Source organism: Coregonus clupeaformis, unplaced genomic scaffold (assembly GCF_020615455.1).
Source record: "Coregonus clupeaformis isolate EN_2021a unplaced genomic scaffold, ASM2061545v1 scaf1348, whole genome shotgun sequence".
NCBI lineage: Eukaryota > Metazoa > Chordata > Actinopteri > Salmoniformes > Salmonidae > Coregonus > Coregonus clupeaformis.
Window position 1 is genome coordinate 11,729 of NW_025534802.1, and position 72,089 is coordinate 83,817.

At 42.7% G+C, this 72,089-nt stretch overlaps 2 long non-coding RNA genes across 3 annotated transcripts in view; both read left to right on the forward strand.

The window, feature by feature from the left end:
- The first annotated feature begins 30,966 nt into the window (after positions 1-30,966).
- Positions 30,967-59,953, forward strand: LOC121560313. Of its 2 annotated transcripts, XR_006659555.1 has the most exons (6): positions 30,967-30,980; positions 48,585-48,617; positions 50,293-50,451; positions 50,545-51,096; positions 51,290-51,408; positions 59,915-59,953. It is a non-coding gene; the product is annotated as an uncharacterized LOC121560313 (long non-coding RNA). The 2 variants fall into 2 exon arrangements; XR_006659554.1 differs by lacking the exon at positions 59,915-59,953 and having other exon boundaries at positions 51,290-51,486.
- An 11,194-nt stretch (positions 59,954-71,147) lies between these two features.
- The window catches only part of LOC121556463, a 5,543-nt gene continuing 4,601 nt past the window's right edge, over positions 71,148-72,089 (forward strand). Inside the window, exons 1-2 of the long non-coding RNA XR_006659553.1 lie at positions 71,148-71,190; positions 71,362-71,449. This is a non-coding gene — a long non-coding RNA (uncharacterized LOC121556463). The remainder of the gene's footprint in view (positions 71,191-71,361; positions 71,450-72,089) is intronic.

A 72,089-nucleotide genomic window follows, 5' to 3' on the forward strand; every position in this document is an offset into this window, starting at 1 on the left:
GGCTACTATACACCCAGCGCCCTCGGGATACGAGAGCGTCTCCGCCCTCATCTCCTGTCTATCCGGTAAGGCGTTGGAATGGGCCAACGCCGAATGGAGGAGAATAGACGCAGCTACCATCACCTACGCTGAGTTCTCCCGCCGCTTCCGGGCAGTCTTCGATCACCCACCTGAAGGGAAGGCGGCGGGGGAGCGTCTGTTCTACCTCCGACAGGAGAAGAGGAGCGCACAGGAGTTCGCACTGGAGTTCCGGACGTTAGCTGCGGATGCGGGATGGAATGAGAGGGCCCTCATCGACCAGTACCGGTGTAGCCTGCGAGAGGACGTTCGTCGTGAGCTGGCCTGCAGGGACACCAACCTATGCTTCGACCAGCTGGTGGACATCTCCATCAGGCTTGACACCCTGCTGGCCGCCCGCGGACGTCCCGAGTGGGGGTCGTCCATTCCATCCTCCAGCACCTCTGAGCCAATTCCCATGGAGCTCGGGGTGCTGGCGCTAGAGAGAGGAGGAGGGAGAACCCGAGGAGGGCCAACCCCTGCACCAACTGTGGCCGTGGAGGACACACCGCGGCCAGGTGCTGGGGAGGGTCTTCTGAGAGAGGGGACAACAGGTCACGCACTGGGGGAGTCATTTCAGGTGAGTAGGCGCCCCACTTACCCAGAGCTCTCTGTTGGTCACATGAGCATTCCTGTGCGTTTTCCACAGGTGGCACCTCATTCCCAGCATAAGGCGCTAGTAGATTCAGGCGCAGCTGGGAACTTTATTGATCGGGCATTTTGTGCTAGGTTAGGAATTCCCCTTCGGCCGGTAGAAGTTCCATTCCCTGTCCATGCGTTAGACAGCCGGCCGTTGGGGTCGGGTCTGATCAGGGATGTCACAGCACCGCTGACGATGACTACGCAGGGGGGTCATGAGGAAATCATTCAGTTTTATCTGATTGACTCTCCTGCGTACCCAGTGGTGTTGGGGCTTCCCTGGTTAAGCACCCACGATCCTACCATAGCGTGGCAACAGAGGGCTCTTATGGAGTGGTCTGCCCAGTGTGTAGGGAGATGTCTAGGTGTTTCCATAGGGGCGACCTCGGTAGAGAGTCCGAACCAAGTGCCCGCACTGCGCATTCCACCCGAGTATGAGGATTTAGCACTAGCGTTTAGCAAATCGAGGGCAGCACGGCTATCTCCTCATAGACAGGGGGGACTGTGCGATAAATCTCCAGACCGGAGCAGCTTTTCCCAGGAGTCATGTGTATCCCCTGTCTCAAGAGGAAACTGCGGCTATGGAGACTTACATAGCCGAGTCCTTGGCACAGGGATACATACGGCCCTCTACTTCTCCGGTCTCTCGAGTTTCTTCTTTGTCAAGAAGAAGGACGGGGATTGCGCCCGTGTATTGATTACCGTAGTCTCAATCAGATCACAGTAAAATACAGTTACCCACTTCCACTGATTGCGACGATGACGGAGTCATTACGCGGAGCGCGTTTTCTTCACAAAGTTGGATCTCAGGAGCGCGTACAATTTGGTGCGCATTAGGGAGGGGGGATGAATGGAAAACAGCATTTAGCACCACCTCGGGTCATTACGAGTATCTCGTCATGCCGTAAGGGTTAATGAATGCTCCTTCAGTCTTCCAATCCTTTGTTGATGAGATTTTCCGGGACATGCATGGGCAGGGTGTAGTGGTGTACATTGACGACATTCTAGTGTATTCTTCTACACGAGCCGAGCATGTAGCCCAGGTGCGCCGAGTATTGAGACGACTGTTGGAGCATGACTTGTATGTCAAGGCAGAGAAATGCCTGTTCTTCCAGGAGTCCGTCTCCTTTTTGGGTTATCGGTTGTCCGCGTCTGGCGTGGAGATAGAGGTAGATCGGGTATCAGCTGTGCGTAATTGGCAAACTCCAACCACCGTAAAAGAGGTGCAGCGGTTCTTGGGTTTTGCTAATTACTACCGGAGGTTTATCCGGGGTTTTGGACAGGTTGCAGCTCCCATTACGTCCCTGCTAAAGGGGGGTCCGGTGCGCTTGCAGTGGTCAGCTGAGGCGGACAGGGCATTTGTCAAGCTGAAGAACCTGTTCGCCTCGGCCCGGTGCTGGCGCATCCGGATCCCTCTTTGCCTTTCCAAGTAGAGGTGGACGCGTCCGAGACCGGTATTGGGGCAGTCCTGTCACAACGGTCCGGCACGTCACCTAAGCTCCGCCCCTGTGCGTTCTACTCCAAGAAGCTCAGCTCGGCGGAGCGCAATTATGACGTTGGGGACAGGGAGCTGTTAGCTGTAGTCCAGGCCCTAAAGGTGTGGAGGCATTGGCTTGAGGGGGGCTCAACACCCTTTTCTCATTCTGACTGATCACCGTAACCTGGAGTACATCCGGGCAGCTAGGAGATTGAACCCTCGTCAGGCTAGGTGGAACATGTTCCTAACCCGGTTTGTTTTTAAGATCACATACATCCCTGGGTCCCAGAACGGTAAGGCAGACGCACTGTCCCGACAGTATGACACGGAGGAGAGGTCCATTGAGCCTACTTCCATACTGCCGAAGTCTTGTCTGGTGGCTCCGGTAGTATGGGAGGTCGATGCGGAGATCGAGCGGGCGCTGCGTACCGACCCTACTCCCCCCGAGTGTCCTGTGGGGCGGACGTACGTTCCGCTCGAGGTTCGTGATCGGCTTATTTCTTGGGCTCATACATCACCCTCCTCTGGACATCCTGGTATTGGTCGGACGGTGCACTGCCTTAGCGTGAAATACTGGTGGCCAACGTTAGCCAGGGATGTGAGGGTTTATGTCTCCTCCTGCTCGGTGTGTGCCCAGTGTAATTGGTAGACGTGTAAAAAAAAAAAGCAGACATTGAAGATTCCTTTGAGCATGGTGAAGTTATTAATTACTGTCACAATCCGGGTTAGAACTCCGGTCTCAGAAGTGTAGAGCTGGGGGTACTACCCCTTAGCCACAGAGGAGATGTTGTAGGACCCAAATGAAACACCCAAGGCAATACTCCAGGCAAGTAGATTTAATGTTCACAAAACAGGAGGCAAAACAAAACAACTCCACGAGGGGAGAAAAACAAACTAAAGATAACTTCAAAAAACTTACTAGGACAGACACGGTGAGACAAAGCAGGAGACACACAGTCAGGACGCAATAACCAAGTGACAAACAAGGGGAAAACACACAGCTAAAATACACAAGGGGAAACAAGGCACAGGTGACCTGGATAAGCTAATTAGGACACATGAGGAAGAACTAAGGCAAAGGGGAACACAGCTGACCTCTAGAGGCCAGGAGACAAACAGGGGAAGCAGGAAGCTGACAATTACACTTTGGATGGTGTATTAATACACCCAGTCACTACAAAGATACAGGCGTCCTTCCTAACTCAGTTGCCGGAGAGGAAGGAAACCGAAACCGCTCAGGAATTTCACCATGAGGCCAATGGTGACTTCAAAACAGTAGTTACAGAGTTTAATGGATGTGATAGGGGAAAGATGAACAACATTGTAGTTAATCCACAAAACTAACCTAATTGACAGAGTGAAAAGAAGGAAGCCTGTACAGAATAAAAATATTCCAAAACATGCATCCAGTTTGAAACAAGGCACTAAAGTAATACTGCAAAAAATGTGGCAAAGCAATTAACTTTTTGTCCTGAATACAAAGTGTTAAGTTTGGGGCAAATCCAATACAACACATTACTTAGTACCACGCTCCATATTTTCAAGCATAGTGGTGGCTGCATAATGTTATTGGTATGCTTGTAATTGTTAAGGACTTGGGAGTTTTTCCAGGATAAAAAAGAAACGGAATGGAGCTAAGCACAGGCAAAAACCTAGAGGAAAACCTGGTTCAGTCTGCTTTCCATCAGACACTGGGAGATTAATTCACCTTTCAGCAGGACAATAACCTAAAACACCAGGCCAAATCTACACTGGAGTTGCTTACCAAGAAGACAGTGAATTTTCCTGAGTGGCCGAGTTACAGTTTTGACTTAAATCTACTTGAAAATCTATGGCAAGACCTGAAAATGGTTGTCTAGCAATGAACAACAAACAATTTGACAAAGCTTGAAGAATTTTGAAGAGAATAATGGGCAAATGTTGCACAATCCAGGTGTGGAATGCTCTTAGAGACTTACCCAGAAAGACTGCCAAAGGTGATTCTACAAGGTATTGACTCAGGGGTGTGAATACTTATGTAAATGAGATATTTCTGTATTTCATTTTCAATAAATTTGCAAACATTTCTAAAAACATGTTTTCACTTTGTCATTATGGGGTATTGTGTGTAGATTGGTGAGAATTGTTTTTCCATTTAATCCAATTCAGGCTGTAACACAACAAAATGTGGAATAAATCAAAAGGTATGAATACTTTCTGAAGGCACTGTAAGTCTTTAGAAGGTAAGGGCTTCTGTTCTTCTACATAGATCATAGGAAATCCCAGGACATAGTGTCTACAATACCGTAATATGCTCACATAGTTGTTGTCACAAACTGAGGTGGATATTACCTTCCCACTGAACAAACAATTTCTGTACTTACAACATTCTTATAAAACATTGTTTGCTTGGTGGACCATATTTGTTTATTGACATTTGTCAATAAAACTCATGAATGCAACTGTTTGTCAAATTGTTTTGTGTTCTACTTGTAGCCCTGGTTGTCCTGAAACGAAAATGGTAAAACTCTTCAATGTGACACTTCCTGGTTCCAACTGAGTCTAATGCTTTATAACACATGAATAAGCTGCTACAACAATAAATCGTAAACACGCTATACGAATACTCATTACTTAAGCATCAATAACTAATTAACTAAGCATGTATAACACATGAATAAGCGCTCATTACCACTATTACAACAGTAATTAATCTACGTACGGTACTTCATGCCAGTGAGCTTGGCGGTGGACTCCTTGAGGTTGTGGTGGTAGCGGTTGGTAAAGGAGCCCAGGCTGCGGGCGATGAGGGCCACCGTACGGAAGCGTGCCCGCGCCTGGCTGGCCGTGTTGGCGCCGGTGGCGTTCTGCTTGCTGTGTCCTCCATTCCCCGGGGGCCTCAACCCTCCTCTTCCTCCGTCCTGGTCCGAACATGCAAACGACACCTGCATGGTGGTGGCTGTACTGTCGGTGGTGGTGGGCTACTGGGGCTGCTTGCCCTGCTCCAGGCTTCACTGGGCTGTATGTGTCTGTAGTGTCTTTGTCTCTCCTGGGGTGGTCTTTGTCTCTCCTTTGGTAATCCTGCACTTCACTGTTTTGTCTAAAAGTCCCCTCTGCTCTCTCTCTCTCTCTCTCTCTCTCTCTCTCTCTCTCTCTCTCTCTCTCTCTCCTCTCTCTCTCTCTCTCTCTCTCTCTCTCTCTCTCTCTCTCTCTCTCTCTCTCTCTCTCTCTCTCTCTCTCTCTCTCTCTCTCTCTCTCTCTCTCTCTCTCTCTCTCTCTCTCTCTCTCTCTCGCTCTCTCTCGCTCTCTCTCTCTCTATTTATGTCTCAATTTGTCTCTCGCTCTCTCTATCCTCTTCTCCTTCTCGTTCTGTCTCTCAATCTACCTCTTTCTCTTCTGTTTGTTCTATCTGGCTCTCAGCCCTTCTCTTTTTCTTCCCTCCTCTCCTCTCAGGCTAGTCTGTGCCACTGAGGAGGTTCTCTGGGTGTAGGGGACAGCGGGTCCACAGTAGTGACTTTAGTGTTTAATCCCTCTGTGTCCAAGGACTGAACTTTTGAATATTATTTTTGGGGCGCCTCAAGTGACATTTTTTACAACCTTTATTTCTGATAGAATTAGTTAATTGCATCCGCCATGGAGCCCAGTTTCATAATATTACCTTCTGTCCCTGGTTATGATGTAATTGCGAAAAAACAGGCCTTATGTTTGGGCATTTTTCACCCTACCAGCTCCTATTAGTTCTATTGAGCTCCGTGACACCGACTCGCCTTCAGAACGTTCTATTCCCAGCCCATTGTTCTGCGTCACAATGCCAGCTTCACTATTGTTATCAATGAGACCTGCCTGCGTTAACCCTGTAGGTTTACCAGAATTCATTGGACAACACCTAGTAAGCAATACTATACACATTCAAAAGTGAAATAGATATGTTATCAACATGTAAATCAAGGCTAGAAGAATCAGAACCCCTAGAAAAGTAGTTCTAACCTTTAATATGACTGGGCAAAGTGGTATCTATTATAGTACACTAGATCACGGAAAACATGGACCACAGCAGTCTAAACGAGTCTCCCGAGTGGCGCAGTGGTCTAAGGCACTGCATTGCAGTGCTAGCTGTGCCACTAGAGATCCTGGTTCGAATCCAGGCTCTGTCGTAGCCGGCCGCGACCGGGAGACCCATGGGGCGGCGCATAATTGGCCCTGCGTCGTCCAGGGTAGGGGAGGGAATGGCCGGCAGGGATGTAGCTCAGTTGGTAGGGCATGGTGTTTGCAACACCAGGGTTGTGGGTTCAATTCCCACGGGGGTCCAGTATCAAAAATAATGTATGCACTAACTGTAAGTCGCTCTGGATAAGAGCATCTGCTAAATGACAAAAAATGTATTTAAAAAAAAATTGTAAACATAGCACAGGGCAATAAAGCAATATGTCCACTAGATGTCAGCAAAGGGACCTCTCATGTATTGCAAGCATGGTCACTGTCTGTCACCTTGATTATTCAAATGTTTCTCTCGACCTGTGCACCTACGTTTTATTCTTTCATAGGCTAGGTTGTTGCAACCTCATGATGGGTAAAGGGAAAATTAGAGTATCATGTAGTAGCCTAAACCTATCGATGTTACATTGAGCTGGGTGAATGGAATATGAATGACAGTCATCCATTTTTTTACATTTTATGCTGTAATAGAAATAAGGCCATGCTCATAAAATAAAAATCGTCCTCCCTTATCTTAAACGGCACCGACCACGACTGGAATACAGATAACCTAATTTGAGCCCAGTGCAGCCATAACTGTGGCCATGAATTAGGACCATAAACATAATCTGATGAGGTTGTGAGGCACATGTAGCCATACAGTTCAAATGATTCAGCTGACAAGACCTATCCCTTAGCACATTCTGAGCAGGGTACATCAAAGGCTAAATAACTATGAATACATTTAGGTCTTCACATTTATGTATGTGTACTGTGTGTCTACTGTGTGTGTATGGCTGCGTATGTGTGTGTGTGTGTGTGTGTGTGTGGGTGGGTGCAGTGCATGCATTTATCACTGTGTGTATGTACTCTATGTTGTGGAGGGGAGGGGGAAAAGGGGGGGGCGGGGCTAAACACCAGTGAAATGAACTAATCCTCTCAGTCAGTTTGTCCTCACACCTGGAATAACAGCACGATTATCTCCTCACTAACCCATCAGTGCTCCAGGCCAGCCACACTTTGGCTGGCTGTTGTGTGTGAAAGGTAGTTCATTGAGTTCTGAATCGACTGGAGCACTGAGTGAGACAATTAGCCTAATGAAGAAAAGAAGCAGCAGGGAAATCACACTCAGTGCCCAAGTAACAGCTGCTCAGTGAATATTCATGGGGCTGGCGGTTTTGAAATACATAAGGCACAGTGTCGCTGAATACCAATCATTGCATTTTCCACTAAACACCGCTGCTCCCCTAGGGCAAGCACACTCTAATCATGATCATTTCTGATATCATTATTGGACCGGCTCTCTCACAGATGTAACATCTGCCATTGTTGTGGCCATCCAACAGGCCATTTATTATACAGCCGTTTCTCAGAAACATAACACCCTTAATGTGCTAGGGTCATGCTACAGAGTAACAACGAATGGATGACCTCTGTAAGAGCAAACACAGTATAGTTTAAGTCAAAAGTTTACATACACTTAGGTTGGAGTCATTAAAACTTGTTTTTCAACCACTCCACAAATGTCTTGTTAACAAACTATAGTTTTGGCAAGTCGTTAGGACATCTACTTTGTGCATGACACAAGTAATTTTTCCAACAATTGTTTACAGACAGATTATTTCACTTATAATTCACTAAATCACAATTCCAGTGGGTCAGAAGTTTACATAGATTAAGTTGACTGCGCCTTTAAACAGCTTGGTAAATTCCAGAAAATGATGTCATGGCTTTAGAAGCTTCTAATAGGCTAATTGATATCATTTGAGTCAATTGGAGGTGTACCTGTGGATGTATTTCAAGGCCTACCTTGCCTCTTTGCTTGACATCATGAGAAAATCAAAAGAACTCAGCCAAGACCTCAGAAAAAAAATTGTAGACCTCAACAAGTCTGGTTCATCCTTGGGAGCAATTTCCAAACGCCTGAAGGTACCACGTTCATCTGTACAAACAATAGTACGCAAGTATAAAAACCATGGGACCACGCAGCCGTCATACCGTTCAGGAAAGAGGCGCATTCTGTCTCCTGGAGATGAACGTATTTTGGTGCGAAAAGTGCAAATAAATCCCAGAACAACAGCAAAGGACCTTGTGAAGATGTTGGAGGAAACAGGTACAAAAAAGGATCTATATCCACAGTAAAACAAGTCCTATATAGACATAACCTGAAAGCCGCTCAGCAAGGAAGAAGCCACTGCTCCAAAACTGCCATAAAAAAGCCAGACTACGGTTTGCAACTGCACATGGGGACAAAGATCGTACCTTTTGGAGAAATGTCCTCTGGTCTGATGAAACAAAAATAGAACTGTTTGGCCATAATGACCATCGTTATGTTTGGAGGAAAAAGGGGAACGCTTGCAAGCCGAAGAACACCATCCCAACCGTGAAGCACGGGGGTGGCAGCATTATGCTGTGGGGATGCTTTGCTGCAGGAGGGACTGGTGCACTTCACAAAATAGATGGCATCATGAGGAAGGAAAATTATGTGGATATATTGAAGCAACATCTCAAGACATCAGTCAGGAAGTTAAAGCTTGGTTAAAAATGGGTCTTACAAATGGACAATGACCCCAAGCATACTTTCAAAGTTGTGGCAAAATGGCTTAAGGACAACAAAGTCAATGTATTGGAGTGGCCATCACAAAGCCCTGACCTCAATCCTATAGAACATTTGTGGGCAGAACTGAAAAAGCGTGTGCGAGCAAGGATGCCTACAAACCTGACTCAGTTTCACCAGCTCTGTCAGGAGGAATGGGCCAAAATTCACCCAATTTATTTTGGGAAGCTTGTGGAAGGCTACACGAAACATTTGACCCAAGATAAACAATTTAAAGGCAATGCTACCAAATACTTATTGAGTGTATGTAAACTTCTGACCCACTGGGAATGTGATGAAAGAAATAAAATCTGAAAGAAATCATTCTCGCTACTATTATTCTGACATTTCACATTCTTAAAATAAAGTGGTGATCCTAACTGACCTAAGACAGGGATTTTTTACTAGGATTGAATGTTAGGAATTGTGAAAAACTGAGTTTAAATGTATTTGGCTAAGGTGTATGTAAAATTCTGACTTCAACTGTAGCACTTGGGGAGGAAACTGTAATGGCGAGTGAATTTGCATTGATTTGCATTTGACGAGTGTAACTAGTGTCTTGACAGTTTTACTTGACATTGGCCATAACAGTGGAGGTAATGCAATCCAGACTTAGCACGGCAAAAATTATTTATAAATACCACTGTTTACTTTTTACATTCTACAGAGTGGTCACTCACGGTAACTAAAAAAGTCCCATTTAAAGCAGCAAGCAATATCAATTATGCATTGAGATAAGCATACAGTGGATCTTGATTAAGAAAACAAATCAGATATGTCTCTATGAAAATGTTCTCATTGATTAAAAGTCAGGGAAGCGCTTCGGGACATTTGGGTTTCTATTCATTAGAGCTGGCCACTGACAGTATCACAGATTGATTATAGGAGGAGTGAATTAGGTTTTCATTCACTCTGTCATCACTCACCATGGCAGAGAGCACTTAAAAAACAATCAGTCAATCACCATGTATCAGATGGACTTGGAATTATACAACGTTAGACAACATGGCCCACAATCCTCTATAGTCAACAGGATAGCCAGTTGGACAGTCAATGTATGACTCAACACTGCCATCTAGAGATTCTGTAAAAATATCCTTGCCCCCTAAAAAAATGACATTTTCATTAGTTAATTTGACCATATACTGTATCTAAACTGTAAGTTAGACATGCATTAACCCCATACTGCATCAAGACTTAAATTGGGACATTCATACAGACCTTACTTACTGTAAACAGAAACCTTAAAAGCTCTCTGGGGCTTCCTAGAGGGGGAACCTGGCCCCATAGTTGAGAATTAAGTTGGTATACCAATAAACTGGAGACATGTTTTGAGGTTTTTGGAATCATTCTACTTTGTTGCACAAAAATATTAGGACCTGAAATTGATTGCATGATCATGACCACTGACCAGTTCATGAAAAAATCACCAACATGGGCCTAAAATACCTGAAGAATTCCTGTAGGCCTATGACCTCTAAATGCAATTTCTTTACAACCATGCGTTAACTTCAATGCATCATTTAAAACAAACATGTTATTAAATATAACCACACAAATGGTTTCTAAGGTGTTATGGGTAAGATTTTTTATAGTCTGAGACACTGAAGGGGCTGGCCTTGACCCTATGGCAGCTGTGTCACCCTCACAAGGCCAGAGTTCTACTGTGAATGACAGACCAGTGCCACAGGGGTGTGTGAAACACTCTGAGACCCTGTTGAGATCTATCAAACACATGTGTATCTGTGTGATGGTGTGAAACTGTGGAAATTATTTATATCAAATTTAAAGCATGAAATCCTCACATCGCCTTTATATAATTTGTTGGATTCTTTATGAAAGCGTGAGTAGGTAAGTCGTAAGACACAGAATGAGTTAGCTTCCATGGGGCTCTTAGAGTTCATCAGAAAACACGCATGGTGGTAGAAACTTATCTCTGAAAATAAATGATCTGTATTAAGCAGATGTGTAGTAAAGTAAGTGTGGAAGACAGTTTTCTGCCCCTCCCAAAATATAGAATTTGTAGAGAATTGGCCCTCTTTCTGGGACTCACCCACAAACAGGACCAAGCCTGGCCTGCTGAGGAGTGATGGACTCCATCCTAGCTGGAGGGGTGCTCTCATCTTATCTACCAACATAGACAGGGCTCTAACTCCTTTAGCTCCCCAATGAGATAGGGTGCAGGCCAGGCAGCAGGCTGTTAGCCAGCCTGACAGCTTAGTGGAGTCTGCCACTAGGACAGTCATTGTAGTCAGCTCAGCTATCCCCATTGAGACCGTGTCTGTGCCTTGATCTAGGTTGAGCAAAACTAAACATGGCGGTGTTCGCCTTAGCAATCTCACTGGAATAAAGACCTACTCCAGTCCTGTCATTATTGAAAGAGACTGTGATATCTCACATCTCAAAATAGGGTTACTTAATGTTAGATCCCTCACTTCCAAGGCAGTCATAGTCAATGAACTAATCACTGATCATAATCTTGATGTGATTGGCCTGACTGAAACATGGCTCAAGCCTGATGAATTTACTGTGTTAAATGAGGCCTCTCCTCCTGGTTACACTAGTGACCATATCCCCCACGCATCCTTCAAAGGCGGAGGTGTTGCTAACATTTATGACAGCAAATTTCAATTTACAAAAAAAAAAGACTGCTTTTTGTCTTTTGAGCTTCTAGTCATGAAATCTATGCAACCTACTCAATCACTTTTTATAGCTACTGTTTACAGGCCTCCTGGGCCTTATACAGCGTTCCTCAATGAGTTCCCTTAATTCCTATCGGACCTTGTAGTCATGGCAGATAATATTCAAATTTTTGGTGACTTTAATATTCACATGGAAAAGTCCACAGACCCACTCCAAAAGGCTTTCGGAGCCATCATCGACTCAGTGGGTTTTGTCCAACATGTCTCCGGACCTACTCATTGCCACTGTCATACACTGGATCTAGTTTTGTCCCGTGGAGTAAATATTGTGGATCTAAATGTTTTTCCTCATAATCCTGGACTATCGGACCACCATTTTATTAAATTAGCAATCGCAACAAATAATCTGCTCAGACCCCAACCAAGGATCAACAAAAGCTGTGCTATAAATTCTTAGACAACCCAAAGATTCCTAGATGCCCTTCCAGACTCCCTCCACCTACCCAAGGACATCGGAGTACAAAGATCGGTTAATTACCTAATTGAGGATCTTAATTTAACCTTGCGTAATACCCTAGATGCAGTCGCACCCCTAAAAACAAAAAACATTTGTCACAAGAAATTTGCTCCCTGGTATACAGAAAATACCCGAGCCCTGAAGCAAGCTTCCAGAAAATTGGAACGGAAATGGTGCTCCACCGACTAGCTTGGAAAGACAGTACCGTGCAATATCGAAGAGCCCTCACTGCTGCTCGATCATCCTATTTTTCCAACCTAATTGAGGAGAATAAGAACAACCCCAAATATATTTTGATACTGTCGCAAAGCTAACTAAAAAGCAGCATTCAACAAGATAGGATAGCTTTCACTTCAGCAGGGATAAATTCATGAACTTCTTTGATGAAAAGATCATGATCATTAGAAAGCAAATTATGGACTCCACTTTGAATCGGCGTATTTCTCCAAAGCTCAGTTGTCCTGAGTCTGCACAGAACTGCCAGGACCTAGGATCAATGGAGACACTCAAGTTTTTAAATCCTATATCTCTTGACACATTCATGAAAATAGTAATGGCCTCTAAACCGTCAAGCTGCATACTGGACCCTATTCCAACTAAACTACTGAAAGAGCTACTACCTGTGCTTGGCCATCCTATGTTGAACATAATAAATGGCTCCCTATCCACCGGATGTGTACCAAACTCACTAAAAGTGGCAGTAATAAAGCCTCTTTTGAAAAAGCCAAACCTTGACCTGGAAAATGTAAAATAAACTATCGGCCTATATCGAATCTCCCATTCCTCTCAAAAATGTTAGAAAAAGCTGATGCGCAGCAACTCACTGCCTTCCTGAAGACAAAAAATTTATACAAAATGTTTCAGTCTGGTTTTAGACCCCTTCATAGAACTGAGACTGCACTCGTGAAGGTGGTAAATTACCTTTTAATGGCGTCAGACCAAGGCTCTGCATTTGTCCTCGTGCTCTTAGACCTTAGTGCTGCTTTTGACACCATCGATCACCACATTCTTTGGGAGAGATTAGAAACCCTAATTGGTCTACATGGACAAGTTCTTGCTTGGTTTAGATTTTATCTGTCGGAAAGATATCAGTTCGTCTCTCTGGATGGTTTGTCCTCTGACAAATCCATTGTAAGTTTCGGCGTTCCTCAAGGTTCTGTTTTAGGACCACTATTGTTTTCACTATATATTCTACTTCTTGGTGATGTCATTCGGAAACACAATGTCAACTTTCACTGCTATGCGGACGACACACAGCTGTACATTTCGATGAAACATGGTGAAGCCCCAAAATTGACTACCCTGGAAGCCTGTGTTTCAGACATAAGGAAGGGGATGGCGGCAAATGTTTTACTTTTAAACTCTGACAAAACAGAGATGCTAGTTCTAGGTCCCAAGAAACAAAGAGATTTGCTGTTGGATCTGACAATTCATCTTGATGGCTGTACAGTCGTCTCAAATAAAACTGTGAAGGACCTCGGCGTTACTCTGGACCCTGATCTCTCTTTTGACGAACATATCAAGAATATTTCAATGACAGCTTTTTTCCATCTTCGTAACATTACAAAAATCAGAAACGTTTTGTCCAAAAATGATGCAGAAAAGCTAATCCATGCTTTTGTCACTTCTAGATTAGACTACTGCAATGCTCTACTCTCCGGCTACCCGGATAAAGCACTAAATAAACTTGAGTTAGTGCTAAACAAGATTGCTAGAATCCTGACTAGAACCAAACAACTTGATAATATTACTCCAGTGCTAGTCTCTCTACATTGGCTTCCTGTTAAGGCTAGGGCTGATTTCAAGGTTTTTCTAAGCAAACAGCTGGAGGCATGGCTTTCTCCTATAGAGCTCCATTTTTATGGAACGGTCTGCCTATCCTTGTGAGAGACGCAGACTCGGTCTCGACTTTTAAGTCTTTACTGAAGACTCATCTCTTCAGTAGGTCCTATGATTGAGTGTAGTCTGGTCCAGGGGTGCGAAGGTGAATGGCAAGGCACTGGAGCGACAAACCTCCCTTGCTGTCTCTGCCTGGCTGGCTCCCCTCTCTCCACTGGGATTCTCTGCCTCTGACCCTATTACGGGGGCTGAGTCACTGGCTTACTAGTGCTCTTCCATGCTGTCCCTAGGAGGGGTGCGTCACTTGAGTGGGTTGAGTCACAGACGTGATCTTCCTGTCCGGTTTTGAGCCCCCTCGGGCTAGTGCGGTGGAGGAGATCTTCGTGGGCTACACTCAGCCTTGTCTCAGGGTAGTAAGTTGGTGGTCTGTTGATATCCCTCTAGTGGTGTGGGGGCTGTGCTTTGGCAAAGTGGGTGGGGTTATATCCTGCCTGGTTGGCCCTGTCCGGGGGTATCGTCAGACGGGGCCACAGTGTCCCCCAACCCACCCCTGTCTCAGTCTCCAGTATCTATGCTGCAATAGTCTATGTGCCAGGGGACTAGGGTCAGTCTGTTTTGTCTGGTGTAATTCTCCTGTCTTATCTGGTGTCCTGACCTATTCACCGGACGTGCTACCTTGTCCCGGACCTGCTGTTTTCGACTCTCTCTCTCTCTACCGCACCTGCTGTCTCAACCTCTGAATGCTCGGCTATGAAAAGCCAACTGACATTTACTCCTGAGGTACTGACCTGTTGCACCCTCTACAACCACTGTGATTATTATTTGACCCTGCTGGTCATCTATGAACGTTTGATCATCTTGAAGAACAATTTGGGCTTAAATGGCCATGTACTCTTATAATTTCCACCCTGCACAGCCAAAAGAGGACTGGCCACCCCTCAAAGCCTGGTTCCTCTCTAGGTTTCTTCCTAGGTACCTGCCTTTCTAGGGAATTTTTCCTAGCCACCGTGCTTCTACATCTGCATTGCTTGCTGTTTGGGGTTTTAGGCTGGGTTTCTGTATAGCACTTTGTGTCATCTGCTCATGTAAAAAGTGCTTTATAAATAAATTTGATTGATAGATTGAAGAGGTGAAAAAAGGTGGAAAATTATTGTTGTCTATCAACAATGACAAGTCACCGGGGTCTGACAACTTGGATGGAAAATTACTGAGGATAATAGCGGACGATATTGCCAGTCCAATTTGCCATATTTTCAATTTAAGCCTACTAGAAAGTGTGTCCCCTCAGGTCTTGAGGGAAGCAGAGGTTATTCCCCTTCCTAAGGATAGTAAAGTCCCCTTTACTGACTCAAATAGCCGACCAATTAGCCTGTTACCAACCCTTAGTAAACTATTGGGAAAAATGGTGTTTGACCAGATACAATGCTATTTTACAGTAAACAAATTGACAACAGACCTTCAGCACACTTATAGGGAAGGACATATAACAAGCACAGCACTTACACAACACTTACACTGATGATTTGCTGAGAGAAATTGATGATTAAAAGATTGTGGGGGCTGTTTTGTTAGACTTCAGTGCGGCTTTTGACATCATCGATCATAGTCTGTTGCTGGAAAAACGTTTGTGTTATGGCTTTACACCCCCTGCTATATTGTGGATAAAGAGTTACCTGTCTAATAGAACACAGAGGGTGTTCTTTAATGGAAGCCTCTCCAACAAAATCCAGGTAGAATCAGGAATTCTAGGCCCCTTACTTTTTTCAATCTTTACAAATAGATGCCACTGGCTTTGAGTAAACCTATGTATGCGGATGACTCAACACTATACATGTCAGCTATCACAGCGACTGAAATGACTGCAACACTTAACAAAGAGCTGACACGGACGACTGATCCGTGTAAAGGAAAGAATGAATGGGGCCATGTATCGTGAGATTCCATCAGCAAGGGCATTGAAGATGAAACGTGGCTGGGTCTTTCAGCATGACAATGATCACAAACACACCGCCCGGGCAACGAAGGAGTGGCTTCGTAAGAAGCATTTCAAGGTCCTGGAGTGGCCTAGCCAGTCTCCAGATCTCAACCCCATAGAAAATCTTTGGAGGGAGTTGAAAGTCCGTGTTGCCCAGCGACAGCCCCAAAACATCACTGCTCTAGAGGAGATCTGCATGGAGGAATGGCCCAAAATACCAGCAACAGTGTGTGAAAACCTTGTGAAGACTTACAGAAAACGTTTGACCTGTGTCATTGCCAACAAATGGTATATAACAAAGTATTGAGAAACTTTTGTTATTGACCAAATATTTATTTTCCACCATAATTTGTAAATAAATTCATAAAATATCCTACAATGTGATTTTCTGGATTTTTTTTCTCATTTCGTCTGTCATAGTTGACGTGTACCTATGATGAAAATTACAGGCCTCTCTCATCTTTTTAAGAGGGAGAACTTGCACAATTGGTGGCTGACTAAATACTTTTTTCCCCCACTATATTTGAGGTTCTTCAAATAGCCTCCCTTTGCCTTGATGACAGCTTTGCACACTCTTGGCATTCTCTCAACCAGCTTCACCTGGAATGCTTTTCCAACAGTTTTGAAGGAGTTCCCACATATGCTGAGCACTTGTTGGATGCTTTTCCTTCACTCTACGGCAGGGGCGGTGTGTTCATTAGGGCGATATGGGCGACGCACTGCCAAACGGGAAAAGGAAGGGATTTTTTTTCTAATCAATTATATCACGGCAACAGTAGTTATCAGTGTTCTAATCTAGACGTCTGATCTGCCACTAAATGTCCAATCAGGCTAAAGTCGTGCTTCAAATGGCCCCGCCCGTTTTTGGGCGATTCCAGTCAGTTTGAAAATCGCCCCAGAAGTATCTCATAGACTCTCATGTTAAATCTATTTTTTTCAAATATCAGAGCTTTCAATACAATCTCTATGGGTTTCTGAGGGCTTGCACTTACGCGCTTTCGTCATACGTAACATAACCATGAACGTAACTAAGAAAAGAGCGGGTAGCAGCGTCAATCAATTCACGTACTACTATCAAAGATGGCTAGCGTTCAGTGCAACTCTATTGTCTCTTTAAAAGAAGTTCACATCAAAGACCATTCAAAACGAGCTACTGGAGTGTATGCTAGCGGTCATGAGGGAACATATTGTGGAGGAGGTGAAGTCGACGAACTTCGTAGCTATCCAAGCTGACGAGACCACGGACGTTTCTACACAGAGACAGCTGATGCTTGTGCTGAGGTACATAGATAGCAACCACAAAAGTGCAGGAGCGCTTTTTTGAGTTCCTTCCCATCTCGGAATCAACCTCAGTCTCAATCGCCAGTGTGCTTTTGGAGAGACTGAACAGTCTTTTTGCCGACGACGAGAAAGTCAAACTCATTGCGCAAGCTTACGATGGAGCCAGTGTGATGAGGGGAGAGAAGGCTGGTGTGCAGCAAAATGTGCGTGAGTATTTCAAGAATGCCCATTACGTGCATTGCTATGCGCATCAGCTGAATTTGATCATGCAGCAAGCTAGAACAGTTTCAGTACAAGTAATGTAGCCTCTCTCTCTTTGTCCCTCCCTGTCTGTCTCTTTAACACACACACGCCCAAATCAGTTCACAGTTGATGTTGTTTAAAATAGTTATTTTTCATTTAAAAAAAAGTAAAAAAAAGCAAGTAATGTGTATATCAGTATTGACTTATATGCTGCCCCTGTCTTCATGTTGTTGCTGGACATATATTTTTTAAAATGTGTGTAGGTCACCTAAATCATCAGAAAAATTGCCCCCCCTGAGAATTTTTTCAGGAGCCGCCACTGCTCTACGGTCCAAGAACACTAAAATAACCTGCCTAAATGACTACCGACCCGTAGCACTCACGTCTGTAGCCATAAAGCGCTTTGAAAGGCTGGTCATGGCTCACATCAACACCATCAACACCATTATCCCAGAAACCTTAGACCCACTCCAATTTGCATACCGCCCTAACAGATCCACAGTGATGCAATCTCTACTGCACTCCACACTGCCCTTTCCCACCTGGACAAGAGGAACACCTACGTGAGAATACTATTAATTGACTACAGCTCAGTGTTCAACACCATAGTGCCCTCAAAGCTCATCACTAAGCTAAGGACCCTGGGACTAAACACCTCCCTCTGCAACTGGATCCTGGACTTTCTGACGGGCCGCCCGCAGGTGGTAAGGGTAGGTAACAACACATTTGCCACGCTGATCCTCAACACGGGGGCCCCTCAAGGGTGCGTGCTCAGTCCCCTCCTGTACTCCCTGTTCACCCATGACTGCATGGCCAGGCACGACTCCAACACCATCATTAAGTCAGGGAAAAAAGAGGACTGAGCACGCCCCCATTCTCATCGACAGGGCTGTAGTGGAACAGGTTGACAGCTTCAAGTTCCTTGGTGTCCACATCCCCAACAAACTATCATAGTCCAAACACACCAAGACAGTCGTGAAGAGGGCACGACAAAGACTATTACCCCTCAGGAGACTGAAAATATTTGGCATGGGTCCTCAGATCCTCAAAAAGTTATACAGCTGCACCATTGAGAGCATTCTGACTGGTTGCATCACCACCTGGTATGGCAACTGTTTAGCCTCCGACTGCAAGGCACTACAGAGGTGCCATCATCAGTGCATCCTATGGTTGATGATATTGTTATGTGTATTAATATAGTTGATGATATTGTTATGTGTATTAATATAGTTGATGATATTGTTATGTGTATTAATATAGTTGATGATATTGTTATGTGTATTCATATAGTTGATGATATTGTTATGTGTATTAATATAGTTGATGATATTGTTATGTGTATTAATATAGTTGATGATATTGTTATGTGTATTAATATAGTTGATGATATTGTTATGTGTATTCATATAGTTGATGATATGTTTTGTGGACAGTGTTATAATAGGTCTACTCTCCTTAAAATGTTTTGGATATAAATTAGATGCGTGGGGTGAATTCGTTCTGTTTCCATCTGTGTGCCCCAGGGTGATCGCTCCTACACTATCTAGAATCTAAAAGGGTTCTTTGGCTGTCCCCATAGGAGAACCCTTTGTAGAACCCTTTTTGGTCCTAGGTAGAACCCTTTTGGGTTCCATGAAGAATCCTTTCCACAGAGGGTTCTACATGGAAGCCAGAATGGTTTTACCTGGAACCCAAAAGCGTTCTCCTGTGGGGACAGCCAGAGGACCCTTTTGGAACTCTTTTTTCTAAGAGTGTTCTGTATCATAGGTCTATAGACTTGTCTTCTCAAAACAGGCTTAAAACACAACAAGCAACAACATTTTCTCTTTCTAATCTACTGTTAACTCTTTTCACTCAGGAAGGTATGTTGTGTGAAAGAGAGACAAATAAATACTGTGGAAAGACTAACAACAACTTACACTTCCTCAAAACAGGTTGTGTGTGTTCATTAGTGCCCATTGTAGAAAAACTTTTGGCAACAGAAACCGTTTAGGTCACGTTGTACAGCGTTTGGAGTAAACTGTTTATGCATTGTTGCAAAACTGTTGGCTGCTGTGTAAACTAATGAATACGACCCAGGTTGTAGCCTACAACTCGGCTGTTGATGTCTGCCTGATGCTGAAACCTGAACTTAGCCTGAGCGGTGTACTATGATGCAAGCTAGATATACTGGTTTTCTAAAGTTAGCTTCAGTTAGCTTCACATTCCAGCTCAGGCCTCATCCATAGGAATGTACAGAGTGCCAGTCATCAGGAAGGTGCTCTCTCAGCAGAACGGAAAATATATAATGACTTGACAGTTTAATCATACAAAATGGCGCTAACTGGACGTGGGCAAGTCAAATTCAATCAGTGGAGGTTGCTGAGGGGAGGACGGCTCATATTAATGATACCATTCCACCTATTCCGCTCCAGCCATTACCACAAGCCCGTCCTCCCCAATTAAGGTGCCACCAACCTCCTGTGAATTCAATACATCAATATTCATTCATCCTAGTTCTACATTTCACATTTCGTATGATAAATGTAATTGTATCATAGTTCTACTATAGTGTAGCGATCTGTGCAACTTCCGGCGTGAGTTTACTGTGAACACTGAGGCTGTACCCACTTTAAGTTACAGTTTTAACAGAGACCAAGTAGGCTATTTGATCATAAATGTAAAAAAGGCCTCCAATAACATTTAACATGGAAATAGCTGTTCTATCATTCAGCCTACAGTAGCAGCCAATGTGTGGTGTTCAATGTAAGCCTACATTCCATGAGACATTCCAAAAAACATGCAGAGCTTGACATTAACCTGTTTATCTACTTGTCCTTCACACAAGGAGGAGGTGACTGAAAATGTTGTTGTGTTTGATGCAAGAAACCACTTTACTAAATAGAATGCATCATTATTCCCATGTACTATGATGCAATTCCAACCAAGTAACCCAATTGGCGCCAGTGGCGCGATGCGTAGGTTGTTTGCTTTTTACAAGTGCAACCTGGGTTCACTTCCCTGCCCCGCTGTTTGCTACATTGGTGTCAGAAGTAGTATGGTGTCTGTGAGGCCATCAGATTGCACGGCCCGGATGTGTGAGGGGTCTGAGTAGTCGAAGCACGAGACTTGCTTTTATAGGGGGCAGTGTGAGACAGGTTACAATTCCCATCGCAGCAATAGGGTTAACCTAGTTTTGGCCAGCGACCTGGGTTCACTGCCCTGCCCCGCTGTTTGCTACAATATTATGCATGCCATCAAAGCCACTCCACAACACAACACTAAACAATACATTCATTGCACTATAACGGTGACAAACGGTGCCCACAAACTGTTAGGGCCTACATAAAGCAGAGTCCCGACAGCAGAGTCCCGACAGCAGAGTCCCGACAGCAGAGTCCCGACAGCAGAGTCCCGACAGCAGAGTCCCGACAGCAGAGTCCCAACAGCAGAGTCCCAACAGCAGAGTCCCAACAGCAGAGTCCCAACAGCAGAGTCCCGACAGCAGAGTCCCGACAGCAGAGTCCCAACAGCAGAGTCCCGACAGCAGAGTCCCGACAGCAGAGTCCCGACAGCAGAGTCCCGACAGCAGAGTCCCGACAGCAGAGTCCCAACAGCAGAGTCCCAACAGCAGAGTCCCAACAGCAGAGTCCCAACAGCAGAGTCCCGACAGCAGAGTCCCAACAGCAGAGTCCCGACAGCAGAGTCCCGACAGCAGAGTCCCAACAGCAGAGTCCCAACAGCAGAGTCCCAACAGCAGAGTCCCAACAGCAGAGTCCCAACAGCAGAGTCCCGACAGCAGAGTCCCGACAGCAGAGTCCCGACAGCAGAGTCCCAACAGCAGAGTCCCGACAGCAGAGTCCCAACAGCAGAGTCCCGACAGCAGAGTCCCGACAGCAGAGTCCCAACAGCAGAGTCCCGACAGCAGAGTCCCAACAGCAGAGTCCCGACAGCAGAGTCCCGACAGCAGAGTCCCAACAGCAGAGTCCCAACAGCTGTCCTATAATTTCTCTTCATTATTTCTCTTCATATGACAAGGATTAAAAAGGATTTGCCTGTAGATTGTCAACTTGATTCGTGATGATGACTGCTGGCTAAGATTTTGAAAGTATGATGTTGACATGATCAGTCCAATCAAAGCTACTGTAGATATAATGTGATTTGACGTCATTTTATCTGTGGCCAATGACCTTCTTGGATGGGCACTTCTAATGTAACTCTGTGGCAGCACCGAAGGGGCTTGAATTTTCTAGCTCTACCCTTAGACTTGGCGGTGACGTAGTGTCCCCATGAGTGACAGAGCACTGAGCCAATCACGGAGCAACGCTCTGTATTGTCTTCTGGCTTGACCCACCACCACAGAAAGCACTGAGCTAGGCTGAAACACCTGCATTTTGGAGCTGCCTTACTCAAGAAAACAAAAAAGAGACCATGTTTTTTTGCGGCTTTATTAACTCAATTATATATATATATTATTTTAAAAATTTTTGCAAACTGATATGTGACACGTATTAATGCCAAAATAACATGCAAAACAGGAAAGGCCACCTGCCCTGAATGACGGGTCACCACTGGCTGAGGTATAGACCTTGATCTGCTTTACACAAAAAAATACTGTTATACATTATAACCTAGCCTACTTTAAATAATAAAAAATCTCTTAATTGTTGCAAAAAACCTTTCTGTATAGATCACTGATCCCCCCCAGATCAATCAAGCCCGTTTTAGCCCTTCTGTCTACATTCTCAGATACGTTTAGAAAAGAACAGATTTAAAGATAATAATTGGCTGACTTTTAATGAATACAAATAAGTGTGAGACATGGCCTTGTGTTGCTGCACTGTCTATAACTACCTTAACAAACAGTGACTTATTATTATTATTGACAGTTAACATGGAGAAGAGATGTCACAACCAGATGTTCATTTGATTGCATTAAATAGCCTGACTGTTTCAATATGTCTGTTAGTAAATGTTTTGTAAGAGATAATTAATAAATGATAACAATTCACATTCAAGAATTACTGTGTTAACTACAACCAACATGTTGGATCTCTGTTTAGGGGTCAGTGGTCTAAAATGAGTCTCTCTGGGGAACATGACACCAAAGCTAAGAGGTGAGATGACAATTTTGTTTAAGAATTATTAAGAGTTTATTTCCTAAATGCTATTTCCACAATAATCAGAAATGGTTGCTTATGGGTACCTTCAATATTACTGTTCTCAGATGTTTAATTAATAGATTTTAGATGTAGATAATTATTATTATTTTTATTGCAAAACGCTATATATCCATTGTTTAGCTGAAATTGAATGTTCGTATCCTGTATATTTGACTGTATTATCTGGTTGTCTCACCTAGCTATCTTAAGATGAATGCACTTACTGTAAATAGCTCTGGGTAAGAGCATCTGCTAAACAGGTGGGGCTCTGCCCTGAATGACAGATCACCACTGCTCCAAAGCAACTACATGTTGCACAGGAACCACTGACTCGCTGCATGTTTCTATTATCAAGACACCTGCTGGTACCTCTTAACTGGTTAGGACAGCTCATGAGGTGTCCTAAATATCTGCCAACTAGGTGGGACACTTATAATAAAGAGCTTCAAGCATTGCTTTAATTTATACCCATAAGAGTAGGACTAAAACGGCTTTATTCTCAGCACTTATACGACACATTTTCTACTCTGAGACGCTTTTTGGATATGGGCCCAGATCTCAAAACATTGTTTTTAAAAAAACGAATCATTTTGTTTTCCATAATAAAAAAAGAATATTACTAATGTAAGCCACTGTAAAGACTTGGTTTAGTTTATTGTGTGGCTCTGCTCATGTCCGCGTTCTGAAACTGTCCGCGTCCCCGTACAGAACTGTCCGCGTCCACGTACGGTTTGGCGCCAAGCATATTGTCCAGTTACGCGCAGAGTGGACTGAGGTGATGTTGGGAAATAACGACAGAGTTCGTTACAGTGTTGAGACACCGAAGTTTATTGTTCAATTTGCTTTTTTGCGTAATGGTCAGTGACAGTATGAGTGTAGCCAGATCCTTTTCACTCGCTAGTCTTGTTTAATTGTGTGGTTCACCGGATTCGTCATCATCCTCGAGGGACAGACGAACGACCTGCTAGCTATCCAAGCTAGTCGGTACAGCTAGCTAAGCTAGCTACTCTACCAGCAGCATCCTAGTTATCCTAGCTACCACTACATCATCACCGGCTGCCTGCATTTCTTGTGGACCGATGGAGCTCCCTGGTTGTTTCTTCCACCTGTTAAATACCGTGGAGGGCTTCTCCCTCTCTCGTTGACGGATGCTGGCTACCTACCATCCCTCTGTCCAGTTCTCCTCTCTTCACCAGATGGACGGTAACTTTAGTGTTTAATCCCTCTGTGTCCAAGGACTGAACTTTTGAATATTATTTTTGGGGCGCATCAAGTGACATTTTTTACAACATTTATTTCTGATCAAATTAGTTCATTGCATCCGCCATGGAGCCCAGTTTCATAATATTACCTTCTGTCCCTGGTTATGAAGTAATTGCAAAAAAACAAGCCTTATTTTAGGGTATTTTTCACCCTACCAGCTCCTATTAGTTCTATTGAGCTCCGTGACACCGACTCGCCTTCAGAACGTTCTATTCCCAGCCCATTGTTCTGCGTCACAAAGCCAGCTCCACTATTGTTATCAATGAGACCTGCCTGCGTTAACCCTGTAGGTTTACCTCAGGTAACTTATTATTAACAAGGTCACGGATACTTGGTGAGCGTTGACCCTGTAGGTTTACCTCAGGTAACTTATTATTACCAAGGTTACGGCTACTTAGTGAGCGTTAACCCTGTAGGTTTACCTCAGGTAACTGATTATTAACAAGGTTACGGCTACTTGGTGAGCGTTAACCCTGTAGGTTTACCTCAGGTAACTTATTATTACCAAGGTTACGGCTACTTGGTGAGCGCGCACACTGTTCACCTGAGTACATGTTGTGGTCACCAATAGTGAGGTGAGACACAGTCTAAGAGGTGTTGTCTGGCGGATAGCCATCAAACATTAAACATTTTCTGGTCATGGTTAACCATATTTGTTTTAAGAAAAAAGTGTACAATCTAAACAAAACGCATGTCCCTGTCCTCTCTTTCAAGATGTGGCAGATTTAAACAGCCAGAAGACATTTCTTAATTAAGAATAACAATTTATTTGATGACTTGTTGTTTCTAAATGACTGCTGGATAATTTGATATGCATCGAAATCTTCGTTCGTAGGCATCAAATTGAGCGAATGCTGCGCAGGTTCACTGAGTTGCAAACCAAATGGATATAATGGGGTGATTGTTGTCTAATCGGGTGGTCTAGCTAATGGATTTGTAGATCTGACGCAGTTGCTACCTCAGATTATGAGCCTAGCAAGTGTCATGAATGAGTTATGTAGTACCCACATACGGCCACAAGGAGGAGCAAGAGTGCCATAAACCCATACTGTTTTTTGCCATATAAACCCTAAACCTAACAATCAATCAAATGTATTTATAAAGCACTCACTGTTCACCTGTGGTCATTATTGTCGGCAGGAATATGGGACCAAATACTAAACCTTTGACTACTTTAATACACTATAAGTGAATTGGTCAGAATACTTATGACTTCTTCAAATAGGGGGACTAGATACATAAAGTGCATTTATTTTTCTAAATGGTGAAACAGACACGTATAAAAATACCCTCAAATAAAAGGTGACATTATATACTGTCACCTCATATGAAACATTTGTTTTAAAATCCAAAATGCTGGAGTATAGAGCCACATTTAAAATGTCAGTTTCACTGTCAAACTAGAGATGGTGTGGACTGTATACTCAATACAATCTAAATCTGATACCTCACTGTCTGTCTTTTGACTGATACTGCTTTTTAAACTGGTCTGGTCAGTCTACTCAAATATTTGTACTTTATATTTTTCTATCTACAAGCAATACTTTGATAATTTGTCATTTCTAATAATGATACATCCATTTATGAATAGATATGGCAGGTTTCAGGACACTGATATATCTGAAAATGTTGAAAAAATATATTGCCGCTATTTTCACCACCAAAGAATTGCAGTGTGGTTTTAATATGATTTGACTCTTTGCAGGCTGTCAGGCTGTCTAGTCACAGAGGAAGGCTGTGCTTCTCTGGTCTCAGCTCTGAGTTCAAACCCCTCACACATGAGAGAGCTGGATCTGAGTAACAATGACCTGAAGGATTCAGGAGTGAAGCTGCTCTCTGCTGGACTGGGGAATCCCCACTGTAAACTGGAGACTCTGAGGTCAGTATTCCTGTAGTTGGTCAACAAGTAATAACTGTTCACCAGATCCACATGTGTTTACCAGGCACACATAGTCCACACCATATGTGTTTGGACAGTGAAGCTTACAGTTTTACATTTGGTGCTATGCTCCAGCAATTTGGATTTGAGATAGAATGTTTCATATTAGGTGACAGTACAGAATGTCACCTTTTATTTAAAGGTATTAATTCATATCTGTTTTACCGTTTAGAAATTAAAGCACTTTATGTGTGTAATTCTCCCCAATGAAAAAGTCGTAATTATTTGGACAAATTAATTTAGTCAAATGTTTAGTATTTGGTCCCATATTCCTTACCCACAGTGATTACATCAAGCTTGTTATTCTACAAACTTGTTGAATACATTTGCAGTTTGTTTTGGTTGTGTTTTGGATGATGTTTTCCCCAATAGAAACTGAATGGTGAATAATGTCCTGTCATTTTGGAGTCACTTCACTTGTATTGTCAGTAAGAATAGAAGATGTTTCTGAACACTTCTACATTCATGTGGATGCTACCATGATTATGAATAATCATGAATGAATCGTGAATGATGATGAATGAGAAAGTTACAGAGGAACAAAGATCATACCCCCTCTGTTATTGGTAATGGTGAGAGGTTAGCATGTTTTGTTGTAGCCTCTGTAACTTTCTCACTCATTATTATTCATGATTCATTCATGATTTGTCTCAATCATGGAATCATCAGGATTCATTTAGTAGTGTTTAGAAACATGTTATCTACTCACTTACACAGAAAATTACTCCAGTCATCATCCACCATTCAGTTACTATCGGGCAAAACATAACCCAAAACACAACCAAAACAAACTGCAAATGCAACCAATGAGTTTGAGACCAAATACTCAACTTTTGACTACTTTAATGCAATATAAGTGAATTGGTTAGAATACTTATGACTTCTTCAAATGGGGGGACTAGATACATAAAGTGCTTTCATTTCTAAACGGTGAAACAGATATGTATTAAAATATCCTCAAATAAAAGGTGACATTATATACTGTCACCTCATATGAAACATTTGGTCTCAAATCCAAAATGCTGGAGTATAGAGCCACATTTAAAATGTCAGTTTCACTGTCAAACTAGATATGGTGTGGACTGTATACTCAATACAATCTAAATCTGATACCTCACTGTCTGTCTTTTGACTGATACTGCTTTTTAAACTGCTCTGGTCAGTCTACTCAAATATTTGTACTTTATATTTTTCTCTCTTTAAGCAATACTTTGATAATTTGTAATTTCTAATAATGATACATTCATTTATGAATAGATATGGCAGGTTTCAGGACACTGATATATCTGAATATGTAGAAAAAATATACTGCCACTATTTTCACCACCAAAGAATAGCAGTGTGGTTTTAATATGATTTGACTCTTTGCAGGCTGTCAGGCTGTCTAGTCACAGAGGAAGGCTGTGCTTCTCTGGTCTCAGCTCTGAGTTCAAACCCCTCACACATGAGAGAGCTGGATCTGAGTAACAATGACCTGAAGGATTCAGGAGTGAAGCTGCTCTCTGCTGGACTGGGGAATCCCCACTGTAAACTGGAGACTCTGAGGTCAGTATTCCTGTAGTTGGTCAACAAGTAATAACTGTTCACCAGATCCACATGTGTTTACCAGGCACACATAGTCCACACCATATGTGTTTGGACAGTGAAGCTTACAGTTTTACATTTGGTGCTATGCTCCAGCAATTTGGATTTGAGATAGAATGTTTCATATTAGGTGACAGTACAGAATGTCACCTTTTATTTAAAGGTATTAATTCATATCTGTTTTACCGTTTAGAAATTAAAGCACTTTATGTGTGTAATTCTCCCCAATGAAAAAGTCGTAATTATTTGGACAAATTAATTTAGTCAAATGTTTAGTATTTGGTCCCATATTCCTTACCCACAGTGATTACATCAAGCTTGTTATTCTACAAACTTGTTGAATACATTTGCAGTTTGTTTTGGTTGTGTTTTGGATGATGTTTTCCCCAATAGAAACTGAACGGTGAATAATGTCCTGTCATTTTGGAGTCACTTCACTTGTATTGTCAGTAAGAATAGAAGATGTTTCTGAACACTTCTACATTCATGTGGATGCTACCATGATTATGAATAATCATGAATAAATGGTGAATGATGATGAATGAGAAAGATACAGAGGCACAAGGATCATACCCCCTCTGTTATTGGTAATGGTGAGTGGTTAGCATGTTTTGTTGTAGCCTCTGTAACTTTCTCACTCATTATTATTCATGATTCATTCATGATTTGTCTCAATCATGGAATCATCAGGATTCATTTAGTAGTGTTTAGAAACATGTTATCTACTCACTTACACAGAAAATTACTCCAGTCATCATCCACCATTCAGTTACTATCGGGCAAAACATAACCCAAAACACAACCAAAACAAACTGCAAATGCAACCAATGAGTTTGAGACCAAATACTCAACTTTTGACTACTTTAATGCAATATAAGTGAATTGGTTAGAATACTTATGACTTCTTCAAATGGGGGGACTAGATACATAAAGTGCTTTCATTTCTAAACGGTGAAACAGATATGTATTAAAATATCCTCAAATAAAAGGTGACATTATATACTGTCACCTCATATGAAACATTTGTTTTAAAATCCAAAATGCTGGAGTATAGAGCCACATTTAAAATGTCAGTTTCACTGTCAAACTAGATATGGTGTGGACTGTATACTCAATACAATCTAAATCTGATACCTCACTGTCTGTCTTTTGACTGATACTGCTTTTTAAACTGCTCTGGTCAGTCTACTCAAATATTTGTACTTTATATTTTTCTCTCTTTAAGCAATACTTTGATAATTTGTAATTTCTAATAATGATACATTCATTTATGAATAGATATGGCAGGTTTCAGGACACTGATATATCTGAAAATGTTGAAAAAATATATTGCCGCTATTTTCACCACCAAAGAATAGCAGTGTGGTTTTAATATGATTTGACTCTTTGCAGGCTGTCAGGCTGTCTAGTCACAGAGGAAGGCTGTGCTTCTCTGGTCTCAGCTCTGAGTTCAAACCCCTCACACATGAGAGAGCTGGATCTGAGTAACAATGACCTGAAGGATTCAGGAGTGAAGCTGCTCTCTGCTGGACTGGGGAATCCCCACTGTAAACTGGAGACTCTGAGGTCAGTATTCCTGTAGTTGGTCAACAAGTAATAACTGTTCACCAGATCCACATGTGTTTACCAGGCACACATAGTCCACACCATATGTGTTTGGACAGTGAACCTTACAGTTTTAAATTTGGTGCTATGCTCCAGCATTTTGGATTTCAGATAGAATGTTTCATATTAGGCAACAGTACAGAATGTCACCTTTTATTTGAGGTTTTTCATACATATCTGTTTTAGTGTTTAGATATGAAAGCACTTTATGTATCTAGTTCTCCCATTTGAAGAAGTCGTAATTATTTGGACAAATTCATTTAGTCAAAAGTTTAGTATTTGGTCCCATATTCCTTACCTGCAGTGATTACATCAAGCTTGTGATTCTACAAACTTGTTGAATACATTTGCAGATTGTCTTGGTTGTGTTTTGGATGATGTTTTTCCCAATAGAAACTGAATGGTGAATAATGTCCTGTAATTTTGGAGTCACTTCACTTGTATTGTCAGTAAGAATAGAAGATGTTTCTGAACACTTCTACATTCATGTGGATGCTACTATGATTATGAATAATCATGAATAAATGGTGAATGATGATGAATGAGAAAGATACAGAGGCACAAGGATCATACCCCCTCTGTTATTGGTAATGGTGAGTGGTTAGCATGTTTTGTTGTAGCCTCTGTAACTTTCTCACTCATTATTATTCATGATTCATTCATGATTTTTCTTAATCATGTCATCATCAGGATTAATTTAGTAGTGTTTAGAAACATGTTATCTACTCACTTAGACAGAAAATTACTCCAGTCATCATCCACCATTCAGTTACTATTGGACAAAACATAACTCAAAACACAACCAAAACAAACTGCAAATGCAACCAACGAGTTTGGGACCAAATACTAAACTTTTGACTACTTTAATACACTATAAGTGAATTGGTCAGAATACTTATGACTTCTTCAAATAGGGGACTAGATACATAAAGTCCTTTCATTTCTAAACGGTGAAACAGATATGTATGAAAATACCCTAAATTAAAAGGTGACATTATATACTGTCACCTCATATGAAACATTTGATCTCAAATCCAAAATGTTGGAGTATATAGCCAAATTTAAGATGTTAGCTTCCCTGTCAAAATAGATATACTGTGGACTGTATACTCAATACAATCTAAATCTGATACCTCACTGTCTGTCTTTTGATGATCCGGCAACTTGGGGCCGCCGTGGACGAGGTGTCCAACACTCTGCGCCGGTTGGTTACTGGAGAGGTGCCCACGCCTTCTTACACCATCCCATCACCAACGGCCAGTCCTCCTCTCTCAGCACCGGAACCCAGTGGCATTCGGCTCTCGCTCCCGAGGGCATATGACGGTTCTGCAGACGGGTGTCAGGGGTTCCTCCTGCAGGTGGAACTCTACCTGGCTACCATACACCCCGCGCCCTCGGGATACGAGAGCGTCTCCGCCCTCATCTCCTGTCTATCCGGCAAGGCGTTGGAGTGGGCCAACGCCGAATGGAGGGGAATAGACGCCGCTACCATCACCTACGCGGAGTTCTCCCGCCGCTTCAGGGCTGTCTTCGATCACCCACCTGAAGGGAAGGCGGCGGGGGAGCGTCTGTTCCACCTCCGACAGGGGAAGAGGAGCGCACAGGAGTTCGCACTGGAGTTCCGGACGCTAGCGGCGGATGCGGGGTGGAATGAGAGGGCCCTCATCGACCATTACCGGTGTAGCCTACGAGAGGACGTTCGTCGTGAGCTGGCCTGTAGGGACACCAACCTATCCTTCGACCAGTTGGTGGACATCTCCATCCGTCTCGACACCCTGCTGGCTACCCGCGGACGTCCCGAGTGGGGGTCGTCCATTCCACCCTCCAGCACCTCTGAGCCGATTCCTATGGAGCTCGGGGGTGCTGGCGCTAGAGAGAGGAGGAGAGAGAACCCGAGGGGGGCCACCCCCTGCACCAACTGTGGCCGTGGAGGACACACCGCGGCCAGGTGCTGGGGAGGGTCTCCTGAAAGAGGGGACAACAGGTCACGCACTGGGGAGTCATTTCAGGTGAGTAGGCGCCCCACTTACCCAGAGCTCTCTGTTGGTCACATGAGTATTCCTGTGAGATTTCCACAGGTGGCACCTCATTCCCAGCATAAGGCACTAGTAGATTCAGGCGCAGCTGGGAATTTTATTGATCGGGCATTTTGTTATAGGTTAGGAATTCCCCTTCGGCCGGTAGAAGCCCCCTTTCCTGTCCACGCCTTAGACAGCCGGCCGTTGGGGTCGGGGCTGATCAGAGAAGTCACAGCACCACTTAAGATGACGACGCAGGGGGGTCATGAGGAGATCATTCAGTTTTATCTGATTGACTCTCCTGCGTACCCCGTGGTGCTGGGGCTTCCCTGGTTAAGAGCCCTCTGTTGCGTGGCAACAGAGGGCTCTTATGGAGTGGTCTGCCCAGTGTGTAGGGAGATGTCTAGGTGTTTCCTTAGGGGCGACCTCGGTAGAGAGTCCGAACCAATTGCCCGCAATGCGCATTCCCCCCGAGTATGAGGACTTAGCACTTGTGTTCAGCAAGACGAGGGCAACACGGCTACCACCTCATAGACGGGGGGACTGTGCGATAAATCTCCAAACAGGAGCGGCTCTTCCGCGGAGCCGTGTGTATCCCTTGTCTCAAGAGGAGACAGCGGCTATGGAGACTTACATAGCCGAGTCCTTGGCACAGGGATACATACGGTCCTCCACTTCCCCGGTTTCCTCGAGTTTCTTCTTTGTGAAGAAGAAGGACGGGGGTTTGCGCCCGTGTATTGATTACCGTAGTCTCAATCAGATCACGGTTAAGTACAGTTACCCTCTTCCACTGATTGCGACTATGACGGAATCATTACGCGGAGCGCAGTTCTTCACAAAGTTGGATCTCAGGAGCGCGTACAATCTGGTGCGCATTAGGGAGGGGGATGAATGGAAGACAGCATTTAGCACCACCTCGGGTCATTACGAGTATCTCGTCATGCCATACGGGCTAATGAATGCTCCTTCAGTCTTCCAATCCTTTGTTGACGAGATTTTCCGGGACATGCATGGGCAGGGTGTGGTAGTGTACATCGACGACATCCTAGTGTACTCTTCTACACGAGCCGAGCATGTAGCCCTGGTGCGCCGAGTGTTGAGAAGACTGTTGGAGCATGACTTGTATGTCAAGGCAGAGAAATGCCTGTTCTTCCAGGAGTCCGTCTCCTTTTTGGGTTATCGGTTGTCCGCGTCTGGTGTGGAGATAGAGGTAGACCGTGTGTCGGCCGTGCGTAATTGGCAAACTCCAACCACTGTAAAAGAGGTGCAGCAGTTCTTGGGTTTTGCTAATTACTACCGGAGGTTTATCCGGGGCTTTGGACAGGTTGCAGCTCCCATTACGTCCCTACTAAAGGGGGGTCCGGTTCATTTGCAGTGGTCAGCTGAGGCGGACAGGGCATTTGTCAAACTGAAGAACCTGTTCACCTCGGCCCCGGTGCTGGCGCATCCGGATCCCTCTTTACCATTCCAAGTTGAGGTAGACGCGTCCGAGACCGGTATTGGGGCAGTCCTGTCACAACGGTCCGGCACGCCACCTAAGCTCCGCCCCTGTGCGTTCTACTCCAAGAAGCTCAGCTCGGCGGAGCGCAATTATGACGTTGGGGACAGGGAGTTGTTAGCTGTAGTCCAGGCCCTAAAGGTGTGGAGGCATTGGCTTGAGGGGGCTCAACACCCTTTCCTCATTCTGACTGATCACCGTAACCTGGAGTACATCCGGGCCGCTAGGAGATTGAACCCTCGTCAGGCTAGGTGGAACAGGTTCCTGACCCGGTTTGTTTTTAAGATCACATACATCCCAGGGTCCCAGAACGGTAAGGCAGACGCCCTGTCCCGGCGGTATGACACAGAGGAGAGGTCCATTGAGCCTACTTCCATACTGCCGGAGTCTTGTTTGGTGGCTCCGGTGGTATGGGAGGTCGATGCGGAAATCGAGGGGGCACTGCGTACCGACCCTACTCCCCCCGAGTGTCCTGTGGGGCAGACGTACGTTCCGCTCGAGGTTCGTGATCGTCTTATTTATTGGGCTCATACATCACCCTCCTCTGGACATCCAGGTATTGGCCGGACAGTGCACTGCCTTAGCGTGAAATACTGGTGGCCAACGTTAGCTAAGGATGTGAGGGTTTATGTCTCCTCCTGCTCGGTGTGCGCCCAGTGTAAGGCGCCTAGACATTTGCCCAGGGGTAAGTTACATCCCCTGCCCGTTCCACAACGACCATGGTCCCACCTCTCGGTGGATTTTGTGACCGACCTACCCCCTTCCCAGGGGAATACCACCATTTTGGTCGTTGTGGATCGGTTTTCCAAGGCCTGTCGTCTCCTCCCAATGCCGGGTCTCCCTACTGCCCTACAGACCGCCGAGGCCCTATTTACCCACGTGTTCCGGCACTATGGGGTCCCCGAGGATATTGTGTCTGACCGAGGTCCCCAGTTCACCTCCAGAGTCTGGGGGGCGTTCATGGAACGCTTGGGGGTCTCGGTGAGCCTTACCTCGGGGTACCACCCAGAGAGCAATGGGCAGGTGGAACGAGTCAACCAGGATGTGGGTAGGTTTCTAAGGTCCTATTGACGGGACCGGCCGGAGGAGTGGTCTAGGTATATCCCCTGGGCAGAGATGGCCCAGAACTCTCTCCGCCACTCCTCCACCAATTTAACACCTTTCCAGTGTATTTTAGGATATCAGCCGGTCCTGGCACCGTGGCACGAGAGCCAGATCGAGGCCCCTGCGGTGGACGAGTGGATTCTAAAGTTCTCAAATGTGCGTTAAATTAAAATGCTGACGGTCAAATGTCCAGGGCCACATTTTCCTAATGGACACCCTGACGCGCACACACAAAGAGTTCTGAAAGAATCATGCCTGCCTGTGAAGGGTCGTTGTCTTCTTCCCAGTTACCTTCCCTGCCTTGTCTTCTTCCCAGTTACCTTCCCTGCCTTTCTCATATTGTAATGTGAGGATACTCTCTCTCCTTTCTGCTCTAAAACATGTACCCGAGTGGCGCAGTGGTCTAAGGCGCCACTAGAGATCCTGGTTCGAATCCAGGCTCTGTCGCAAAATAAAATAATGTACGCACTCACTAACTGTAAGTCGCTCTGGATAAGAGTGTCTGCTAAATGACTAAAATGAGTTTTTTGTTCCCTAACTTTGAACTTCTTCTATTTATTTTCCTACTTTTTCCACAGTGTTCTGAGGGACTCTAGAATGATATATTGTGCGCTTTCAGCATTCAGGAGCAATCTCTTATAAAGGATTTACAGAGGCACTCCTGATGTAAAGAGCACATTTGGGTCATTATGTATCCTGGTTATCATCACACATAAGGAAGTCCTTTCCATACACCCACTCCTGTCAGCCCTGGAGATGTAGAGACGTTTAAATAACTTTGTTTCTCTTTTCTCCATTCCAACCCATACCACACACACATACACACATTGAACCTTCCAACATTCCCACAACGTTAATACACACACACAAACAAACACACACGCACACAAACACGTACACATTCCCCACTGTGTGTGTGCATACATGTGTGTGTGTTTACCACCATCAGTCATCAAAGTGAGAGGGTCTTTGAAGAACTTTGCTGAACCTCCCTTTTTCAGAAAAAGATTCTGAGCTATTTGACTCATAAGCACAATGTGCTTATGAGTCCTTCCTTCCCTCCCCCCTCTCTCTCTCTCACTCTCTCTCTCTATGGGGAAATATTTAAACTAACTACAGAGGGAATGTTTATGTGGCTCAGTAATGTGCAAATATGATGTCAGACTGCAATGTGCAAATACGATGTCAAACTGTGTAAACAGGAAAGGGGAAAAGGACCCCATTTCAGGGCTGTTTTCTCCCTGGAAAGAACAGAGATAATGTCTAAGCGATGGAAATGTGAAATGTGAAATGTGAGCATGAGTGGGAACATAGCAGAAGTTCCGCCAGAGAGACTGACAGGAGAACGTCATCTGATCCTTGTCAACCTTCAACAACTTATGACAACACAAACATCTATATCTCATAGGCGTGGAATTTCTCTGGTTGCTTGTTCATTTAGGATTTCACTTCCACCCTCTCCCATCACTACCAATTTGAGACTTGGTTTCACCTGTGCTACATTTGCGCATGTATTTTTCGGAAGTAAATACCTAAAACTCTATTACATTTACATTTTAGTCATTTAGCAGACGCTCTTATCCAGAGCGACTTACAGTTAGTGAGTGCATACATTATTATTTTTCATACCCCCCGTGGGAATCGAACCCACAACCCTGGCGTTGCAAACACCATGCTCCACCAACTGAGCTACATCCCTATTTAGAGCTACTTACGCTTTAAGTACTTATATTACACTCATTTACTGTCTGAAATGGTGAAACATTTTACTAAATGATTAACTTAAAGCATTTAATCCTCTGTATTATATTTGAAGACCTTCAGATTTAGTTTGTTAGCACATGCAGGTATGTATTCACCAATCATTTCACAGTAGAGTACAGTATGGCCTGATGTTGGTGAAAACCCCTGGAGCTGAGAAACTAGAGGAGCACCCTGGGGTGTCAGGAACCAGCTTAATTAGCATCCAGCTAGGAGACATGAAAAGGGCCACAAACATGAAATGAGTGCCAGACCCCCTTCAAAAAAATACCACAAACATGAAATGAGCGCAAGACCCCTTTAAATATCACAAACATGAGTGACCCTCTTGAGTGACAATCTTCCCAGCTCTGCAGATTTTGCTGCGAAGAGACAGAATCATTAGATCATTTGTTTTGGTCCTGTCCATTTGTAGCTTGTTTTTGGACACAGGTCCAGGAATGGCTAAAGGATTGCAATATTTACCTGGAGCTAACCCTGCAGATAGCACTACTGGGTGAGATGAAAAGTTATAGTCATTCGATCAATAATATAATAATACTTTTAGAAAAAAAAAAAATTTCAATTTACAATCTGTAGAAACAATAAGAATAGAAGGGTTCAGAACTTTTGTAAAACATCACAGTACAGTTGAAAAAGATATGGCAAATAGAAATCCAATATGGATGGTGTTAAGAGATAGATGGGAGGTGTTGAATGGAGTTGAAGGATGGGACTAATAACAACTAACAACAACTAATAACAACAATATAACTAATGTAAAGCATAATGTGTCCATAATAAGTATATAGGTTATAGGTTGAGAGCTTTTGTGAAAGAGCACAGTTAGAAAGATATGGCATATAGAAGCAAACCGGACGGACATCATGAAAATGATCGAAGAGTTTGAGGGTTGAGGAAGTTCAGGAGTAAAAACAAAAAATATATAATTATTGTAAAATTGACTGTGTCCATAAAATGTATATAGTATGTATAAGTTGGAAGTAGAGGCCTAAGCATTGTTGTTCACTAGTTTACTCCAATTAGGGAAGGGGTGGTGGGGTTGGAAAGTAATAAAGGGAAATATTTTTTTTTAAAGGATATGTGTATGTGTGTGTATATGTATGTATGTATATGTATATATACACTACCGTTCAAAAGTTTGGGGTCACTGTTTTCGAAAGAAAAGCAATTTTTTTGTCCATTAAAATAACATCAAATTGATCAGAAATATAGTGTAGACATTGTTAATGTTGTAAATGTCTATTGTAGCTGGAAACGGCTGATTCTTAATGGAATATCTACATAGGCGTACAGAGGCCCATTATCAGCAACCATCAGTCCTGTGTTCCAATGGCACGTTGTGTTTGCTAATCCAAGTTTATCATTTCAAAAGGCTAATTGATCAATAGAAAACCCTTTTGCAATTATGTTAGCACAGCTGAAAACTGTTGTGCTGATTAAAGAAGCCTCCTGTAGCTCAGTTGGTAGAGCATGGCGCTTGCAACGCCAGGGTTGTGGGTTCGATTCCCACGGGGGGCCAGTATGAAAAATGTATGCACTCACTAACTGTAAGTCGCTCTGGATAAGAGCGTCTGCTAAATGACTAAAATGTAAATAAAACTGGCCTTCTTGAGACTAGTTGAGTATCTGGAGCATCAGCAATTGTGGGTTCGATTACAGGCTCAAAATGGCCAGAAACAAATAACTTTAAGATGGGCAGTCTGAGATATGGCTTTTTCTTTGCAACTCTGCCTAGAAGGTTAGCATCCCGGAGTCGCCTCTTCACTGTTGACGTTGAGATTGGTGTTGAGTTTCTTGGCAATTTCTCGCATGGAATAGCCTTCATTTCTCAGAACAAGAATAGACTGACAAGTTTCAGAAGAAAGTTATTTGTTTCTGGCCATTTTGAGCCTGTAATTGAACCCAAAATTGCTGATGCTACAGATAATAATAATAATATAATATGCCATTTAGCAGACACTTTTATCCAAAGAGACTTACAGTCATGTGTGCATACATTTTTACGTATGGGTGGTCCCGGGGATCGAACCCACTACCCTGGCGTTACAAGTGCCATGCCCTACCAATTGAGCTACAGAGATACAGAGATACTCAACTAATCTCAAGAAGGCCAGTTATATTGCTTCTTTAATCAGCACAACAGTTTTCAGCTGTGCTAACATAATTGCAAAAGGGTTTTCTAATGATCAATTAGCCTTTTGAAATGATAAACTTGGATTAGCAAACACAACATGCCATTGGAACACAGGATTGATGGTTGCTGATAATGAGCCTCTGTACGCCTATGTAGATTTTCCATTAAAGATCAGCCGTTTCCAGCTACAATAGCCATTTACAACATTAACAATGTCTACACTGTAAAAAAAAAATCTTTCGAAAACAAGGAAATGTTTAAGTGACCCCAAACTTTTGAATGGTAGTGTATATATATATTTGCGAGAAAAAAAACATATGGGGGATTGGAAGTGATGCACACAATTACATTGATGGAAGTTACACTCTGTCTGCAATATTAAAGCTGATCTACCTCCTAAAAAAAATTATTAAAAAATAAAGAAATAAAAAAAACCTGTTTCAAATCTCATCACATAAAAAAAAAAATTACAGACACATGAACATAAACTAACCAGAACATCCACTCTAAGAGATGGGGAATTAAAAGGTTTTGGGATCTAGGAAAATAAAAAGAGTGCAAAAAATAGATAATGAAAGCTATGCCACCCCAAACCCCCTGTAGTCACTTCCTGTCACGATCGTTGAGAGACGGGTCAGACCAAGGTGCAGCGTGGTATGCGTACATGTTTATTAATACGAATAAACACTTGACAAAATAACAAAACGTGAAGCTCAAACAGTGGCTACAACACAACAAGCCAAACGCGAGTCAAGATCCCACAACTAAGGTAGGCAACCAGGCTACCTAAGTATGATCCCCAATCAGAGACAACGAGCGACAGCTGCCTCTGATTGGGAATCACACCCGGCCAAACATAGAAATCTCAAACTAGATCTACAACAACATAGAATTCAACAGAAACTCACACCCTGACCCAACCAACAAGAGTTCTCTCGATCAGGGTGTGACACTTCCTTATGCACATTCTGTAAAGAAAATTACTAGCTGGGCTTAACATCACATCCAACTATGAATAACCATCAGAGTCCTTCGCTACAGATAGTACACTGTAGAAATTATACTGATATTTGTGATTTAAAAAATTTTAGTAGGAATTGTAGCTGCAGTATTCGCTATTGTTGAATCCATTTCAGCACAACTAGAACTCTCCTAAAGGGGACAGCAGACAGGTTTCCCTTCAGGACCATGGACAGCTCCCCTTCTTCTCCACACTCTGCCTATGTAGACTAGAGCAGCCCTGCCCACCCTCTACCTATGTGTTGGGGAACATCAGTGTTAGAGATAAAATTACATTTAAAAAAACATTCTAACTAGTAAATGTCTCTTGCGTGGATATGCCAATCCAAATCACATGTGGATCTTGTGTGGCCATATTCGGTCAAGCTAAGCTCCAGACATCCTGATATATTGATGGAGATGGATGCATCAAAAACATTGATAACACAAAAAGGTTTTCAATTCTAACTATGTCAATTGTTGTAGCCATTATGTTAGCTAGGCAGATATAGCACTGATTCCATCTCCATTCTGTCCACATGTTCCAGGGCCACTGGCCACAGGGCCTCTAATGGATCTGGTAATGGGGCAACACAATGGAATCAGAGTGAGACGTGAGGAGGCCAGCCTTTACAGAAGCTTTCAAGTGTCAGACAGGCTTAGCTAGCCGTATCTGCCTGCCCATTTTATTTAGTCCTTCTGCTGGATCCACTGTAATGTAAGTCAAGCTAGATAGAAAAAAAAGATACAAGATAAGAGGGAACATGGTGAGAACAGATAGCTCTGACATTTGTGGCAGGAAGTGAAAAGCTTTTGTTTGCGTGTTGTTGTTTTTATACAGGGCCGTCCGAGCTTTAAAAGCCAACCTTAACAATATAGTCAATAAAGCCTGGCGCAGACTAAAGTGTTGCCTTTTCTTTACCACTTAATGCCCTTTAAAGGATACAAAAACACCGGTCGGCCCTGACAAAGAGCCTTGCTGAAGCTTTCCTGTGTTGTGTTTGGTTTTTAAGTTAAAGGTGTCCCTCTGGTGATCCACACTGACCTTTCACTGTTCTAAGCTCTGCTCTTCATGCCGTCTCTGTACTCTGAAGAACACAAGTTTCACCACTCCGTGTCCTTTCTTTCCCAAAGGAATAGCTACGTCGCACTGTTAGTAAAAGGCCATGTCACAAGCTCCCATCATTTCATGTTTCACAGTAATTGTACCATTTATTTTCTCCCTTAACACTTGTCCAACATGGTTTGTCTGTATCCAAGGTCGCCAGACAGGTGATGGTAACTTCTCTAACTTGTCTAATTCACACTAGCAATAGTGAGTGCCCCACGGCGTCAATGCTTAAAAGAGAACAAATGCTTGTCATCCCACTCACCAAAGTCATTTGGAAAACTAATTAAAGTTTTCCCGTACATAGCCCCCTGAAGCTTACACTGTGCTGCAGAGAAAGAGGGAGGGAGAGAGCGGGGAGGAAGAGCTAGAGGGAGATAGAAGTAGAGGGGTGGAGAGATGCGGAGAAGAGTGAAAGAGGGAGAGGGAAAGGGAAAGGAAGAAGGCAAAAGGAGAGGGTGGTGTGAGACTGTTTGCCAAAGTGCTTGAGACTTGTTTGTTAAGAGTGTGGCATTTGGTTAACTCAAACAAGAATTAGCTCTTTAATCTACTGTAGGTTGATGAAACGAATGTGATGGATATTTGTTTTGCTTGTTTGTGTGTCTTTCGCTTCTTAGACAGCTGTACGTGTACCAGTTCTCGTTTACATTGATTAAGTAGATATTTAAACAGGAATTTTGTCGGTACATTTTAGCGTATGGCTATGGCATCTGTAGGTCTGTGCAGTTGAACTATTTTAACTCAAAATAGAGGGTTACTGAAAAGTTACTGTTTACTTTGCTAATAGTGTCTGTGACTCTGATGTTAGTGTGGACTGAACCCTAATCACGCACATGGACAGCTGGCGGTTTAACTTTCACTTCCCCATCTTTAATTTAATTTCTTTAGCATTCTAACATGCTAATTCATGGTTAATGCATAACAAGTATAGTGACTCCTCTCATAGATATTAATGAGATATGGAGTTTTAATTCTGTAATCCTCTTTCACAGTGTCATGATGTAATATTTATAAATTATCGCAATTAGTCTTGCATTTAAAATCATTGTAGGGCAAAATTATATTCCAGAAAAGCTTTTTCCCAAAATAAATGCATTTATAACATCCTGATCCGAAAACTTCATATTCAGCCTCACAGCAGCAGCTGCCTGGGAGAAAGGAATTTTCCCTCCCCATTTTTGTATTTTAATTCAAGATTGTGTGTTTGGGGTGCATAATTACCACACTCATTCAATTCTCCTATGCTGAAACGAGCGTCAAACGGGAGAAAATATCCTTGGCAGTAATCCAACTCATTAGAATCCCTGATGATGGGTTATGGAATTGGCTTTTATTAGCAGTCACTATTTACTGTAGAGCTGAATGGAAATATTACAGTAACTTATAATTATGTGTGATTCTGACGGTTAATTCTTGTCACTAAAAGGCGTTTTGTTTGGCCTGAGTAGAGGGCAGACAGAGCTTTGCATCACAGTGAAACAGTCACAGAGGTGAACTGGAAGGCACACTGCTTCAGTTCTTACCTAACTTTGTTGTCTTCATATCTCTGTTCAATTGTTTTCTTGTTTGCACTTGAGGAGATGAGTACTATAATGTGGGATCTAGTAATCATAGTGATGTTGTTTTAATATCACGGTGAGACTAATCTTAACACACGTGTTTTAGGTCAATAGGAGATGTCTCACTACTCAGCCTGAAAGTGTTCCTACCCAGATGTCCTTTAACTTCATTCAAAACTCATTCATGCAAAGCTAAGAAACAACATTCCTCCTGAAGCCGAAAAAAACTCAACTCTTCTGAGTGACACATTACCGATTTCACGCGTTTCATGTTTAAACAAGAGAAATTGAAAGTCGCTCTCTTCATAAGTAGTATGTAATCTCAGCAGACAGACAAAAGGCCAGTGCTTTATCTCAGGCCCTGGGATGCATAGCAGGTGGCTGCAGGCCTCTACTATTATACTGAATAAATCACATCTTGATAATTCACCCAAGGCCTGGATGTTCTTTCTGCTCCTGCTGAATGAAAATCTACCTGAGGTGAACTTCATCTAATGCTATAATTAAGAGTGTCTGTCCATGTGTGATATTGTTTCTCATCACATCGTCAAAGCCTACCCAACAGAACCACAGAGGATGAGGCTGTGTGGGGGGGAGAAAGCTTGACAGAAGCTCAGGGGCTGAGGAGGGTTGTGTGTGTGTGTGTGTGTGTGTGTGTGTGTGTGTGTGTGTGTGTGTGTGTGTGTTTACAGGTGTGTGAGTATGTGCCTGCCTGCCTGCAGCATGCGTGCACCGCTTTGCCCAAATGTTGCATCTGCAGTGACATCTGTTGGTAACTGAGGGGAAAAAGAGATGGATGCAGCACTAAATCAATATTGAAGTCACAGTCCTGCACATTTACAGTCTACACAAGGGATCTAAACACTAGTATGCACTTAAAGCTGCTCAAGTAGAACATGTCATAGAGATGAGTGAGACTGACACATTGTACGAATCTCACCATTTTGATGAGTCTTAAATCCTAATCAAAATGTTCCTGTGAGACAAGCACTCTGCTACGGTTCCCCTTTAGCTCTGGGGTGGCATGTAGCCTAGCGGTTAAAAGCATTGGGCCAATAACCAAAAGGTTGCTGGTTCGAATCCCCGAACTGTTGATGTGCCCTTCAACAAGTCACTTTGCCCTAATTGCTCCTGTAAGTCACTGGATGAGAGTGTCTACGAAAATATAAACAGCTCTTCTCTGTTTGTTTCTCTCATCACTCAATCTTCCATTTGATCAACACACAGAATGCCAGCATTGCAATTTCTCCTCCCTGTCCTCTCTCTCTGCTTAGTGTGAGCCATTGTAGGCTTACTCTATACCAATCCATCTGTCACTAGTAAACTGCAGTGTGAATTTAGCAGATTTCAGATTTACAGAACTGCCCATAAGGGTCACAGGTCAATGATCTGTGTTTTTGACATAGGTGTTATGGATGGTCGATCACATGACCCACGGAGGCACTTTTGGTCACACTTTATTTGGATAGTCCGGATAGTCCATCTGTAGATGCTCTACATATAGTCATACTATCAACAAACTATCTGTTGATAAGCAACTGCTTGCTAAGGTTACGGTTAGGGTTAGGCACAAGTGCCAGCAATTCATACATTGCACTAGTCAATAGAGGTTATAGCTTTCTTAACTATATTATAGTGAACTAAAACTAAAACGATCATTAAAAAACGAATTAGTAAACAGAAATAAAATAATTAACAAACACGTTTGAAAAACTAAAACTATACTGAGACTATTCTTTTTGACTCCAAAACCAACTAAAATAAAATAAAAATCTAATGGGGTTTTCAAGCTACTGTATCTGGTGGGTAAATGCGGCCAAGAGATGGCGCTGTTTCAAAAAGGCCTAGCTTGTGCATCACTATCACTAGCCATAACTAGCTAACAGGGAAAAAAATGTCTAGGTGGCTAACTTGATTCTTCTTACATGTACTACTAAAGTTAAAAAGCATTGGATTGGTGTAAACATCGGCGAGAGAGTTTACTTCCACCATATGTTTTGCACCAGTCTAGGCACTATTCCTTTTAAATCCAAGTCACATTGAGATTTACTTTATAATTTAAACCTAATCTTAGTTCTCAAGAACCCAAGGCCATAGAGCCATAGGGTTCTCATTTGAACAATTGACCACAGCGGGTCCAACGTGTACAACTGTACCGGCGCTCTGTCTACACATTTGTGGTCCTCTGTAGCTCAGCTGGTAGAGCACGGCGCTTGTAACGCCAAGGTAGTGGGTTCGATCCCGCGACCACCCATACACACAAAAAGAAAATGTATGCACGCATGACTGTAAGTCGCTTTGGATAAAAGCATCTGCTAAATGGCATATTATATTATTATACTATATATTACATTAATAATCACCTCAAGCAATACGGTTTTGGAAGCCTCAGAAATTCTACTTTCATATCAGACCAAAATTATTTGACAAATACAAAAGATACACTTACTGAGCGTCGTTATAACACAGATTCCCACTGAGGTGTTTTGTGTTGCACTTCCTGAGCCAATGGAAACTCGGGAGGGAACAAAGCTGTGTTACACAAAAAAGTATATATTTTGTACTTGTAATGTTATTTTTGGATGATAATTAAGTTTAGTGTTCAAGGTTTCCAAAACCGTATCGCAATCAAGGATAAATTGTTTGTAGATAGAGCATTTCACACTTGACCAAATCACCTTAGCTAATCAAAAGGGACGTGAAATGACTCCAATGTAGCATTGGAGTCATGAGAAGGGCTAACCTAACCTATTGCAAGAAGTGACATCCAAAAAACACAAAAAAAACTATACAACCCAAATGGCTCCTAGCATGCTTTCTGTGCCTAACACTAACACTAAAACTAAACAGTATAACAGGGGTGCAACTTTCACTGGGGACAGGGGGACATGATAGCTAGCTAGCTCACTAGCTGTTTCGCCTCAATCACCCTAGATCTGAATCAAACGATGAAACTAGCGGCCAAATGATTGAAGACCGATATTCTGACATTTTTTCAGCAATGTAACATTATTAATCTGTCAGTTTCCATAGCTAATTCCCTACTTTTCACACTGACACGGTATAAAAAGCTCTACAGGCTTCACTGTCATGGTGCACAGTCAGTACACAACTATGCTCATCATGTCTTAGCAGGATCAGATGGTGACAGGTGTCCCTGCAGGATCAGACAGCCAGGGAAGACCAGCCTATGGAGCTCAGGATCATTTTTCAGCATATTAGCTATACAATCAGTGAATGGATTCAAAGTTCCATATTGAGTTGATGGGTAGGCTAGAGTCTGGGATCTGGGAATAATGGTCATTTCAATTATTGAACTACTGATTCTATTCTTGGATAATATGATGTAGAAATGTACATTCTTTCTCATGCCTCAGATGATGACATGGGTCTGAGCAGGGCAGCCAAGAAGGCCAGTTTGTGATGGTGCAGAGGTGGACACTTTTTTCTCTCTGTGCAGCAAACACTAGACAAGCAAGAAGATTCTGAGATTTAAACTTTTAAGGCAGTCCAACAAACCTCTAAAGTTGATTTCCAAACTGTATCAAGGGTTGATAGTCTTTTCCCGATGACACAAAACGTGTCAAACATAAATGTGAGGAAGACCTGGGAGACGCTATTGATGATGATGAATGGATACAGATATGTTCGAATGCCCAGTCATGTTCATATAATCTCAGACATAACTTACTGCAGTTTAAGACCAACCATAGAACATAATATATGCCAGTGAAACTGAATATCATGCACTCAGAAATGTAATTCTTCTGCTGGAGGTGTAAAACACAAAAGGGGACATATTTGCATATGTTATGGTAATGTGAAGGCTGGCTGAATTCTGGCAAAGAGTATGTTCTTTTATCTCAGCATGTCTTTATAGCGGCTAAGAAATGTATTTCCATTCATTGGAAGGTTGGTTATCCTCCCACAATGGACAGAAGAAATGTTATGTTGTGTATTACTAGATTTGATTTATTACAATATTAAGGGTATACTGTGCAACTTTCATAAGGTCTGGATGCCTTAAATCAGGGGTGTCAAACTCATTTTAGCTCAGGGGCCACATGGAGGAAAATCGATTCCCAAGTGGGCCGGACCGGAAAAATCATGGTATATATATAACTTAAAAACAACAACTTCAGATTGTTTTCTTTGTTTTAATACGATCAACATACAACATAAAGCTGGAGCCTGAGGACAGTGTGTCCAAAATAGTACAAGCACAACATCACTATTAATCATAAAACACGTCAAGTTTATTTGAAAATTCTAAAGAAAAAGAACACACAAACACACAATGCCTCAGTGATTAACAGAACTGTTTCACAGATCACAGAACTATATCAGGGTGTCATTTCTCAGGCAGAAATGTAGATAAAAATAATGAAATCCTGTTCCCCAAACAAGTGCAAGAACCACAGAGTCAAGAATAGGTTAAATATACAAATAAAATAAAATCTATTAAAAACAATAGCACATCAACATAAAAACATATAAACATAAAGCTGGAGCCTGAGGACAGTGTCCAAAAGCACAACATCACTATTAATCATAAAACACCTCAAGTTATTTGAAAGTTCTGAGGACAAAGAACACACAAACACACAATGCCTCAGTGATTCACAGAAGTATATCACAGATCACAGAACTATATCAGGGTGTCATTTCTCAGGCAGAAATGTAGATAAAAATAATGAAATCCTGTTCCCCAAACAAGTGCAAGAACCACAGAGTCAAGAATAGGTTAAATATACAAATAAAATAAAATCAATTAAAAACAATAGCACATCAACATAAAAACATATAAACATAAATCTGAAAGCGTTGCTCAAACTCCCGTAACAGTCCAGTTATTTTATCTTTGAACCGCGCACACATTTTTCAGACAGGGGAAGTGAGCTGCATCACCACCGGCAAGTTGCGTCTCCCACAATGACAGCTTCAACTTGAAAGAACGTATGCTGTCATAATACTGCGTGACAACTTTGTTGCGCCCTTGCAGCTGTTTGTTCAAGTTATTCAGGTGCTCTGTAATATCCACCATAAATGCAAGGTCCGGCATCCATTCTGTGGAATGAAATTCTAACACTGGTTTGCCCTTTTCTTCCATGAACTGTTCAATTTCTTCTCGTAAATCAAAGAAACGCCTCAGCACAGCACCTCGGCTTAACCATCTTACCTCAGTGTGGTATGGCAGGCCATAGATGTGGTCTTTCTCTCTGAGAAGGCTGTCAAACTGACGGTGATTCAGGCTTCTGGATCGGATGAAATTAACAGTTTGGATGACCACCTTCATGACGTTATCCATCTTTAATGACTTGCAACACAAAGCCTCCTGGTGCAAAATACAGTGAAAAGTCAAAAAATCACGTCCTCCATTTGCAGATTGCACTTTCTCTCTGAACTTTGTCACAACGCCTGCTTTTTTCCCGATCATTGAGGGCGCACCATCTGTAGCCAGGCTGACAGCGCGGGACCAGTTCACTCCGACCCTGTCCAGCGCGCCGACGAGTGCGGTAAAAATATCAGCTGCTGTCGTTGTATCTGTCATCGGCACCAACTCCACGAACTCCTCGGTGACGGTCAATGTGTCATCAACTCCGCGGATGAAAAAATGGCCAGTTGTGCAACATCTGTAATGTCCGTGCTTTCATCAATTGCAACCGAGAACGCAATAAATGACTTTACTTTTTGCTTCAACTGGCTGTCCAAATCCACTGAAAGATCGGAAATCCTGTCTGCAACTGTGTTTCTTGTCAGGCTGATATTTGCAAAAGCCTGCCGCTTTTCAGGGCACACAATCTCCGCTGCCTTCATCATGCATGTTTTTACAAATTCAACCTCACTAAATGGTTTTGAAGCCACTGCGATTTCATTAGCAATGAGGTAGCTAGCTTTCACTGCAGCGTCACTGATGTCTCGGCTGTGAGTAAACACAGACTGCTGTTTCTTCAGACCCGCCAACAGTTCATTCACCTTCTCTCATCTCCGCTGTCCTTGAAAGTTGTCATATTTGTCGGCATGAAGACTCACATAGTGGCGACGAAGGTTATATTCTTTCAGCACTGCAACATGCTCTGAACACACCAAACATACAGCTTTCCCATTCAATTCCGTGATTAAATAGGATGACCATTTTTCTTGGAACACTCTGCACTCTGCGTCCACTTTTCTCTTTTTTGACAGAGACATATTGGGGCAATGAGGGTGCCAAAGCACATAATGTTAAAAGTAGAAGCCGTAATAAATATCGCGGGCAAAACAAAGTAGCTCATTGGCTGCACGTGCTTGACCTACTTGCTCTGCCCCGGTATAAACAGTTTGCTTGCTTAACGCAATTGCTATTGCGCCATCCAGTGGACGCAATTGGAACAGCAGTTTATTTTATTGAAAAATTGCAGCGCATTTTTATACTTAAAAAAAAAAAGTTTTTTTTTTTTTTTTTATCATCTCGCGGGCCGGATTAAACCCGTTTGCGGGCCGGATCCGGCCCGCGGGCCGTACGTTTGACACCCCTGCTCTACAACATGTTTGAAATACAAAGTAATGGCCTGGTGATTGATGTGTCGTGTACTGACCTAGTTGAACTTAAAGTTTGAACTGTTTGAAAAATGTGAAACAGTTGGGAATTTTTGTAGTGAACTTATGGAGCTGCTGTGTAGTGAGCTTGTGACCCCTTGTAGAATGAAAAAGTAATTTCTGGGTAGGTCTGCCTGAGTATAAGTAAGTGTGTTAGACTTGTCCTGTGAACACTACGAGCGACAAGAAACCTCAAGAGAGATCAACCACAGAAAACTCCAGAAAACACGTCTCCTAGACCAATTCTAGGTGTGTTGTGTCCTTCATGTCTGGGCCACAAGGACAAAACCATCAATGCCATTCTTTGTGATGCACCTGATTGTTTTAATGGTGGGATTGATATGAGTGGAGGCCAACCGGATGATTCAACAGTGAAGATTTTCACACACAGCTGTCTCAATAACCATGAAATTGCATGCCAAACCAAGTATCTACTCAACAGTGGACCACTGGCTCCACCTAGTGGATGTACAGCTACATCACAGTTATAGAAAAATTACTAGTCAATTGATTATGTGTGTGTGTGTGTGTGTGTGTGTGTGTGTGTGTGTGTATTTAGAATGTTAGTATAATATTTTATATATATATATATATATATAATCTACCTACATATGTATTTATCCTACTGTTTTTACCAAACAAATTTCTATTTTATGTGAAGTGTCTAATCAAGAGTGGACCACTGGCTCCACCTAGTGGATGTTCAGTTACATCACAGTTGTAGAAAAAAATTACCTAGCACTTTAGTATACTATTCAATATATCCCTCTCTCAATGGATAACAATTCACTCAATGGATAACAATGGTTTTTTAAATATTTAACAGTATTTCAATATTTGGTTTTTGCAGACATTTTAAGACTGGATGACATACAATTTTCAGGTAATTAATATTATTATTTTATTTATTAGTTTTTTTTAAGGGGGTAGATCAGCTTAATATTGCAGATAGATTGTAACTTCCATCAATGTATTTGTCTGCATCACTTCCAGTCCCCCATGTTTTTTATATATATACACACACACACATATTTACATTTACGTCATTTAGCAGACGCTCTTATCCAGAGTGAGTGAGTGCATACATTATTTTATTTTTTTCACCATACTGGCCCCCCGTGGGAATCGAACCAACAACCCTGGTGTTGCAAACACCATGCTCTACCAACTGAGCTACATCCCTGCCGGCCATTCCCTCCCCTACCCTGGACGACGCTGGGCCAATTGTGAGCCGCCCCATGGGTCTCCCAGTCGCGGGCGGCTACGACAGAGCCTGGATTTGAACCAGGATCTCTAGTAGACCACTGCGCCACTCGGAAGATAATACACATACACATACATATACACATATATACATATATACATATATATACATATATACACACATACAGTGAAGGAAAAAGGTATTTGATCCCCTGCTGATTTTGTGATTGACAGTTATTTTGTGTTTCTTCCATTTGCGAATAATCGCACCAACTGTTGTCACCTTCTCACCAAGCTGCTTGGCGATGGTCTTGTAGCCCATTCCAGCCTTGTGTATGTCTACAATCTTGTCCCTGACATCCTTGGAGAGCTCTTTGGTCTTGGCCATGGTGGAGAGTTTGGAATCTGATTGATTGATTGCTTCTGTGGACAGGTGTCTTTTATACAGGTAACAAACTGATATTAGGAGCACTCCCTTTAAGAGTGTGCTCCTAATCTCAGCTCGTTACCTGTATAAAAGACACCTGGGAGCCAGAAATCTTTCTGATTGAGAAGGGGTCAAATACTTATTTCCCTCATTAAAATGCAAATCAATTTATAAAATTTTTGAAATGCTTTTTTCTGGATTTTTTTGTTGCTATTCTGTCTCTCACTGTTCAAATAAACCTACCATTAAAATTATAGACTGATAATTTCTTTGTCAGTGGGCAAACGTACAAAATCAGCAGGGGATCAAATACTTTTTCCCCTCACTGTACATACATACAGTACATATCCTTTTTTTAAAATATATTCCCCTTTATTACTTTCCAACCCCAACACCCTTTCCCTAATTGGAGTAAACTAGTGAACAACAATGCTTAGGCCTCTACTTCCAGCATATACTTACTTATACATTTTATGGACACAGTCAATTTTACAATAATTATATTTTGTTTGTTTTTACTCCTGAACATCTTCTACTCTCAACCTCTCCGATCATTTTCATGATGTCCATCCGGTTTGCTTCTATATACCATATCTTTCTAACTGTGCTCTTTCCCAAAAGCTCCCAACCTACAACCTATATACTTATTATGGACACAGTTTGCTTACATTATTAGCTATCTTTGTTATTATTTGTTGTTAGTTGTTATTAGTCCCATCCTTCAACTCCATTCAATACCTCCCATCTATCTCTTAACACCATCCATATAGGATTTCTATTTGCCATATATGTTTCAACTGTACTGTGATGTTTTACAAAAGTTCTGAACCTTTCTATTAATTAATATTATTACTATATTTTATTTTATGTTCAATATCTGTATTTTTAAGTAAAAAATGTATATTGTAAAATTATGTAAATTCTACAGGTTACCCTACATTTATGCAGGAGTTACCCAAAGTAATTGATGTGGATCAAGAAGCAACACCACAAACAGAAGTGATTGTTATAGAGGATAACGAGTTTGAGGAACAACAGACAGAAGCTGTATCTTTACTCAGTCACTCGCCATCAAGATATTTTAGACGTGAGTCAACATTTAAATGGGTAATAATCTTTATATAATAAGCAATAAACAAAAGGTGTACTATGTTTTAAAAACCTAATCTTGTGTTTACAGCTGACACTCCATGTAGAAGCGTGTACAGCGTTCAACCCAGGCATTATGGACTCCTCCGTTGAATGACTGCTTGAATGATTGTGAAAATGACGTTCTCCTCTCGTTCTGTACAGCAGGCTTTGACATAGACGAAACTCCAACCAACCCAAGAACAGAGGGATTGTCATACCTAGACACGCCTCCAAACCCCCCCGAGGCGTTCAGTATATAATAGGGCACGGACACTATTTCAAAGTCCAGCACGGCTCCACAGACACATAGTTCAAGTTGACAGAATGGCTTCACCTTTGACCGAGGAGAACGATTGGTCTGAAAACGACTGGATTGAAGAACATGCTCTTTATGGAAATGGCCTGTTTTATTATAGTTATAATTTTTAATGACTATGTTAAAAACAATATTATGATTATTATTTTTGTAAAAAGACAGACTCAGACAATGGACAGCGGGAAGAAAACAGGCCTTCCATGACTCCACAGAAAAACAGGTTTAGTCAACAAACAGACAGCTATTTCCCTGTAACCCAAGTCCGAACAGTGAGAAACAGAAACAGTGAGTTAGGATATTTTGATATGTTAACACATAATAAATTAACTGTTTAAAAAAGCATTATATATTTTTTGTTATTATTTAAAAAATTAAATATTTATTTTTATGTATTCTTATAATTTATTTATTATTATTATTATTTTAATACACTATTTCTTATATATTTTATTCTATTGTGTTTTGGGGCTCCTCCAAGGCCTATACAAGCATAGCAGACCCAATACAACAAGAGGAAGAGGAGGAAGAGGAGGAAGAGGAGGAAGAGGAGGAAGAGGATGATTCAATGATGATATACTGATTACTGCATCTAAACAGGTCAATAAATTCAATGATGATAGTGTCAATGATGTTGATGATGAGGATGATGTGTTGATGTATGATGAGGATGATGTGTTGAGGTATGATGAGGATGATGTGTTGAGCTATGATGAGGATGATGTATTGAGGTATGATGAGGATGATGTGTTGAGCTATGATGAGGATGATGTATTGAGGTATGATGAGGATGATGTGTTGAGGTATAACGATGATGATGATGTGTTGAGGTATGATGAGGATGATGTGTTGAGGTATAACGATGATGATGATGTGTTGAGCTATGATGAGGATGATGTGTTGAGGTATGATGAGGTGATGTGTTGAGGTATGATGAGGATGATGTGTTGAGGTATAACGATGATGATGATGTGTTGAGGTATGATGAGGATGATGTGTTGAGGTATGATGAGGATGATGTGTTGAGGTATGATGAGGATGATGTGTTGAGCTATGATGAGGATGATGTTTTGAGGTATGATGAGGATGATGTGTTGATGTATGATGAGGATGATATGTTGATGTATGATGAGGATGATATGTTGATGTATGATGAGGATGATGTGTTGAGGTATGATGAGGATGATGTGTTGAGCTATGATGAGGATGATGTGTTGATGTATGATGAGGATGATGTGTTGAGGTATGATGAGGATGATGTGTTGAGCTATGATGAGGATGATGTGTTGAGGTATGATGAGGATGATGTGTTGAGGTATGATGAAGATGATGTGTTGAGGTATGATGAGGATGATGTGTTGATGTATGATGAGGATAAATGTGTTGATGTATGATGAGGATGATATGTTGAGGTATGATGAGGATGATGTGTTAAGGTATGATGAGGATGATGTGTTGATGTATGATGAGGATGATATGTTGAGGTATGATGAGGATGATGTGTTGAGGTATGATGAGGATGATGTGTTGAGGTATGATGAGGATGATGTGTTGAGCTATGATGAGGATGATGTGTTGAGGTATGATGAGGAGGATGTGTTGAGGTATGATGAGGATGATGTTTTGAGGTATGATGAGGATGATGTGTTGAGCTATGATGAGGATGATGTGTTGAGGTATGATGAGGATGATGTGTTGAGCTATGATGAGGATGATGTCTTGAGCTATGATGAGGATGATGTGTTGAGCTATGATGAGGATGATGTGTTGAGGTATGATGAGGATGATGTTTTGAGGTATGATGAGGATGATGTGTTGATGTATGATGAGGATAAATGTGTTGAGGTATGATGAGGATGATGTGTTGATGTATGATGAGGATGATGTCTTGATGTATGATGAGGATGATGTGTTGAGGTATGATGCGGCTAATCAGCTTGATACAATACATTCTGAGGTAGAGCCTATACTGATTGAGGACAGCGTCAGTGGGGACGAGGATCAGGATATAGATCTTCAAGATAGGTTTCTCACAGCCTTTTACAGGGCTCTGAAAGCCAGAGAGGTCCAGTTACACAAACGTATGGTTGCTTTGCTAAAACGTCGGTACATCCAAGACATAGCCATCTGTACGAAAAACACTGCAAAATTGATAAGCTGCAATCTGAATAACAAACGCCCAAACAAACGATATATAGCCGTATGTAACATGGATACTTCTAGAATACCCATAGAACTAAGCTCATTAATCAAACAAATGAAGGATCTAGGACCAACCCCTACACAACAACACACACCTCATTTAACTCATGCAAATGAGGACACATTATCACAGGTACTCCCAGAACTTACCTCCTTAATTAAACAAATTAATGAGCTAACCCCACCCTTAAATTAGACAACCCCCAACCTCACGTATATGGTATCCTACACTGCCCTATCTGTAAAGGGCCTTTGAAAAGCAGAGACCCAGAAGTGGCTAAAGAATTGGAACATGAGTGCTACCTTCAACCATCTGATGAACATGAACATTCAGAGAAATTTGTGTTTTATGACTTTGAGAGTAATCCATCTGCCTATTTTTGTATCTACCATGACTTTCAAGGGTGAAAAGTGGTCGGCAGAGGACCCCAATGGTGCGCTACTCTTTCTGAAACATTTCCGAAAACCCCAGTACAAAAACTTCACTTTTATAACTCACAATTCTAGATCCTGTGATTCCTATCTTCTTTCGAATCCCTTGATCAAATCAAATTGTATTTGTCACATGCGCCAAATACAGCAGGTGTAGACCTTACAGTGAAATGCTTACTTACAAGCCCTTAACCAACAATGCAGTTTTAAGAAAAAAAAGTGTTAAGAAAGTATTTAGTAAAATAAACTGAAGTAAAAAAAAAAAAAAAGTAGCAACAATATCATAACAGTAGTGAGGCTATATACAGGGGGTACCGTTACAGAGTAAATGTGCAGGGGCACCGGTTAGTCCAGGTTATTGAGGTAATATGTACATGCAGGTAGAGGTAAATGGACTATGGTTAATAAACAGAGAGTAGCAGCAGTGTAAAAATGGGGTGGAAGCTGTTAAGAAACCTTTTGGACCTAGACTTGGTGCTCCGGTACCGCTTGCCGTGCGGTAGCAGAGAGAACAGTCTATGACTAGGGTGGCTGGAGTCTTTGACAATTATTTGGGCCTTCCTCTGACACCGCCTGGTATAGAGGTCCTGGATGGAAGGAAGCTTGGTCCCAGTGATGTACTGGGCCGTACACACTACCCTCTCTAATGCCAACAAGGTGTTGCACCCAATGTCATAGCCCAAGGTAGTCAAATCTTGTGTTTTGTAGACCCAGCCTTCAACCAGAGATACATTGACAGTTTAAGTTTCTTGCCCATGAGATTGGCTCAAATGCCAGAGGCATTGGGGTTTTGAAAACTCTGTGAAAGGATGGTTTCCTCATTTCTTCACAACTGAGGAGAATCGACATTATATTGGATCTTATCCTGGTCCCGAAATGTACAGGTGTGATCAAATGTCTCCCAAAGAGACAGAGAGAGATTCATGACTTAGTATGAGACAGTACGCCATAATACCTTTGATTTCCATAAAGAGATGGAATTATATTGTGATAATGATGTGGTTATACTGCGAGAAGGATGCCTCAGATTCAGAGCAGAGGTAATCAAAGATGCATGCATTGACCCCTTGAGTTGTACAACTATTGCATCGGCATGCATGAAAACTTATCGTAGACACTTTTTACCTCCAGCCTCTATAGCTATTCCGTCGCCCTGACAACTACCGTAGACAATACAAGTCATACTCTAATGCTATTCCATCGCCCTGACAACTACCGTAGACAATACAAGTCATACTCTAATGCTATTCCATCGCCCTGACAACTACCGTACACAATACAAGTCATACTCTAATGCTATTCCATCGCCCTGACAACTACCGTACACAATACAAGTCATACTCTAATGCTATTCCATCGCCCTGACAACTACCGTAGACAATACAAGTCATACTCTGATGCTATTCCATCGCCCTGACAACTACCGTAGACAATACAAGTCATACTCTAATGCTATTCCATCGCCCTGACAACTACCGTAGACAATACAAGTCAGACTCTAGCGGCTCCATTCAATGGTTGGAGTACTTGTCCCAGGCTAAAAACATCTTTATTCAACATGCTTTGAATAAAGGTGAAAAAAAGATTGGCCCCTACCATGTAGATGAGTACACACAGATTGTTGAGACAGTGTTTGAGTACAACGGTTGTTTCTTCCATGGTTGTAAATCTTGCTTTCTGCCCCAGGCCATGTGTGTCTGAACCCAGAAGACTTTGGGGGAAATGTACCAGGAGTTCCAAGACAAGTGGTCCTCTTTCCAGGCTGCTGATGGGGTGAAAGGGAAGGTGATGTGGGAGTACGAGGGGACAGAACTCACAAGGTCTGATCCTCATGTTCCAGCTTTCCTTTCCACCTTTGACCCCAACCCCTGGAGCCCTGCCAGGCCTTGTTTGGGGGTCGTACCAATGCTTTGACCTTACGTTATATAGCTGATGAGGAAATTGGATATATAGATTATACTTCCCTTTATCCTCATGTAATGAGTTCCTCTTGTTATCCTTTGGGACATCCTAAAATTATTCACTGTAACTTTGACTTACCACAAAACTATTTTGCTTTGATAAAAGCAACTGTTTACCCTCCCGGGGGCTTGTTTTTGTCAGTGTTGCCTTACAAAGGACCTCAAGGAAAACTTTTCTTTCCCCTTTGTCGCACCTGCAGTGAAAACAACAACCAGGAAAAGCCTTGTGATCATTCAGATCAAGAAAGAGCCCTGACCGGTGTATGGTGTATGGTCGCAGTTGTAAATGAGAACTTGTTCTCAACTGGCTTACCTGGTTAAATAAAGGTGAAATACAAAAATAAAATGGGTCACCGTTGAATTCTCTAAGGCTATAGAGAAGAGGTATCGTGTGGCCAAAGTCTTTGAAGTGTGGACCTTTCCCAGGAAATCAGACACTCTTTTTAAAGAGTACATCAAGACCTTCTTGAGAGGCAAGCAAATGGCTTCAGGGTTTCCTGCATCAGTCACTGATCAAGAGAGCAAAGACAGATACATTCAGGACTATCATGAAAAAGAGGGCATACGTCTTGACCCTGACAGAATAGAGGTCAACAAAGCCAAAATAAAGGTGTGCAAGCTTTTCTTGAACAGTTTGGGGGGCATATTTGCCCAGAGAAGCAATATGTTAACAACATCTATCATTAAAGATCCCAAATAATTTATGGGATTGTTTTTTTCAGACCAATCTGACATTTCAAATGTTTTGTTCTTGAATCAAGACACAGCTCTGGTTTAATGGAGACGTAACAGGAAGTGGGTTCTACCCCCGAGTAATGGAAACGTGTTTCTAGCAGCTTTTACCACGGCCTATGGGCGACTTGAACTACACACCCTCATGGAGCACCTGCAGAGTCGGGTTCTTTACCATGACACAGACTCTGGGGTCTATGGAAGCAAACCTGGTGATTGGAACCCCCCTCTTAGCAACTATCTGGGAGGTTTAACGAGTGAACTGGAAGATGGTGACCATATCATAGAGTGGTCATCCTGTGGACCCAAACACTATGCTTTTAGGACTAAAAACTATCACGTAGTGTTGAAAGCCAAAGGCGTGACACAAAACTATGAAAATTCCCTGCGTGTAAACTTGGAATCAATCACACGCTTAGTCGAGGGTTTTATAAACGACCGAAATAGTGTTTTAGAAATTTTGAAACTCCTACAAAAAGATTGTTAGGGATTAAAAGGGGTTCCATCTACGTAATGCCCCACTTACTAAAATATTCCGGGTCGTCTATGACAAGAGATGACTTTTACCTGACGGGACCACTTTACCCTTTGGTTACTGACTTTATGTTAAAATCCTTGTGTCTTAACACTGAAGATACAATGGATGCTGTAGAAGGTTTTGATCCTAGGTTGCAACTACCAGCCTTAATCGCAGGACCATCCAATAGCGGTAAAACTTGTTTTGTAAAAAGGATTTTAGAGAATTCTGAACATGTATTATCTCAGAAACCTGACAATATTGTGTGGTGTTATTCATGTTATCAACTTTTGTATGATGAGTTGTTGAAGAAAATAAAAATCTAATTTGTTGAAGGAATACCAGCATCCCTGTCTGATGATGAATTCTTACTTCCTCATTAAAAAAAAAATCTGCTGGTTTTGGATGATATGGTTTTTGCCGGTAGTGAACATCCTGAAATAGCTCAAGCTTTTACTCAATATACTCATCATCAAAACTTGTCAGTGTGTTATTTCGTACAAAATGTGTTTCACCAAGGTAAAAATAGCCGTACCATTAGCTTGAACGCCAATTACTTTGTTTTGTTCAAAAACCCTAGAGACAAACTACAAATAAACATTCTAGCCGTAAATCCTACTTTATGGAAAGCAACGAGGACGCCACCAAAGCTCTGTTTTCTTATTTAATCGTGGATTTAAAATCGGTTGGACACAGAGTGTGATGGCCAATAAAATGTACTTAGTACCTAAACAAGATTTGGACAGACGTTGTTATGGAAACAGGTATCCTGTATGTGTGTTTGTTTTCCCTCTCCTTCAGCCCTAATCACAGGTGTCCCTTGTTTTCCTGATTGGTGGTCGTTGGGGTGTCCCACCTGTCTGACATCCGTTCGTCTGCTGATTGCTGAGGTGGACCAATCAGTGGACGTTCCTCAGTATTGCCCCGCCTGTTTCTGGTTTTGCATTACCATGTCAAATCCCCTGGTTTTAAAAGCCAGTCAGTTGTGTTTTCTGACAGAGACTCTCTTTCTCTGTGAGTATGGCAACTGTGGTGTCTTGGTTTTGTGTACTCACGCGTTTGCTGTCTAGTCCATATTGGACCTGTGTTGTTTGCTGTCTAGTCCATATTGGACCTATATTGTTTGCTGTCTAGTCCATATTGGACCTATGTTGTTTGCTGTCTAGTCCATATTGGACCTATGTTGTTTGCTGTCTAGTCCATATTGGACCTATGTTGTTTGCTGTCTAGTCCATATTGGACCTATGTTGTTTGCTGTCTAGTCCATATTGGACCTATGTTGTTTGTTTGTTCCTGGGGAAAGGTGGGTTTAACAGGTGGCCCTTGGGCCTACACTACCCGTAGGACAACCTTGTCTAAACACACTAGTTAGACCTGAGGGGACCACCCACTGTATTTTAATATGGTTAGCAGTAAGCTTAGCGTTGGTGTATTTTGTTCTCACTGTTCCTTGTCAATATTCTAATTCCCATGAGTTATGTTATGGGACTCTTTTCCATCCACCCTAGACTTTTAAAGCCACGGGGTTCGTAACACTCAGGCAGAAACCTGAACGTTCTATTCTGGCCAGGCCCATCTTTTCAAAGAAAACACCATTTAATTCTATCTCTATTTGAACGAATTAGGTAGTTTTGTTGTGATCAACCAGGAAATCCTAACAATTCAGGTAAATAACGCCACAGTCAGGCAGAAAAGTCAGAATGTTCTATCATAAAGTGAGTACAATTAGTTTCCCTGGCTAATATTGCTTCTACATAGAAATACTATGAGAGAAAATGAATAGATGCCATTCACTGCTATAAACCTGTCTCCAATATAATCGGCTAGTTTACACTGACCCACCGCGGACCTTCGCGTGTAAAGGCGTTTTATGGTCTGTTTTGTCAACGAGCCCAGATGATCCCAATAACGTAGGTAGCCTAGTAACCGATGCCCTCCTCTGGTATGTTCTATTGTGAACTGTCTGGGACTCCTTGTTGTTTCTCTGTTTACTACTCAAACATATTTCACTGATTCAGTCTAAAACGAAATTAACTGCAAATATATTAGCGTAACTAGACTACACAGAACATGGTGGACCCACTGTAAAATGAGAGGCTTGTTATGGTATTAAAACGTGCCCCAGTCCATCATGCCTAGCTCTGCCCACTGGGGGCCTGGTTGACGGAGCGCTCTCTGAAAGAAGTCCTCGTATCGTCGTATTCCACCGGATAGAGTTGTCTCATCACACCGGCCGTAGCAGTTCTGTCTCCTCATATTGATCCGTCATCAAGTAGCGTGTCCCCTTCACTGGATTAGGACGCGCTGTTTGAGAGCGTTGCTCTGAAAGTGCTGCTGCTGCTGTCGGTGCTCTCCCCCGACATGCCCGCTCCAAATAGGCCATTTATCTTTTAATGCAGTCATCTCGCTTTTCATTTTAAGCATCTTTTTTATCCTTCGCTTGTTTGTAACAATTGCAAAGACATTGGCAACGTTGTATTTGTAGTGAACTTTGTTGTGAAGTTATCGGCGGTCACAGAGAGACAGATAAAACATGTTGATTTTATTGTTTAGTGGAGGTCTTCTGTGCATGAAGAGACGCAGTAGTGAAACATATTAATTCAAGTGCACTTGAACTTTAGTAACGATGGTTTTGGGGAAACAGCTCGGAGATTTAACAATGCTCCTACAAAGGTTCTACTGATAAACTTAGCCTTAAGATGCTTTTTGGGAAACCGGGCCCAGATGGTCTCCGTAGGAAATGTTGTGAAAATATTGGGCTTAGGCTACATGCCCTGTTATTTAGACTTAACACCGATTTGTAGGTGATCAGTCCTGCTACTGATAGCCAATGGGAACTGATCTGAACAGGTTTAGGCTGGTCATCTAGGATATGTAGGCCATATCTGAAGTACAGTACCAGTCAAAAGTTTGGACACACCTACTCATTCCAGGTTTTTTTTTTTTTTTTTTTTTACATTACATTTTAACATAGGGTCCAGAGTTTTACTGGTTAGGTTAACAGATAAGGATAAACTCTGGGCCCCAGGAGGTAAAATGGCCCCCCTACTCTGGGACCTATGGTGCCACCAGTCTGGTGCAGTTGCCAGTTATCATCAGGTATGTGGATGATCAGGGCGTTATTCAGGAATGTTTCTTGGGCTACTTTGATGTGTCAAGTGGGCGAGATGCGAACTCTGTGTTTAACTTCACGGAGAAACTTGTTGTTCAAACCTATGAGTGCCCAGCTGTAATGGAATGTATCTGCTATGTGTATTTCCAGCTAAGTCCCCTCCTGTTCCCTGATTTAAGAGGTGATGACCACTCCACTCCACTACCATTGTCAAACTCTGTCCTGACATGAACTGAAGCCACGTCTCATGTCCCCCGCTCATCCACTGGCACATTGGAATGTTTCCTCTCCAAGCACTGTGAGTACCCCTATCAATTTTCTCTCTTACTGTATGTAGAGTCAATCACGTACAGAAACACAATGACATTATTACACATCAATGATTTTACTCCTTGCTTGGACTATCTCCTTCTCAGCTCTTTGGTCTCTAACTGTGTTCTGTTGTTGTTTTTTGTCTTCCCAGTCAATTCCTGTCCTGCACTGAAGTCAAGCCTCTGAACACCTCAACACATGCCTCGTACCCTCATTCAATCACTGCTGTGATCCCTTCCCAACACTGTGGAAGTAGCCCTCTCATTCCCATTCCCCATAATATTGGACTATAAAGCTTTACAGACAATTCCTTCGACCTCATGGCTTGGTTTTTACTCTGACATGCACTGTCAACTGTGGGACCTTATATAGACTGGTGTGTGCCTTTCCAAATCATGTCCAATCAATTGAATTTACAACAGCTGGATTCCAATCAAAGTTGTAAAGACATCTCAAGGATGTTCAATGGAAACAGGATGCACCTGAGCTCAATTTCGAGTCTCATAGCAAAGGGTCTGAATACCTTTGTAAATAAGGTATTTCAGTTTTTTATTTTTAGTACATTTGCAAACATTTCTAAAAACCTGTTTTCGCTTCATCATTATGGGGTACTGGGTGTAGATTGATGAGGATTTGTATTTTGTTTAATCCATTTTAGAATCAGGCTGTAACGTAACAAAATGTGGAAAAAGGGAAGGGGTCTGAATACTTTCCGAATGCACTGTATATGGGAAATGCCATTTGGAAGATATATTCTTGTTTTACTGAACTATCACAATAATAAATAGAATGTTAGACCACACATTTTGGACATACTTGGACATTGTCCCAGGTCATTGAGAACGTTCCGTACATCACAGTTTCCTCCTGGGAATAGGCCAGTCTCCTCTTAAATATCTTAGTCTGGAATTAACATTGACATTACTGACATACATGTAATAACCACTCATTGTACTCATAAGTAAGATAGGCCTGTGTAATCACCTTGAAATAACAGAATTATGAAATAGGCTGAATCAGATTGTGTTTACATATGTTTAAGACTCACACTTACCTCAGCCTGTTTCTTCCACTTCATGATCTGGGTATCATTGCCGACCCTCAACCTGTTAACATGTCCTCTAGTGGCATCAGAACATAGGCAGATGGCCATGGAGTTCAGAGTGAATAACATCTTCTCACAGCATCCTCCCCTCCACAGCTCCATCTCCAGGCATGTTGGTACAAACTTCATTTTATTTTGCCTGCTGGTGAACAAGGCCATTGACAGCACCATCCATGTCCCTCTGTCAAGGAGGTCCTGCTTCTTACGTTGAAAGTCGTCTCTGAAAAGAGGAGACATTAGAAGGTTTCTTCTCTTAGTTTTGTCTTTTGTCTCGGACAAGGCTTACATGTCAGAGGCGTACTTACTTTACTAATTGACTTGTAGAAACGGTACAACTATATACAACATGTCAATTGTGAAATGATCTAGTGTGAACATGATATTGGGTTAATCCTCACATTGTGGTGATTTCTCTACCTTTGATGAGGTCTACTTTGAGGTTTCTGGCCTGGGGAAGGGTCTGCCCACGCCAGAGTCTCACTCCAGGAAAAGGTCTGAAAGACCTCTGTCTCCACCGGTTGGGACAAGGGACCATCTTTTTCCTGCACTAACTCCTTTCTCTGAAAGTACATAGAAATCACACAAACCTATGATCCTACATTGTAGATATATGGTATGGCATATCAACTGAATTATAATCTCAAGTCTAAAAAACAATCACTCTTATCACATACTTCTACTACCTTACCTCTTGATGATGTCCTCTTTGTACTTCTTCACGTGTGACCTCATAAACAAAGCATGGAGGTATTGATGGCAATCCAGGTAATATCTGGCCCTGGCAGGGGACCAGACCCATAGACTGGAGGTGTCCTCTTCACCTCGGGGACAGGGGACTTTGTTGGTCTTCCAGACAATCACACCTTCTTCTCCTTAGCTGGTGTAACAGCCAATCTCACCTTCTTTTCCTTAGCTGGTGTAACAGCCAATCTCACCTTCTTCACCTTAGCTGGTGTAACAGCCAATCTCACCTTCTTCTCCTTAGCTGGTGTTCCAGCCAATCTCACATTCTTCTCCTTAGCTGGTGTAATAGCCAATCTCACCTTCTCCTCCTTAGCTGGTGTAACAGCCAATCTCACCTTCTTCTCCTTAGCTGGTGTTCCAGCCAATCTCACCTTCTTCACCTTAGCTGGTGTTCCAGCCAGTCTCACCTTCTTCTCCTTAGCTGGTGTAACAGCCAATCTCACCTTCTTCACCTTAGCTGGTGTAACAGCCAATCTCACCTTCTCCTCCTTAGCTGGTGTAACAGCCAATCTCACCTTCTCCTCCTTAGCTGGTGTATCAGCCAATCTCACCTTCTTCACCTTAGCTGGTGTAACAGCCAATCTCACCTTCTCCTCCTTAGCTGGTGTAACAGCCAATCTCACCTTCTTCTCCTTAGCTGGTGTAACAGCCAATCTCACCTTCTTCTCCTTAGCTGGTGTAACAGCCAATCTCACCTTCTTCTCCTTAGCTGGTGTAACAGCCAATCTCACCTTCTTCACCTTAGCTGGTGTAACAGCCAATCTCACCTTCTTCTCCTTAGCTGGTGTTCCAGCCAATCTCACATTCTTCTCCTTAGCTGGTGTAACAGCCAATCTCACCTTCTCCTCCTTAGCTGGTGTAACAGCCAATCTCACCTTCTTCTCCTTAGCTGGTGTAACAGCCAATCTCACCTTCTTCTCCTTAGCTGGTGTACCAGCCAATCTCACCTTCTTCTCCTTAGCTGGTGTAACAGCCAATCTCACCTTCTCCTCCTTAGCTGGTGTAACAGCCAATGTCCTCTTCTTACCCTTCTTCTGGGTCTTGGTTCTTAGTGTGGCCAAGCACGGCCGGCACAGAAATGACGTTTTAGATGGAGACACAGGATCCAGTGGTCTGGCAGTAGGAGGACTGGTCAGGGACAAAACACTTGTCCTATTGTACCCTCCTCTGCCTTTAACTCATTCTAAACTACAACCTACATATTGATTCTCAGACATATTGTCCTCACAACTGTCTGTCTCTCCCTATCTCTCAATACTGTATGTATGTATGTATGTATGTGTGTGTGTGTGTGTGTGTGTGTGTGTCTGTGTGTGTGTGTGTGTGTGTGTGTGTCTATATAGTAAATGCTATATACAGTGGGGGGAAAAAAGTATTTAGTCAGCCACCAATTGTGCAAGTTCTCCCACTTAAAAAGATGAGAGAGGCCTGTAATTTTCATCATAGGTACACGTCAACTATGACAGACAAATTGAGGGAAAAAAATCCAGAAAATCACATTGTTAGGATTTTTAATGAATTTATTTGCAAATTATGGTGGAAAATAAGTATTTGGTCACCTACAAACAAGCAAGATTTCTGGCTCTCACAGACCTGTAACTTCTTCTTTAAGAGGCTCCTCTGTCCTCCACTTGTTACCTCTATTAATGGCACCTGTTTGAACTTGTTATCAGTATAAAAGACACCTGTTCACAACCTCAAACAGTCACACTCCAAACTCCACTATAGCGAAGACCAAAGAGCTGTCAAAGGACACCAGAAACAAAATTGTAGACCTGGACCAGGCTGGGAAGACTGAATCTGCAATAGGTAAGCAGCTTGGTTTGAAGAAATCAACTGTGGGAGCAATTATTAGGAAATGGAAGACATACAAGACCACTGATAATCTCCCTCAATCTGGGGCTCCACGCAAGATCTCACCCCGTGGGGTCAAAATGATCACAAGAACGGTGAGCAAAAATCCCAGAACCACACGGGGGGACCTAGTGAATGACCTGCAGAGAGCTGGGACCAAAGTAACAAAGCCTACCATCAGTAACACACTACGCCGCCAGGGACTCAAATCCTGCAGTGCAAGATGTGTCCCCCTGCTTAAGCCAGTACATGTCCAGGCCCGTCTGAAGTTTGCTAGAGTGCATTTGGATGATCCAGAAGAGGATTGGGAGAATGTCATATGAAACCAAAATAGAACTTTTTGGTAAAAACTCAACTCGTCGTGTTTGGAGGACAAAGAATGCTGAGTTGCATCCAAAGAACACCATACCTACTGTGAAGCATGGGGGTGGAAACATCATGCTTTGGGGCTGTTTTTCTGCAAAGGGACCAGGACGACTGATCCATGTAAAGGAAAGAATGAATGGGGCCATGTATCGTGAGATTTTAAGTGAAAACCTCCTTCCGTCAGCAAGGGCATTGAAGATGAAACGTGGCTGGGTCTTTCAGCATGACAATGATCCCAAACACACCGTCCGGGCAACGAAGGAGTGGCTTCGTACGAAGCATTTCAAGGTCCTGGAGTGGCCTAGCCAGTCTCCAGATCTCAACCCCATAGAAAATCTTGGAGGGAGTTGAAAGTCTGTGTTGCCCAGCGACAGCCCCAAAACATCACTGCTCTAGAGGAGATCTGCATGGAGGAATGGGCCAAAATACCAGCAACAGTGTGTGACAACCTTGTGAAGACTTACAGAAAACGTTTGACCTGTGTCATTGCCAACAAAGGGTATATAACAAAGTATTGAGAAACTTTTGTTATTGACCAAATACTTATTTTCCACCATAATTTGCAAATCAATTCATTAAAAATCCTACAATGTGATTTTCTGGAATTTTTTCTTCATTTTGTCTATCCTAGTTGACTTGTACCTATGATGAAAATTACAGGCCTCTCTCATCTTTTTAAGTGGGAGAACTTGCACAATTGGTGGCTGACTAAATACTTTTTTTCCCCACTGTATCTATTATTTGGTTATATATTGATAATTATATATTATATTTATATAAATGACGGTAGTGTGTATATATATATAAATATAATGTGTAAAACTAGCAGTGTGAATGTTAAAACAATAAATGTTATAGAATAAGAGTTTACTGAAAATAATAAGTAATTTAGTGAATAATGGAACAAATGTAGTGAATGTGTCTGTTTGTAAATGAAACCTACGCTATACAATTATTGTAATATGTAAAATAAACATATATTTCTATGATTTATCTTTCCTGGTTGTTATTTCTCAGTGTCTCTGGACAGAAAATGTGCCAAGTCAATAAAGTTATGCGCCCAATTTTGTGTTTACTGACGCCTGTAATGATCTGCAAAATGTTGATTGGTTGACAGCCCATCTGTAGATTGTGTGATTTGATTGGACAACGATGTTACGGAGTCTAGTTGATAGGTAATCGACTAGTTGGACTGTTCCCCAGACTCCACGCGTAGGGATTTGTACAAGGCTTAACAAGGCTATTGAACTGAACATTGGTGTCTGTCTTTATTCCTTAATCCAACATATCATACAGAAACATGGTATCAGAAGTGGCTCGGAAAACACACGTTTGTTATTTTTGTAGCTAAGTACAGTATAGGCGCAGTTACGTTCCATATGCGAACACAAGCCGTTTCCTACTCACAACACTGATCAACTCGTGTTAGCTGGCTAGCTAGCATCACTACCTACCTCCATGACTGAAGACAAAGAAATCTCCTATTCCATTGCTATGGCAGCGAACATTCCGCCACCAAATCACATGGTTCTCACAGGGGACTGGAATACTAATTGGGACAACTTCAGGGATGAATTCGAGGACTATGCGCTGGCGACCGGTCTACATGAGAAACCCAACGAGGTACAAGCGGCAACTCTGAGGAGTTTAATGGGCAGCGAATGCAGGCATATCTACCGGCACAATCTCACCCTCACGGCACGACAACAGTGTGATGCAAAGGCTATATTGGATGCATTGGAGAATTACTTCAAACCCGCCAGAAACGTAATTTACGAGCGGTTCGTTTTCGGAAGCTGCAAACAGGAAGAGGGTGAGTCAGTACACAACTTTGTAACCCGTTTGAGAGAGAAATCCGCCACTTGTGAATACGGGGGATTGAAAGATGAACTGATTCGTGACAAAATAGTACTGGGAATTGCAAATGAGAATACGCGCCGGCGTCTACTGAGAGAGAGAGGCTTAACATTAGTAACTGCCATCGAAATGTGCCGCACTGCTGAAGTCACTGACATGAGAATGAGAGCAATGGAAACGGAAACCCCACGCTCCGACGTTGATACTGTTCACGCTGTTGCTAGGCAGACATTCAGACAAAACCAATCGAGGCAGAGTAATTCACCACGAACGGTGAACACAGAGAGCCCCGTAGCATGTAAATACTGTGGGAATACACACACACGTGGCAAAGAGCACTGCCCGGCCTATGGAAAACCATGCAGAGCTTGTGGAACTAATAATCACTTTGCAAAAGTGTGTCTCAAAAGCAAAAGAAGGGTGAGTGAGGGCAAGATTCACTGTGTTGATGATGTTACTCAATGTTCAGAGCTGAACAGTGAAAGTGACATTTACATGCATGAATCCATTGGGGCTGTACACTCAAGAGGGAAGAAATGGTTTGTGACACTACGATTACACAACAAGCAACAACAATGTCAACTGGATTCGGGTGCTACATGCAACGTAATGAGCTACAAAGACAAAATCAATCTGGCACCTGACACACATCTATTTCCCAGCGATACTAGACTAAAGCTGTACTCAGGAGAACTAATGAGCTCTATGGGCACCTTTGAGACCGAATGTGTTATTCGGGGACGCAAACACAAGCTGGAGTTCGAGATTGTGAAAACCAGTCAAAATCCTCTCCTCTCAGGCTCTACATGCGAACGCCTGGGACTGATGCAGTTCACTGTACCAAATGACCTGCACATTGTGGATCATGTCCAGCATGGACCCCTGTCCAAAGAACAACTACTCAGCAGATATGACGATGTATTCAACATGCCCGTTGAATCAGTGCCTGGGGAGGTACACTTTGAAGTGGATGAGAGCATTACTCCAGTCCAGTGTGCTCCTCGCAATGTGCCCATTGCAATGAAAGTGGCTGTGAAGGCCCAGCTGGACAAGTATGAGGCCGATGGCCACATGACATCTGTGACTGAACCAACTGACTGGATCAGCAATATGGTCATAGTGAAAAAACCAGAGAAGCTGAGGGTCTGCATCGACCCAAAGCATCTGAACCAAGCACTGAAACGATCCCACTACATCATGCCGACACTAGAGGATGTCCTCTATAAGCTTCCCAAGGCCAGGATTTTCAACTTGGTGGATGCCCGAGATGCATTCCTTCAATGCAAGCTGGACGAAGAAAGCAGCTTCATGACTACCTTCTGGACCCCCTGGGGTCGGAAACGCTGGCTCAAGCTCCCGTTTGGTGTCTCAGTGGCGCCTGAGGTATACCAACGCAAGCAGCACGAGTTACTGGCTGGGCTCAAGGGCATTGAACCCATCGCCGATGATATCCTGATCGTAGGCTGTGGTGTAACAGACGAAGAAGCAGAACGCGACCACGATGTGAAGCTCCTGGCACTGATGGAGCGCTGCCGATCAGTTAAGCTTCGTCTTGGCCTGAAGAAGCTGCAGTTCAAGGTGAAAGACGTCCACTTCCATGGCCACATTCTCTCGGCAAAAGGCCTGAAGCCGGACCCAGACAAGGTCCAAGCGATCCTCGACATGCCAAACCCGTCTGATGCAAAAGGAGTACAGCGTCTCATCGGCTTTGCAAACTATCTTGCAAAGTTCATGCCACACCTATCAGCAGTCTGTGAGCCTCTGCGCCGGTTGCTGGACAAAGACACACCATGGCACTGGCTACCCAAGCACGAGGCCGCAGTGCAGGAGATGAAATCTCTGGCTTCATCCATGCCAGTGTTGCGCTACTACGACGTCACGAAGCCTGTCACAATCCAGAGCGACTCTAGCCAAAGGGGACTTGGATGCTGCCTTATGCAGGAAGGCCAGCCCGTTGCGTTTGCCTCGAGAGCGCTCACCCCCACCGAACAAAACTATGCACAAATTGAGAAAGAGTGCCTCAGCATCGTCTTCTCCTGCCAGCGATTCCATCACTACTTATATGGTCGAGAGCTGGTCACCGCTGAAACTGACCACAAACCACTCATTGCCATATTCAGTAAACCTCTCCTCAACGCGCCCAAGAGGCTTCAAAGTATGCTCCTGACTCTGCAAAACTACAGCCTGAAGGTCATTTACAAGCCAGGACCTGAGATGTACATCAGCGACACACTGAGCAGGGCAACAGCACAATGTACAGGTAGAGGCACTGCCTATCAGCGGCAGGCCATCTGTTCGCTACAGCAGGAACAACAAGATGTTCAACAGATCAATCAGGCAGACTACTTAAACGTGACAGATCACCGCCTAGCCCAGATCAGGCAACATACAGACAAGGACGAACACCTACAGTCACTGAAGTCCATGGCTCTCGCAGGTTGGCCATATCTGAAAGAGGAGACACCTTTCACAGTGAGAGAATACTGGACCTTTCGAGATGAGATCAGTGTGCAAAATGGCGTCTTGTTCAGAGGTCAGAAGGTCATTATTCCCAAATCACTACGTCCAGAGATGCTTACCCGCATACACTCCAGTCACGTTGGAGGTGACGCATGCTACCGTCAGGCTCGTGAAACATTATACTGGCCAAACATGCAAGCAGAAATTAAAGACTTTGTCAGCAACTGTACCACATGCAACGAGTACGCTCATGAACAGCAAAAGGAAACCATGATGTCACACGAACTGCCCACAAGGGCCTGGCAAATCATCAGCATGGACTTATTCAGCCACAGACAAAAGGACTATCTTCTCCTCGTTGATCATTACTCTGACTTTTGGGAAATTGAACTGCTCCCTGACTTGTCCGCAGAGACGGTCATAAAGCGCTGCAAGGCGCAGTTTGCAAGGCAAGGTCAGCCTGACAAGGTAATCACGGACAATGGCCCACAATTCACTGCACAGTTCAAGCGTTTCGCCTCAGAATGGGAGTTTGACCACGTGACCTCCTCTCCAAGACACCCAAAAGCAAATGGCAAGGCAGAATCAGCTGTCAAGATTGCAAAAAACCTGTTAAGCAGGGCCTTGCGCGACAGCAACGACCCATGGAAAGCGATCTTACAGTGGAGGAACACACCCACCGAAAACATGGACAGCAGCCCAGCACAACGCCTTCTGTCCAGACGTCTGAAGACTACTATCCCCGTAGCTAACAAGCTACTTGAGCCCTGCGTCATGGTTGGCGTCACGGACAAACTGCGTCACAGAAAGCAGCTCGCTAAGTGCTTCTACGACCGGACTGCTCGAGACCTACCAGAGCTGGAGGTGGGTGAAACTATAAGGATGAAACCGCTGCCGGGAGACCACACAGGACTTTGGAGGCTGGGCACATGCCTACAGAGAGTTGCACCACGTTCTTACCTGGTGGATGTTGGTGGCTCCCTCTATCGTCGCAATCGGGTGGATCTGCGCGTAGCAGAGCAGACAAACCAGAACATGCCATACACTCACTTAGATGAGCTGGATCACAGTCCAGGCCTAAGGGTAAGGGGTGCAGAATTGAGACATGAGCCAACTGAAGGTGAAGCTTCTACCCCACCAAACTCTCCAGCTCGTGGCCCTAATCCTACCCCTGTCAGAGCCAATACTTACTCACGGGTGGGTCGGCTGTGCAAGCCACCGGACAGGCTTACTCTGTAAGCAAGAGACTTAACTTGTTGTCTGTTAATTTAAAAAAATATTTAAAAAATTTAAAAAAAAATTTAAAAAAGGAAGATGACAGCTGAAGTAAAAAGAAAATGTCATGCTTTTCAATTGTTATGACTTGACTGTTAAGAACGCAATGTTATGCCGTTATGTTTGCACTTTCTATTGAAAAGGATGATGTTACGGAGTCTAGTTGATAGGTAATCGACTAGTTGGACTGTTCCCCAGACTCCACGCGTAGGGATTTGTACAAGGCTTAACAAGGCTATTGAACTGAACATTGGTGTCTGTCTTTATTCCTTAATCCAACATATCATACAGAAACAAACGAGTATTTGGAGCCCTTGGTCTAAGTCATTGGATATTCAAATGACACAGTTGCAAAAAAAAATTTATGGATTTCAGCAAAAAAAGAAAGACACGCAACTACAGAGGACAAACATTTTATGATTCATTATTTTTTGAAGTATTGACCTTGGGAGAATACATAGCCTTTTTAGTGTTTTTCAAAATTGTTATTACACGACAAGTTCAAGCCAATTTTCACTGCATTTTCAAATGATATATACTTATGGCTTATGCCTTAATTGTAGTAGCCTAACTGTGTTGTGAGATCTTAACTAGAACAATAAGAAACTATTACTGGATATAGTCAATGGGATAGTTGTTGTCATGGTAGACTTTTAAAACTAATTATGTGGCTGGCCACCCCTTTACAACTCGGAAGGCATGGTTTTGCAGATAAATGAGTAAAAGTGCACTCTTAAAAGAAAAGCTTCCTGTAGGATCCTTTAGGATAATATAAGGTAAAAAATATACCTTAAGATTAATTTCCAAGCCTATACTCTGCCATCAGCTCGTTGTTGAACCGTTGTAGACTTCAGGGGTTCTTTGAAGAAGCCTTTTCAAAAGAGGGGTTCGTTTTGGAACCAGCAGCGCCCTCGTGAGTAAAGGGCGCGCGAGCGTAGAATTCAAATTGAGACCGTTGGTCAAAAGACAACTGGAAGCGGGAAGCGCGCGGATGGTTGGAGAGACGCGACCAATAAGAGATGACTTGCAACGGATTGACGTGAAAGGTGAGTGAACCTTAGCTATTCGCTAGCTAAGATAATAATTCATCAAACTACTATCAAATAACTTAAAAACAATACATCATGTAATGTACTCTTGGTTTTTCATCAGCTAGCCAAGCTACATAGCCTGTAATGTTAGCTGGTAATTGTTGTATAAATGTTGGTACGTTTTAGCTAACGTTAGCTACAGTAGCTAGCTAGTTAAAGTTACTGTAACGTTAGCTAACTTTAGCTAGCTAGACTCAATATTGAGAAATTGTAGTCATTTAAACCCATGATATACTTTCTCACCATCTCCTTCCATCCTCCTCCCTTTAGTACCTGGCTTATCCTGCCCCTGTCCAGTTAAGTGGTGGAGAGTTTGGGAGCTGTGAGCTCGGATAGAAAAATGTATCAACCACCACGAACAGGTAGCACACACACACACACACACACACACACACACACAGATGACCCAATGTAGATTATGTTCGACTTGACAAAAAGAAGAATACATAAAACAGATCAGATTAGCTAGATGCATTTGATATTGAATACTCATGTTGTTTATGTTGTGTTTGTGTCTAATTGATGTCTTTCAGGTTGGTGTATTGGGGCGGATTGTTCTGTCCTCTGTATTTCAGACCAAAGCAAGACAACGTTTAAAGCTCACTATGGATCTACTAACAGGTTAGCCTCTATAAAGTATTTGTATGTATTTGAAGTGTGATTATAGTGTGTTCTGTGTTTCTCCTTTGTCAATCCAATACTAACTGAATGGTGAATGAATGTATTTACAGTGACTCAATCAATCAATCAATCAATCAATACAGTGTGATTATAGTGTGTTTTATGTCATTCCTTCATCTTTTCCAACACTAACTGAATGGTGAATGAATGTATTTGCAGTCAATCAATCAATCAATCAATACAGTGTTTGAACAAAATTCAACTCCAATTGAAGAACTGGGACAAGCTATACATCTCATTGTGGGGTAGACCACATGTTATGAAGATGGTTAAAGCTCCTAAACTGAATTACGTCATCAGCATGTTCCACTGTCCATACCTGCCTACACATTTAACACCATATACAAAATGATTCATTTGGACTATTAAAACGGCCAGGATGAACCAAGCTAGATTACAGGTAAAGACTTAGAAGGGAGGATTAAAGCTCCCTAACATGTAATTATAGCAAGAAGCCTTTATAACTGCCCAAATAGGCTCTTTATTGAGAACTCTAATAGGTCAATTTGGGTTGACATGGAAGAAGAACTTAATGCCCCATTTGGAGCATCATATTATCTGAGTCAACACTTAAATGTGG